A 71,191-nucleotide genomic window follows, 5' to 3' on the forward strand; every position below is an offset into this window, starting at 1 on the left:
TCCCAGGCCGGGGATCCAACTCAGGCTGCAATGGCTGCAGACAGCTTCACAGTGCTGAGACGTAATCCCTTGTGCCACAAGGGAGGCCCTAGGAACACTTTGTAATGAGCACTGCAGGTCCACCCCTCATCCCAGCAGCCACGCTGGCCTTGCTGCTGTGTGAGCAGAGCGTGGCATCCATAACCAGCTCCCTCTAGGCCCTCCTGGGCAGCACAGAGGAGGACCTTAGACCCTGTCTTGTCAAGGGGCAGAGAGAGGAGCCCTTACCCATGGCTGTCACCACTGGGAAAGGCTGACCCATGGAGGAGGGAGGAGGTGAACCCACGGACACTCTGAAGCTGTGCTTTGCTAGTGCCAGCAGGATTTTGGCAAAGGCAGGAGAGTGTGGGCAGAAGGTCCAGCAGAGGCAAGGCAGAGACCCAGCAGGGGGTAGCCAGGGGAAGCCTGCAGGAACCTCCCGCTCACATTAGACATCAGATGATGCTGAGAACAAGAGTGTACACGGAAGCTTGTGACACAGCAGGACTGCTGCTTTCTTAGAGGAGCGCTTGGTGGCTGCACCTTTGTCCATGTTGACCACCACGCTTAGCTCAAGGCCAGGCAGCCAGAAACGTCCCGGCCACACTTCCTGGACACTTACATGTTAGCCAAGCCGGCCACCGCGCCCTCTTATTTGTGTGTGTCATGTGCATAAGAAACCTTAGAATGTGTGTTCAACCAGGGTTTACTTAAACAGTGAGCCCCATTATTTTCAATATTCTTTTCTTTTTCATAGTTTAAAAAGACACTGGACCAGACAGGAGCTGCAGAGTATATTCTAGGAGGGATTCGTGGCTGGGAGGGAAATGGTGAGGCCAGGTGAGTTTCAGGTGAGCGCTGGCACTTCCGTGGTGGGCAGTGGGCAGCGGCGCTGTAGATCTGCAGATCTGACCACGGCCTTGTTCCATGCCTGCTTATTTTGGCTGACCCTGTGGAGACCCCTCTCCACCCTCCCTGCTATCCCTGTGCCAGGCCTCCCCCAGGCCCCCTTCCTTGGTTCCCCCTGCTACAGGAGCTTCACACCTGCTCCAGCCAGTAGGTCACTTCTTCGGAGTCTCCACCCACTCTCTGGACACTCCATCCGGGGAACCATCCATCAGATACCGACGGGCAGGGTGTGTGCCCAGCCTTGTATCCTGGCTGCCGAGCAATGAGACTAAACTGCTGTCATGGAACAAACCTTCCCGTGGGGTGGGGGGGGGGGGGATCCCCGCACAACAAAGGCGTGGCGGGGCCATGACCCTCTGCACAGGTGGGGACAGGTAGGTCGCCCAGGTGGGACGCTAACTTTCAGGCGGGATTCCAGGCGGGGTACTGGAGGGTAGAGGGGCACCCCGATGTGCAGGTGCCAGGAGGGGACCGGGGGTACCGGAGGGTAGAAGGGTATCTGGGGGTGCAGGTGCCGGGGAGGGTGTGCCGGTGGAGAGGAGATTCCCGGGGTGCCCGCGGTGCAGGTGCCCGAGGCGGGGAGCCGGTGGTATTGGGGGTATCTGGGGTCCCGGGGGTGCAGCAGTCGGGACGGGCTCCGGGGTACTGGACGGTACGGCGGTGTGTGGGGTGCACGCGCCAGGAGGTGCACCAGGGCTGCAGGTGCTGGGGGCGGGGCTGCCGGGGCCGGCTCAGGGCTCGCGGCGGAGAACGCCCGGAACGCCGGCCGCACGAGGAGCGCGCTCGACGCAATCGGCGCTCGCCGCCCGCCACCCCGACTCGGCTGCGCCGGCCCCGCGCCGGCCTGAGGGCGCGTGCGCGCTCCCGGCCACGCCCCCGCCGCCGGCGGCCAGAGCCCGCGAGGGGCGGGGCGGCGCCACTGCGCACGCGCGGACGCGAAGGCGGAAGTGCACGGCGAGGCGAGCGGCCTCCCGAGACGCGGCGGCTCAGGGAGCGCAAGGGCTGAGGTGACTGCGGCCGGGATTGGCGCCGGGGCCGCGGGGGCGGCCGGGGAGGCTTCCTGGTGAAGGGCGGTGGGGCCGGTGTCGGGGCCGCCTCCGTCCGCGGTCGGGGGCCGTCGGCCACGCCGCCTCAGCGGAGACCCGCTTCCGGGCCGCGGCGCGTTTCAGGAGCCGCTCAATGAGGTGCCGGGACTGCGCGGCCCTTGCAGGCGCCGCCCCCTGAGGTGCCGGGACCGCCCGGTGAGGAGCCGGGGTCGCCCGGTGAGGTTCAAGGGCCGCGCGGCCCGTGCAGGCGCCGCTCCCTGAAGTGCCGGGGTCGCCCGTGAGGTACCGGGGCCACCCCCCTGAGGTGCTGGGGCCGCGCAGGTGCCGCTCCCTGAGGTGCTGGGGCCGCCCAGTGAGGTTCAGGGGCTACGCAGCCCGTGCAGATGCCGCCCCCTGAGGTGCAGCCCCCCCTTGAGGTGCGGGGAGGGGCCTCTCCCTGAGGTGCTGACCCCCGCCCTGAGGTGCCGGGACCGCCCACGTGAGGTGCCGGGGCCGTCCCCTGGGGCGTGGGCCGGGGTCCGCGCCTGCACGGCGGGGTGTCAGGCGGCGGGAAGGGCACTGAAGAGAGGCTTCCACTCGGGAGCCGCAGGCGCCTTTAGACCGGGGCTGCAGCACCCAGTTAAGGCCCCGGCCGTCCTGCTCGCCGCCGCTCGCTCCGGGAAGGGCGTCCCCTGCAGAAATGCCCCTGGCGGCTGCGGTTTGGGGGGACGGCTTGGGGGGACGCGGCGCCGGCACGCGAGCAACCGCTGCTTTTCTGGGGCTTTCGACCTGGCCCCAGGGCCGCGACTGTCGCCTCAGCCGGGCCGCGGGGCTGTCGCGGCGCACAAGGCCCGCCCGGGCTGCTGAGGGCCCTCCCCGGCTTGCCCGCTGCAGCCGCGGGGCGGCGGACGCCCAGTCGCCCAGTCGCGCGGTTTACACGGCGCCCTTAGGCGAAGCCTGTGGAAGCGCCTGGTCACCGCCTGCCTTGCTCGAATTTCACCTGAAAGCTCCTTTACTCCGAGTCCGGGCGCAGTGTCTCGGGGCGCTGGCCGGCGGGCCTTGGTCTCCAGGCTTCCTGCGCGCCGCAGCGTGCCCGCCGTGTCCTTCCAAAGCTCTTTTAATTCTATGCTTGATGCCCCCACCACACCTCAGGGACGCTGCCCTTTTCTTTGGCTGCTGGATGCTCTTCGTTGTGTCTGGAGTGGCCGTGACAGGGCAGGCTTTCCCGTCACAGTGACAGGGCGACACGCCACGTCACCCTCCTTAGGGCACTTCCTTGACGGGATGTGCCGATAAAACTGCGTTGTGGTTTTTTTTAAGATTTATTTTTGCATACAAGAGCTGGGGTAAAGGCCAGAGGTGGGGGGGAGTGAGAAGATCCACCAGAGACAGAGTGGGGAGCAGAACAGGCAGATGGACTAAAGTACACTGCTGAGGGGAGCAGCGGGCGAGTCAGGAGAGGTCTGCTGTGCCATGTGGGTAGCTCCCTGGCGGGGATTGAACCCGTGCTGCAGAGGCTGGTGATAGCTTCATAGGTTGCGTCTTAACCCCCTGCGCCACCAGAGAGGCCCTAAAACTGTTTTAAATGCAAGGTCTTGAAGGGCAGCTTTTCTTGTGTTGATGCCCCAAGCGAGCAAAGAAGATGACTTATTTCCTTGCTCATTTCAGACACCGTGTGGCATGTTTCAGTTGAGGTATCAGTGTTGGGTGCAGGTGTCCAAGAGGTGACAGTGCTGGAAGGATTTAGCTCCGCATGTCTGGCATGAGTCTGTGGTTTCTGAAATTGCCTGTACGTGTGTAGAAGCCGCAGTGCGTTGGACAGGAGCCGGCAGGGTGTGATAGAGCCGGTCATGAACTCTCTTCCCCTTTGTTACCCGCCAGAACACCATAGGCAGATGACGCTGTCTCTTTCCTTAAGGACTCTCACGTTTGTAGCAGAAACAGGCACAGAAACAGAAAAATTACACCACTGTGATGTAGGTATTTGTTAAAATTTGCATAAAGTGCAGTGAGCCATCAGAGGATCAGCAGAGGGTCAGGCTTCATGTGGAGGAGGGTGAGGGTGGGTGGCAAGAGGAAGAAGAGAGTGTCAGTAGGCTGAAGAAGTTCTCTGGGCCAGAAAAAAACGGCTGCTTGGTGGCGAAAAGCAAATATTAGCTCTATTTATGGATGTCTAGCCAGCAGAAATCCTGCTTGATAGGATGATATTTGGTTGGGCTTGTAGGAAAAACAGGTGTGTTTTGAGGAGGAAATAACAAGTGACTTTTGGATACTTTAAAATGACACATTTCCTGTTCTGAAATATGGCAGAGCCCCTGTAAAACAAATGTGCTTTCCTGCTGAGTGGTGCTAGCCAGGAGTTGTATTCAGAAGCAGGACCCCAAGTTTAAATTACTGACAAGGCAGTACTTACTTTCTGTGCATCAGCAAGCTAGACGTGCCCACGAAGGGGGTTGCATTGCTTGCCACTTGGAAGCATCTTCCAGCAGTTTCTCTGAGAAAGATTCCTCGTGGGGTTCACTGTCAAAATCATCCTTTTCTGCCTCCTTCCTCAACGTGAGTAAATGTTAGTGCCCAATGGGATTGTAACAGTCAGTGAATCTTTCCTAGAACATAATTTTTTCTTCATGAGGCTAGTCTTCATTTGTCACAACTTTCCACTTTTTTTTCAGCCTTTACGTGGGATTTATTTTTCCATTGCTATAAATCCACAAAAATTGAAAGTCATCTATGGAACCATCGTGTTTTCTCCGCAGACTAACAGAGTCACTTGTTTATCCAACCACTGACAATCCTAATGGCTTTTTTCTTTCTTTTTTTTAAAACAGCTCATTGAGAGTGTATTTGACATACAGAGATCTGCACATGGTTAGTAGGTGCAATTGGATGAATTTGCACATGTGCATTGCACCTGTGATACCGTCGCCACCGTCAAGGTAATAAGCATACCTGTCACTCCCCAGAGTTGTCCCATGTCTGTGCACACGTGTGTAAGCACACATGTGTCTGTGTGTAAGCACTGAACGTGCACCAGCCTCCTACCCAGCACGGCACCTTTGTGTGAACTACTGGCCTGTGTGGAGCAGCTGGCCCCAGCACTGTCTCATCTTGGTAACAGACTTATTATCCATTGAACAGCAACTCCCCACAGGCTTTTTTCACTAACACAGTCTTCTCCAAATCTGAGAGATGCAGTTGCTAAAGCATACTTTCCGCAGTCTCTGATAACTCTGGGTGTTTAAGTCACTCACAGTTATTTGAGCTGTGAAACGTTAACATGTGCCTTTTTCAACTGTCTTAGTATTTAAAGGAGCTGCTTTTGTTTATGCTTCTTTCCTGCAGTTAAGGATTCGCTTAAAATGCTGAAGATGTTATGTGTAAACTATTGTGGACCCTAAAATTTATATCCTTACTATATGTAAAAACAATAAGCTGTGCTTTGATGATACGTTAGCTAGGTTAGCTTTTGCTCATGGCTATGAAAAAAGAATGGCTTCTACTTAACATGATCATATATATCAGTCATTGTCAGGTGAAGATAAATTATTTGGAGAGTAGATAAGCTGTGTTTGGTTATGTGGAAGTTTGAATAGGGAGATTCATAGATTAATGTGTAGGGAGATTTAGACTATAATTTTTAAATTGTGTTTTGAAATACTCTTTGGAGAAGAAGACTGATCTAATGTTTTGTTTCAAGCCTTATTTCCTTGTTTAGGAATTGACTCAACAAGCAGAAGACTGAACAAAGGGGAGGAAACCAAGAAAGGCCACTTTGGAAGCCCTGAATGCGGCAACATAAGAACAATGGATCTCAAGTTCAACAACTCCAGGAAAAACATTTCCATCACTGTCCCATCTAAAACCCAAACAATGTCACCACACATCAAGTCCATAGATGACATTGTAGTGCTTGGCATAAATCTCAGCAAATTTAACAAACTTACTCAATTTTTCATATGCGTTGCTGGAGTTTTTGTATTTTACCTAATTTATGGATACCTACAGGTAAAAAAATACTTGTTTATAATACATTAATTATAACACTTGAGATCACTGTGGGCACTTGCTAGTAGATTTGTTTTTATTTATAGGATTATAACTAAATGTATATACCCTAGTATAAATAACTATAAGTAAATATATATATATATATCATATATATAGGACTACAAGGTTATTTTCTTACAGGATACCAGTTTTTCACAAATTAGAATTTTTTCGTAAGTAGGAAAGTGTTGCTTAGGAAAGTGTTGCTTAGATGTAAGTCTGAAAATAGGGATCAGAATTTCAGCGTTAAAGATTATAAATGTGAGGACGGGGAGCAGAGACAATCTTAAAACATTAAAATTTTGAAAATAAAGTTTGAAATACTCTTTTTAACAAAATGTAGATAATAATTGCAGTCATGTTAGTTTTTAAAAGAGAATGATCCAAGCATTGATTGGTATTTTGTAACATAAAATTCAATATAATTAAATGATAGCACAGTCCAGTTCACTCTTAATTCTTGGAATTCAGTAGAAAAGATCACTTTTGCAAAAGCATGTCAGGATGTTCTAAATCTTCCCAAGGGAATCACTTTCATCCTGTAATATTTGTTCTTTTTTGTTAGCACCTGTTGTGTTTTTATACTTGTATTTCCTCTTCTAACCTAACTTTACCAGAAACTTAACATTTTCTGTGATTTTTGCCTGTGCAAAATATTCCCACCATTGCCACAGCCTGTGTCTTATCTGCCTTGTATTATGGAGTAGTCGTGTGCCTTCCGCCAGCAGTGAGCTGGCCTTCAGAGACATTGGCTGGAGGGGTGAGATGCAGACCAGTATGAACGGTGCTTGAAGGGGCTAATGTTGGTCAGTTCATTAGTATTCCCAGACATTACTAACCTCACTTCTTTATACAACTCCCTAACCAAGCTTCTGTAATTCAAAAAAAGGAAAGTGAAATGTTTTCTTAAAACACAAGTAATATTTTTGGTACTCTTTAGTATTAATCAGCGGGATAGATCTTAAAAATTATAGCACTTTCTCTCCATTGTCTTACAGAGTTGAAATATAAACTGTAAGTGAATAAGGCAGATTTATAACTCCTTGTAAGAGTGCTATAAGGAGTATTAGTGTACAGCAAAAAAAGAATTAAAAATCTTAGTATTTGTTTTAATAGCTGATTTCTTCCCAGATGATGTCATGAAAAGCTAAATAATCAATGAATGACAGTGAGAAACCATAAATTTCATCAAAAAAACTTCTGAATTTTTTGTTGAGAAACATTTTCTTCCCTTCCTGGAAGCAAGTCACTCCCTAAATTAGAGATGTGAGGGTTCCATTAAATTTTTTCTGTTTGATTAATGAGCAGAGATTTTAACTTGTAAACTAGTGCAAAGGCTTTTTTAATTAGATAAGCTACAAATAATGCTTATAACATTATAAAAACATATTGTACTAATTCACATGATAATTGTCTATCAAAGTAGTTTATGGGAAATGGTTGGGGTTTTGTAATGAAGTTTCCTGTAGATAGCAAAATATTTATCTGGAAGCCCAGGTATAGTAAGCGCTTTTCTTTTTTTTAAGATTGATTTATTTATGCATACAAGACCTGGGGTACAGGCCAGAGGTGTGGGGGCGAGAGGGCTCACTAGAGGCAGAGCGGGGAATAGAACAGGCAGGTTGACTGAAATACACTGCTGAGGGGAGCAGCGGGGAGACAGGAGAGGTCTGCTGCACCATGTGGGTAGCTCCCTGGCCAGGGATCGAACTCAGGCTGCAGTGGCCATGGACAGCTTCATAGGTTGAGTCCCAATCCCTCCCGCCACCAGGGAGGCCCAGTAAGCGCTTTTCTAATGGTTTATAATTCATAAGCCAGAAAAAAATCTATATTTAGAGTCTCAGACTTAATGAATATGAAATCTGAATTTGGGGAGTTACATAGCATCATCAATATACAGAACCTAGTTCAGGCCCCATTTAGAGGCTGTGTTCAGTTTTTCTTTGAAAATCATAAATTTCATCATTTGAAATTTATTTAAAATACAGTTGAAAAGGGGAGGGGGGGTGATTCTCCTACCCAGTGGGCCAGATCGCTTGAGTAGAACGCCCTCATGACTCCCTGAAGTGACCTCCCGCCAGTCACGTGGGTGTGCTTCCTGACAATGTCACGTGGAGCAGCACACCCATACCTGCAAAGAAGAGAAGTTTCTTAAAATCAGCACAGTAATACCAAAAACCAGCATTCATTACTGATTTGAACTGATGCTGTTATTGTAGTAAACCAGGCTGAGCTCATTGACTCCTAATGAAATAGAGTTTTTGTCTTATATGTGAGCTCTTAAAGTTGCTGCGTTTAGCGTAGTTTTGGGCAACTGTTAATTCTGGTCTATTTGGAAAAGTCGAGAATATAGGTGGGGGTGGCTTCATAGTCACCTCCCTTCCTGCGCCTGTTACTGATTCTCCTGCGGGGCTTCTGGTATCCCCTTCTGGGAGGACACCCCAGCTTCTCTCATGTGAGTGCTGAGAGCCTGGTGAGCGAGATGGTTTTTTCTCTGGGGGTGCTGAGGCTTGGTTTCCTTGGAAATATGTTTGTAGGATTTCATTGCGAGCAAATTGGCCTGCCCCTTGAACTTAATCAGTGTTCATATATCTTTTGACAGGAATTAATATTTTCCATGGAGGGTTTTAAGCCCTATGGCTGGTACCTAACTTTAATGCAGTTTGCATTTTACTCCATATTTGGCCTAATAGAACTTCAACTTATTCAGGACAAAAGGAGAAGGTATGTGGTTTGTTTGTTCTGATAACTGAGTCCATTAGTATTAGTTAAATTATTTTGCCTTACACTTTGGACAGGGTCTCTCAGACATGAAATCTACATTTCCCCGTTTGTAAGACTTAGCAGTGTACTCAACTTGTGAAGAATATAGTGAACATGCGCTTCCCATAACACACCGAGGAAGTGGTCTCCCTTTAAGTGCAATGTTACCAAACTAAAAATTGGCTTAGACTCCAGTTAACAGCAAGACACACCTTCCTGAAACAGGAGGAGTATTCGGACGTACACACGTCTTTCCATAAATCTCACTGGACAGTCTGAGTGCGGCAGACAGCACACTGACGTCAGTTGAGATGCCAGTGCCTGTTCTGTGCGGTTTCTGAATGGACAGTTGCCGTGTCCCCTGTGGCTGTACTCCCCTGACAGAGTCTTGTTTAAAAGGCCCCCGGGGGCTGAGGTTGCATCCTTAAACATGAGAGAAATTTCAAGACCTTATTTTTCATCAAAATTAGAAGAACTTGAGTGATAGTGTCTTAAGTTAATGACCAGGCCTGAGATACGTGTAGCAGCGTACAGAATGCGTCAGGGAACAGCAGGCTGCCGGGGATCCTGGCGCGGCCCCCCAGAGCTGAGGTGATGCCTTCCCCCACCCCCCTACCCCGCCCTGCTGCGTCAGCCCTGATGCGGGCTCACATCAGGGGCCTCTCTAGCAGCTGAGGCATAATAAGAGCATGGTTCCCACAGCTCGTCTTCCTTGATGGAATGTTCCGTCCACTAGCACAAATAAAGAATTTGCACAGCTTTTTTTTTTTTCTTTCGTAAATGTTTTTGGTGTTTGTATGAAGATAACTGTAACTGTGCATGTGACGTCTGCAGCACTGTCTCTTCTTGGGAAGGACTGTCCTTTCCATCTACCTCGAGTGCCAATAAATGAATTTAGGAATTTAGAAGAATGTTGAGCCTGAGGTCATCATTACCTTTGTGCTCTGACACGCAGGGGTGGCCGTCGGTGGGAGCCTGGGAACAGACTTACTGTCAGGTGGAAGGGGCCTGGCTGTTAGCTGTGTCCACTGCTGGCCTTGCTCCCCAGCATCGAGCGCATTAGGCGTGGCCTGTCTTAAGGGAAGAGTGGCGTGCGTGGGTGCGCCTCCTGGCTGCTGTGTTTCTGAGGCTCCCTGAGTGAGATGGGGTCAGCCGTGTTAACCTTTGACCCACATGTCCATCAGCTATTTAAAGATTAAATTGTTCTTGCTTGACTTAAGCGTAAGTGAAGAACTAAGAGAAACTTTAGATGTACCATCAGTGTAATGATGAAGCGAAACCTTTTACTCCAGGGTATATCAAAACATCGCCTAGCGGGGAACACTTTAAGGTGCATAACAATGAAATTAGTCCCTATCGCCTGAATCAGGACCTTGCTCTGGATGTGTTTGAGGGGTGCTACGCTCCAGGCCTTTCATTGGCAAATCCAGTGCGTCCTTCCCTCCTGCCTCCTCTGTTCCCATGAAGGCCAGTATCCAAGAGCGGGTGCAGGACACAGAGGGAACCGGGCATGGTCTCTGCTGGCACTGCCGAGGCCAAGGGAAGTTGCCTCTGCTTGCTCACAGCATGTTGAGGCTCAGATGTAGTGAAAGCCCCTTGTAATGGCACTACCTGCAGTAGTTACCCTGTGGCTGTTACCCCAGGCAGCTGCTCATTGTCTTTCCCCAAACACCCTTCGGCACCCGAGCTTCTCTTCATTGTCTTTCCCCAACTTCTTTCCCCAAACACCCTTCGGCACCCGAGCTTCGCTTTGTGACTGGTTTCCTGGCAGGAGTGTTGACTGAGGGACAGCTGTCAGGTTGGTTTTGAAGTGGCTCCTGGTAGTGAGTGTTCTCACCTCGTGGAGGGCCCTAGAGGCAATGGGGAGGGGCGAGGTGCAGCGCCCAAGGACAGCAGGCTGTTCTGGGCTCCCGGCCCTCAGGTGGAGCTTGGAGCCAGAGCGTCTGAGTGTCAGGCGCTGTTCTTTGTACCTGTGCTACTCTCTGACTTTGTCCCTCGTGATCATCTGACCCAAACCTATTTCCTGGCCATCTTGTACAGCTGGCTGTACAGAGTCTGTCATCTGTGGCCGTGTCGTGGCCCCTTCGCTAATGGGGTAAGCCTCTCGGACAGGACATGACAGTCAGTGTGTGGTGCACCCACGTGTGGGCACGTGGCCCTGTTGGGCTCTTTCCCTGGGGAGTTTAAATGTTGACCGCTGTGTTAGTCATGAAGTCGGAAAGCCCTCAAGATTGAAGTGTGATGCATAGTGTGCTTCTTCATTGAGTGTTTCCGGTAAATTATTCTGCCTTAGATCTAGCCCCTACAAAATAGAGAGGAATTTTATTGCCTTGTCTTAAACATGAGCACAGATCCCAAAATGGGAACTAGGCGAAGTGTGCAGCGTGCCTGATCCCGTGCGCAGAGCCGAGCATGGCTGGAGACGTCAGCCACCTGTCCTGGGAGCGTGTCCTCAAGACAGCCACTCAGTGCTCTGCGTCTGTGCAGACCTCATCAGCCACTCAGCGCTCTGCGTCTGTGCAGACCTCATCGGGACTCCCCACAGAGGCCCAAGTAGAGGGTTTGACCTGAGTCCTCGGCTTGAAGTTGGTTATCGTAGCATTTTACAGAACGCAGTTAAAGAGGCATCTGAGAGGGCATAGTCAGAAAGCCACGTCCAGAGCCCGGAACCGCCACGTGCCTTCTCTAGAGAAAGCCTGCTCCCGTCCTGACGCCAGGCAGGGTCATCAGAAACAGACCATTTCAGAAGTGAGTCGTGTGGCCAGTTGGTCTTCCATCGCACCAGCCCCTGTTTTTTAAGAATGAGCTCTTTTTTTTTTTTTTCTAAATTCACTCAAGATTGTTTTACGGAGCTAGTACTGTCGAGAAGCCTCGGGCTGGCATTTATTCCTCCAGTGAGCGATCGCTGCTGTCACCTTCCACTTTCCACAGTCGAGAGTCCGGCTTACCTTTGGTTAACTGAGGGCAGAGTGTTGTTTCTCCATCCTTCCTTTATGTGAGGAAACAGGTAGAACTTTAAGCACAGTGATATTCTGTCAATATTTTCTAGAAATGTTAAACATTAATTAGAAAAGTAATTGGGCATTCACACTTTGTAAGCACATTATCTAACAATACTTATGAGCTGGGTCCCAAAATGAAGATTTTAAAAATTGTCTTTTACAGAATACCAGGAAAAACCTACATGATAATAGCTTTTCTAACTGTGGGTACTATGGGGTTGTCAAACACTTCTTTGGGCTACCTGAATTACCCTACCCAAGTCATCTTCAAGTGCTGCAAATTGATCCCCGTTATGCTAGGAGGAGTTTTTATTCAAGGTATAGTAACGATATATTTTCATATTGTTTGAACTAGTAGGATATGTTACTGCATCTAGCATTAGGAAAAGCATTAAATTTCCATTGATATTTTTAACAAGCATTGCAGATACTGTAGCTGTTCTGAGTGCTAAGCATAAAAATAAGGTGCTATACAAATGCCAATGCTTCTTCAATACATCTCAGTCTCTGAAATCAGTAATATCTGCTGGGCCATTTTATTCTTTCAGTCTGGAATGTTTAACATTTCTAGAAACTGCTCCAGAAACGCTGTATTCCTGTCTTGTGGGCCCGGCTCAGGAGACCAGGAAAGCGCATGCCTCCCATGGGTTTGCTCTCATGCCTCTCAGGCTCCATGTCACAGATGGACAGTTCTCGTGTGGGCGTAAAGCTTCACAGAGCATAGCTGCTCTCACCCTCTGTGAGGACTGGTTGCTGTCCCAGAGCCCCGCTAAGTCACAAGGTCGGGGGGCGGGGGGAGGGCAGCTGAGGGAGCCAGGCACTGTCCAGCATGTCTGTGGCTGCAGTTCGTGCACAGCCTGGCCCCGTGCTGTCCAAATACACTTCGAGATGAAGCTGCCAGTCAGCTCCTTCACATCTCACTCCAGGACAGTGGCACACACTGCCCTCGGCTGCCCTTCAGAATCGTGTACATCCCAACTGGGCACACGTAGCATCTCATTAAATCCTTATAGAAAGTTACACTAGTCTTACTAGTTACACGTATTAAATGTGGAAAATAAATGGATCCTCACCAACCTAGTAGCGGCTTATTGTACTTTAGACATAAACACTAAGCACTCGTGTGGCCAGTGTGGGGACTCTGGTTATCTTGTAAACTTACGGGCTGCAGGAAAATCCACAGCCTTCTCTTCCATGTAAAGTACAAGAGGCACCAGTTCTGGCCACCCGCAGGTGTGTGTGTCGGCTCAGCCCCTGATGATAGCCGGCACTGGCCCCCAACTCAGGGACACCATGCTTCTGGCCGCTTAATGTCCAGAGCCTTGTTCCCCGCCCTGAGCCCCACGTCTGTGAGGCCTGGAGAGGCCCCAGGCTTTCATGGCAGGGGTGCTGTCTGTGCTGCCACAGGACTGTCAGAGCTCACTGCCTTGTGTCTGCTGCAGGGAAGCGCTACAACCTGGCCGACGTGTCTGCTGCCCTGTGCATGAGCCTGGGCCTCATCTGGTTCACCCTGGCCGACAGCACCATCACCCCAAACTTCAACCTGACAGGTAAGAAATGTGGGTGTCACCCCAAGCCATGCAGACGTCTCAGTGTAGAGTGAGTACCTTCACGGTCTCTGAAGGGGCAGGAGTGGTGGGCGACGTGGCTGATGGGCAACCCCGGCGCTCCTGCAGGGAGAGCGAAGACACCCTGCGGTTGTTGGCTCTGGCCCAGGCATAGTGGCTGGCCAGTGCTGGATAGGTGGGTTTCTGTGGGGAGGTGGGGACCCTCCCTGCGTGGGAGCTCCACAGACTTCATCACACTCGCTCGCTTTTTTTAAAGTAAATGTGACCATTTACTTACTGTTTGAGCTGAGGAAGGAAAGTTACATTGCTTTTAATGATGCTTTGGAACAAGCATGGTCATAACCACCGAGCACTTCTAGTTTCTACCATAAACATTGCTCAGGGCACCAGGCAGAGTCTTGTGCGTGGGTTTTCACAGGGTGATGTCACAGAACGTTTAGGGATAAGTGAGATTTTGGAAAGTGTTGGAATCTGGTCTCTGGACCTTACAGAGAAGGGGCTTCTTAGAGACACAGCATTGTTACTCTGAAACTGTCGAAAGAGTTTTATTGTTTTGTAACTGTGTTTGTATTATCCCACCTTACAAAAAACGGTATTTCACTTATCTCTGGCTTTAAAGGAACGCTGAGAGAACAGGACTATATGTCAGCAAGTACAAAGTAAAGTTATTTGTGGGAAACAAGCAGTACTTCGTTATGAGGAAAATCATTACAGCAGCTCACTCTCCTCTGTAGGAATCAAGATTCTTTTCTTACCTATTGTTAGTCAGCCTTCCTTACTAACCTGGTCAGCCAGGCCGAGTGAGTGGGTCTTGGTGTAGCCAATGCAGCTCCCAGATAGCCGTGGGCTGCCAGAAAGTTCTGGTGGAACCTCCAGCCTGCTCCTCCGGCCCTTGTTTTCGGGTGCCAGTGAGCAGCCCCTTGGTAGTTACTCTGAGAAAACTCATGTTGTGTCTGATGTAGTTGTTTCTAACATGGCTGCGGCTTCCAGGAATGCTTGGTTTTCTTATCAGAGTCTCTAAAAGGAAGACTGTATTTGAAAACAGAGGGAATTGACACTTTCATTTAACAAAAGTAATTTTAGAGCACAGGCTTTGCAGGGAGAGACAAGGCTCAAATTCTGTTTGGGTCCCTTACAAATACATCCCTGGCAAATGACTGGGTGATGTGTGCTGCTGCTGTGGGCCAAGCTCCTGATTCTGGCTGCCCCGAGCCGCGGGGGTGGGGGCGAGTTTGGGTGAGGACCTTTCGAGTCATGCGTGGGGCAGGCATGCCTGTGTGTGCCTGCTGGCCCCTGGTTGGTCTCTACCAGCTGTGCCCCCCGTGATGGTTGTGCAGTGACTGAACAGTAAGGGAGTCCTCGGCACCCCAGTCACTCCAGCAGTTCCTATGTAGAGTTCAGTGCACTTTAAACACGAGCACTCGGAAACCACATGTGAGTTAGGATGTGGTTTCTGCAGAACACACAGGGTTTCAGTGAGGACTCACCTGACCACTGCATACGTAAGGCACGTGTGTTTTACATTAAACATTTTAATAATAGAGGTTTTTTAATTTCCTTCATCCCGCCGCCAATCCCAGTCACTCTATGAATGTCTCCTCTGCTTGCTCAGCGCTCCATTCCTTTCAGGGGGGCCAGTGCAGGCAGAGGACGTGGGGCGGAACCACCAGTGACAGCTTTAACTCAGCGTATTGTGTTGGCGTTTTTTAAAAAAAAATCACCTGTGTGCCTATCACGACTGCTTGTGAGTAAAAGTACTCAAGGGGCCTTTTAAATGTGACTTCAGATCTGCTTTGCTTGAAGCCAGTTAATCTGATCTGTCCCGCTCACTCAGTTGTGTAACGAGGGGCTGTCTTTCTTCCTGCTCCTGGAAGGTGTGGTCCTCATCTCCCTGGCCCTCTGCGCAGACGCTGTCATCGGGAATGTGCAGGAGAAGGCCATGAAGCTGCACGGCGCCTCCAACTCGGAGATGGTAACCCCCGTGCCTGCCCGCAGGCCGGGTGGCGGGGACGGGGCATGGGTTATGCGGGCTGATCATCTTTTCCTTCAAAGGTGCACATTCAAACAGTCCAGCAGGTAATAAGTAAGCGTCCACCACTAGCTCCTGCTGGCTCTCAGGTGTGACGTTCGGTCAGTTTTTTCCTCATTGAGTTAATGGAGTTATTTTTTATACTAAGAAACCCTTCACCATGCTGCCCCCTTGCTGACCATGTTGTCCCTTGGGAAGCTGTCCTGTGCTTCTGCTCATCTTTTCCTTTGTGGCATCTGGCCGCGTCTGGTGGTCAAGAGCTTCGCCCGTGGCACTCCCTCCTTGTCAGTTCTTAGATCCAGCCTGAGCTTAAAAAGTGCCCTTGAGGCGGCTGTCCACCTGTCCCTGGTGGCCGCCAGGGAAGGCGCATCTGTCAGGGGCCAGTCATGCTGCACTGCCCGAGCCAGGTACTGGCCGCTCTGCTTGGTCACAGTCTCTCCCAGAGGTTACTCTGGGGTGTTCACATCCCCAGATAAGCTCGGAAGCCTGTCGGCACTGTGACTGGCTGGCGTTGAGTTACCAGCTCATTGAGGGAGAACAGCAGCCCCTCGATTCTTTGAGTCAGGAGTAAGATGTGGTTTTCTTATATTCACGTTTTCTCTTCAGTCCCTTAAAGGTTTCTCTATACAGATCCAACCAGGTTCTTACTGACTTTACTGTGAGGTGTTGCATCTTTTGCTGTCACTACAAATAATGCCTTTTCTTCCAAAATACCTTCTATTGCTTGGTATTTGCATATCAGAAAATTATTGTGTGTGTTTATGTTAATTCAGCGGCAGCCACTGTGCTCAGCAGATGGCACCAAGGTCAGGGTGTGCCCTGATCCCCACAGGAGAGTCCCCAGGGCCTCAGGTCTGGGCTGTCACTGCTCCTGTGGCCGGGGGTGTCGTCGGGGTGCCAGGGCATGTACACATTAGGAGGTGGGCGGGTCCTCACAGGTTGCAGACTCGGGCTCTGGGCTGAGGGTCTCACCCCACTGCTGGCTTCACAGTGGCTCCCACAGGGGAGGATCGCTCCCGCGCCGTGTCTCAGAGGGTGGGCACTCGGCATCTGTCTCGGGCGGGTGGTAAAGGGATGGAACACTCCACGAGAGCCCTGCAGAACCGGGTTGGCCCCTGGCAGGACTCCAGGTGATGCTGCTGGCCCCGCTGCATGCCGCGTGCTAGCACCGTGCGGGAAGGAGGGCAGTATGTGCTCATGCTCGGGGCAGCTGTGGACTGACTGCCCGCGTGTGGATTTCCTCACGTCCAGTAGTGACTTGAAAGGTTTTTTGGTCTCACTTGTGTATGGTTTTAGAATCCCAACATTAAAAGCAGTATTAAGCCGGGCAAAAATGAGTAAACACGGGTGCCCGTGTAAAGGACGCAGCTGCGGTGTCACTCTGCCTGGGATGTAGACGTCCTCACGGCTTGTCCGCAGCCGCAGATGCCGGCCCTGGGGTGCATCGATCCTCTGTAAGGTGCTTTGTTCTTTGCCTTGGGTTTAGATCCTCTGCCCCCGCCCACGGTCGCTGGCAGCCTCCTCACCTTGTTGTGTTTGTCTAGGTCCTATACTCATATTCCATCGGTTTTGTGTACATTTTATTGGGACTGACGTGCACTAGTGGATTGGGCCCTGCAGTCGCATTTTGTTCAAAGGTAAACACTAATCACTTTTGTTAAAATAAACATCTCCCATTAAATAGCTTCCTTTGTATTTCAAAGACTTATGTAATTTGATAACTCCTTTAATATAATATATGCAGATCAAAAATGATTTTGGAAATGAAATGATTTCTATTTACATTTATTTTATCTTCGCTCTACCCTATAAGTTAATTTTTAAGCTATTCATAATGTATAAGTTGGATTTTTAATTTCATCATTATTTTTCCATTAAATCAGAACTAAATAAGAATATTTGCTTGACTGCATTGTTGAATGACTTATTATTGCTCAAGAAGTTGATTAAAATCTGTAGTTTTATTTCATATGTAACACCCCAGGGTTTGTTTTGCATTTTTCTAACAGATTTTTTTAAATGTTGCAGAATCCGATTCGGACCTACGGTTATGCCTTTCTTTTCTCCCTCACCGGGTATTTTGGAATCTCCTTTGTTCTGGCTCTGATTAAAATCTTTGGGGCACTGCTTGCTGTGACAGGTAAGAGGATTCACCCGCTTCAGATACCTGCTGCTTTCCTCCAAAAGACAAGGGCAGCAGCCAGTCATCATGAAACAGGAAAATGTCCTGTGTCGCCCATTTATTCTAGGGTATTTTTTTTAATATTCTAGAGAAAATGTTTGATTTTAACTTATTTGCAGGTTTAATTTGAAATCAAACATAAACATTTATCTAGTCATTTTGAAGTACATTAAAAGAACTTGCCATTAGGGCCTCCCCTGTGGCGCAGCGGTTGAGCGCTGGGTTGCGAAGCTGCCGGCGACCTCTGAGGCGCCGGTTCGATCCCCGGCTGCTCCCCGGCCACCGGAGGAGGGTCCCACATGGCGTGCAGACCTCTCCTGCCGCCCCCTGCTCCCCTCAGCAGTGTCCTTCGGTCCTTCTGCCTGCTCTGCTCCCCGCTCTGGCTCTGGTGAATTCTCTCACCCTCCCGCGCTTCTGACTGTACCCAGTGCATGTATAAACAAACAAACAAACAAACAAACAAATAAATAAAGCATGCCTCTATTTTTAAAAAAAAAAAAAAAAGAGCTTGCCATTAAAAAGCATGTTGGGGTGAGCACCTTTATCAGGGTGACCAGCTAGTCAGCTGCAGAGATGGTGCCCCCAGGCTTTGGGTGCCAGACCTGTACTCCTAACCGGGGCCATGCCACCTCCTGCCTTGGGAGTCCCCCTGCTCTGCCCTCTTCACCCTGGCTCCCGGCAGTGGGGCACAGAGTGAAACATGCCTTTTCTTGCGTGGGAACTTTTAGGAAGCAGCATTTGTCACATTTCATTGGCCAAAACCTGGCATACAACCACACCTTGCCACAGGAGAGGCTGAACAGGGCCCGGCGAGACCAGAAAGTAGGAAAAAGGTTGATTTGGGGAATCGGGCTCTGATCTGTCCCATTGGACATCACTCACGAGCACATTGACTGTTTAGCCCCAGGAACCACACGTGTGGTGTCTGGGGAGAGGGAGACAGGAGCTGAGTGGCACGGGTGGGTGGGGAGACAGCAGCAGCCCACGCTGGGTGGAGCTGCCGTGAAGAGAGAGACAGGCGGTCCCAGGAGGCTCTCCAAGGGCCCTGCAGTGCAAGCCCAGGATGGGTACACACAGCCACGCCGGCGCAGTTGGGGCTCTCAGCCTGTCCTGGCTCGGCTGCCGTTCAGGGCATGTCTTCTGCAGAGCCTTCCTGATCGGCCGCCGGAACCTGTCTGTCAGGACAGTGGCCCCACGACCCCCCACGGCAGGGCTGCCCCTCTCTCTCCCCTGCATGTGCCCTCCAGGGTCATCCTCTGGGACAGGGACTCCTGAGCAGCTCATGGAAGGGGGTTCCTGTGGGTGCATTGTCTCCAGATGCTGACCAGCCTTCTCGTCTGCAGTCACCACAGGAAGGAAAGCCATGACCGTTGTGCTCTCGTTCATGTTCTTCTCAAAACCCTTCACATTCCAGTGAGTAGCCCTCTTGGTCCGGCGCTGTTCTCCTTCCTCTTAGACGCCGTGATCTCACTCCCCGTGCCTTGCTTGCAGCACTATTTTGTAAATTAGTGGGGTTTTTTCTGTTAAACCGTGTGAAGAATCCTTTTGGTCTGGGCTCCTAGAATCTCAGTGGTGTCTCTACTCTTTGGACAACGTATGTGCTGATTCTGCTTAACTCACTTTCTATTCAGACTGCCCAAGGCGAGCACCAGTGCAAACGTGACCGTGTTTTCTGATATAAATAGTGAGATGGGTCGAGATTAAGGGTGCTCCCACTAACCTAGTGCAAATACAGAAAACATATGTAATCATAATCCAAGTTCCTGCCTTTTCCCATGAAAGAGCTGAGGCAGCAAAGAATTCTGAATGGACCCTCACAACTCACTGGGGCTTTGTGAAAGCACTTGCTGTCATCTTCCTGCCTCGCAGTGTGTAGGTTGGATAATAACTGAGAGGGCCCAGAGGCGGATATCACTGTATGACTTCAGGGCAGCCACAGACACTTCCTCCCGTGTCGTCCTTTCGGAGGGAGTTCATGGTTCGCGAGAGCGCACCTGGCCATAACCTGCGGCAGCTCCCCCGCATCTTCGGATGTTCTCCTGGGGTTAGGTCCCTGACCCACATTCCCCAGGTGCCCCTGGGAAGGCCCCTGCCCTGGGGACAGCTCCTATGTACTCTTCCATGGAGCTCGACTTAGAATCTGGTTACCCTCAATAACATACAAATGAGGTACAGCTGGTGTTTTGTAAAATGTTTTAGATACATAACATCAGAGACATGAACTTTTAGCCCACAGGATCTGAAAATACCTTTTTTTTTTATTTTAATGCAAATTTCCGATAGCAAAATTTTAACCTTACCACGAAATAATTGTTAGCTCATCTCCAAATTCTGTGGTTGACAGGAACTGTCACCTTGGCAATGACCTCCTCCTTCCTTTTTCTTTCTCATAGGTATGTCTGGTCAGCTCTGTTGGTTGTCCTTGGTATATTTCTCAATGTTTACAGCAAGAACATGGATAAAATAAGACTGCCGTCACCGCTTGATCTGATACAAAGGCCAGCCCCGGCAAGGAAGTCCTGGCCTTTGGCACAGACGGTGTAGGTGGTGACTGCCCCACTCGAGTCGATTCTGGGGGTGTCATCGTGGTGAATCAGCTTTCCAAAGGGACCTTTAGGCAAACCAGCGGGTATGAGGGCGTACTGGCCTCGGGAACACATGGCACGGGCTCTGCCTCTTCCTCCACGTACCTGCGGGTCTGCAGTCAGGAGAGCCCCGCTAGCCACCCTGGAGTGTAGTGCCTCTGGGAGGGCTGTGCCCCCTGGGGAGGGCGTCTCTGGGGTGGAGTCGGCTGCAGGGCTGGTGACCCAGGAGACACCACGAAGAAGCAGCGCGTGTGGCCTGCTGCCTGTGCCCGTCTGTGCTGCTGGTGTTATTTATGTGATTCTCTGTTATAAGAGTGAACTGATGATTGAAAATCCAGAGAGAATAATTTCATTGTAAATAAAATTGTTTGGTGATTTTTTTTTTCTAAAGAACATATTCATAGAACTTTGTTGTAAAGCGGAAGTGAAGGTTGGAGCCAGGCTCTCCATTGATTTCAAAACTTAGGCTTCTGTCTGGTCATTGAAAAGTGTTCTTCTGAGAAACCAGGCTTGAGGTTTCTATGGAGCTGGTGAGCAGAGCCGGTGTTGGTGAGGGGCCCGCCCTGGGAGAGCTGCTGCAAGGGTGGTGGCGTGTTAACGGGCAGGAAACCGCACCTACATCATCTTAAAATGGTAGTCTGTGCATAAATTGGAATTTAATTTGATGGCTTCAAGATGGAGGAGGCCAAATCTAAGAGACACAAGCAAACTCAGCAGGTATGTACAATTTGTTGCATAGTTTTGTGTCTAAAGATTTGAGACTTATTTCCAATGATTTTTTGGCAGTGAATTAGGAATTGTTTCTACTGCATTAAAAATATCCTATTAATGTTGGTGTTTAGTGTAAGCCACAATGGTGACAGAAGCTCCTAGTATGTATGCTGGTGCCGGGGCCCCTTGCACGCTGTGACTGTAACGTGCTGAGGGTCTTCAGTCTCGTTCCTAAAGCTCACTGTATTCTAATGGGGCTGACCTGTCCCTGGGAGGGCCCCCCAGCCATGACCTTCTCACCAGGAGAGGGTGACCGCTTCTGTTCGTCATCAGTTAAAATAGGTGAGTTTTCTTCCCTGAATGGTAATCACTTTTAAGTTGTCACATTTTAAAAAGAAAGGGACCTTAATTCATATTTCATTGCACTGCCTTAAGTCCTAGGTAAGACAATAAGCGCCGTGCTATTTGAAAATGCCAGTGTCCCCAAACCCTCACTGGCTGACTCCCGGGCCACGCTGTGTCCAGGCCTCAAGGACACCTGCAGCTCGCCTCCAAGCCCGGCCCAGCTTCCCTTCCTGACAACCCTCTCCAGGCAGCCTGGCAGCTCTGTCTACACCCACCCCGCGTTGCCTAGAGTCTCTCTGTTGGAACAGAAGCCTTGTCAGGTGGCAGAGCTGCTGGCCTGCGCACGAGGGGTTCTGTAATCATTGCAGGTGTGTGAAAGATTCAATATTCATTATGTTCTCCATCAGTGTTACTTTTTTTAAATCTTCACGAAAGTAAGATAAACCCGTAATTTCCTACCAGTCACGGTCTGTTGTTTTAATTTCATGGCATGTAGTTAGAATACTTTTTATGCTATTTTGTAGTGACATTATGAAGAAACGGCTCGCTCGAGTGACTTCCTGCTCAGAAACACAGACGGAACCATGTGTACTACAGGCGCTTCGGGAGGAGGGGTAAGCGCTTAGGCATCCTCGGGAGGCTTTGATCCCAAAATGCGATTTTTTATTGAATATCTTAATCCTGTGATACCCCCCAAAATGTCTTAAGCGTAATGAATGAGGTCGTGCTATTCGGCTTCACACATCTGAAAACTTTTAAATAGATGACTTCAGACCAGTGGTGATGTCGGCAATGGACAGTGATGGGGACATGGCTTGGCCAGTGGTCCCTGCAGACCCCACCCTAGGACTTGCTCCCCTTTTCTCCTAGGACTTAGCACAGCGAGAGGGATCGGATGAGTGAAGCAGTTGAACCCCCAAAATTGCAGGCAGACAGCTATCCCAAAGCAAAAAGAAAAAAGGGCAGGTCAGTTCAAGGGCATGTTTGGTTTCACCTCTGAATCTGCAGCGTCTGAGCATGCAAGAGTTGATTTCCTCCCACGTAGAGAAAAGGCTCTCCTGATGCCAGGAAAAGCAGTAAGACTAGTGAGAATTTTTTTTTTTAAGATTTATTTATTCATTTACACAAGAACTGGGGTACAGGCCATATGCGCTGGAGGGTGAGAGGAATCACCAGAGACAGAGTGGGGAACAGAACAGGTGGATCTACTGAAATACACTGCTGAGGGGAGCAGCAGGCAAGACAGGAGAGGTTTGCTGCACCATGTGGGACCCTCGCCGGCTGGCCAGGATCAAACCGACGCTACAGAGGCTGTGGACAGCTTCACAGTGTGGCACTCAACCTCCTGCGCCACCAGGAGAGGCCCACAAGTGAGAGTTTTTTGCATCTTTGGTTTGTTTGTGAGAGGACTGCTCTGTGACACTTGAATATGCATGAAACAATACTTGCCAGTGCAACAGATGATGGTTGAAGGCAGGAAAGCATTCATTCTGGATGCAAGCACAGGGCTAAGGCATTCCCCCGGCTCCCGGTAACCGCGGGAGGAGCAGAAGATGTGGTAGGTCATTTCTCCCCAGATAAATTTGACAGAGAGTGCTTCCAATTTGGGGTTTAAATCTTAGAAGTTTGGGCATAGAGAGCATTGAAAAAATAATACAAAGCTTCTGACTTGTTCACTTGCAGGTTCTGGCTATTTGGGGGCCTGGGGGTGGGGAAGGGGCTAAGAAACCCTTTATTCTCCTGGGACCTCCCACTCTGTCACTAGCTCTGCCGCATCAGGAGCCTCCAGTTTATCCCTTTAGACCACAACTGGTTGGGGCCCTGACATTCCTCAGCCTTGGGTTTGTATCCCTCAAAGAGGACCAGTGGGGCTTCTGCTGATGCAAGGTTGGGGATAAAGGGAGTATCCAGTTTAAAAAAAAAGGGTGACAGGGCCTCCCCGGTGGCGCAGCGGTTGAGCGCTGGGTTGCGAAGCTGCCCGCAGCCTCTGAGGCGCCGGTTCGATCCCCGGCTGCTCCCCGGCCACCGGATGAGGGTCCCACATGGCGCGCAGACCTCTCCTGCCGCCCGCTGCTCCCCTCGGCAGTGTACTTCGGTCCTTCTGCCTGTTCTGCTCCCCGCTCTGGCTCTGGTGAGTTCTCTCACCCTCCCGCACTTCTGACTGTGCCCAGTGCGTGTATAAACAAAAACAAACAAACGAATAAATAAATAAAAACACATGCCTCTTTTTAAAAAAAAAAAAAAGGGTGACAGACTTCAAAACCAGTGCAGGAGCAGCATTGAGATCAGCTGGATCGCACTGGGTGGGCTGCTGGACCGAATTTACAAACTGGTTTAACCCTGCCTGTGGCCCTGGGTGCCTGGGCACCCCCCACTTTGCAGCTCTGGTGATGGTGCCCCTCCTGGGCTGGGAGCCGCCAGCAGGTCCCTGGGTCAGACTCCCATTGACAATCTTGACGAGTTCCCAAGATGAACGGCCCTGCAGGCCAGCAAGAGGGATGCGGTCCGTAGCTTCCCAGGGCCTGGAGTCGTAAGGCGCGGTGCCTGTGGGCAGAGGGGGCACAGCAGAGCGCAGCCTGGAGGAGGAGCTTTGGGGGTGAAATCAAGAAAAAGCGGGAGGGGCCTCTCCTGGTGGCGCAGCAGTTGAGCGCTGTGCTGCGAAGCTGCTTCTGCAGCGCCGGTTCGATCCCCGGCTGCCGGCGAGGGTCCCACATGGCGCGCAGACCTCTCCTGTCTCACCCGCTGCTCCCCTGAGCAGTGTTCTTCGTCACTCTGCCTGTTCTGCTCCCCGCTCTGGCTCTGGTGAATTCTCTTGCCCTCCCGCGCTCCTGACTGTACCCAGTGCTTGTATAAATAAATACATAAATCTTTAAAAAAAAAAAAAAAAGGAAAAAAAAGCGGGCACTGGTTCCTTGGGCACCCCACCAGAGCACACAGCAGGCACTCCCTGCTTCCGTCCCCAGGCGGGTGCCAGGCAGGTGTGGGCAGGTGCTGCCTCTGGACGCTCTTCTGTCTCCCGGAGGGATAGGACAAGCAGGAAAGGAAGTGGAAGCAAAGCTGATGGCAGGGAGGGCCAGAGTAGCTTGGAAATGGCACAGGGGTAACCCATGAATGGAGAGCCGACCTGCCCAGACTCCAGTGAAGCATGTGCCCAGCCAAGGGCTCTCCCGCTCGGAGCCAGCGCCTTCTCCACAAGCGGGCAGCTGTGAGTCAGGGTCCCATCGCCCTCTCACCGGATGGCAAGGGCCGGATGCCTGTGTCTGTTCATTGATTTTCATAAAACTGTCGCCGAGAAGCCTTCAGGCTAAGCGCCACAGCCTGCATCACGTGCCAGACATGCCCAGGCCCTGGGCTGGCAGCACAAACACCCACCCACCCCGCTGTTGGGAACCATAGGATCCAGCCAAAGTCAGCGCCCTGGGTTCCTGGGGCTTCCGCAATTTGCCGGGAATTGGGTGCACGGTGGAGAAAAGTCTCAGCAGAACCATGGCGACCAGGGTAGCTGCAGACACCCGTGGGCGAGAAGCCAACACCCAGACACAGGGCCGCCTAGAAAGTGTGTTTATACTGTCATTTTATTAGCTATTCAATGGTGGTAGTTAAATGTATTGATTTGCATTGAAACTCCTCAGAGCTACTTTCAAGATGCACTGTTCCCATAAACAATCCTCTCTCTGCCCTGCACCCCTCTCCACTGTAAATCATTGCTGTGTGCTCCCTCATCACACAGTAAAAAAAGCCAAACTAAACCCTAAAAGTGAATCATGAATTAAGGCAGATGAATAAGTGCCTTCTGATTTTAAAAAACTGTCTCTCGATCAGTTAATTACATGTTTAAAATAAATGAAAATCTGTCCAAGCATATCTTTTTCCTTAAAATATCTAGTAAACAAGGGGGCCATAAATATGAAGTCTTAAATATGCATTAAAAAGAGAATGCAAAACGTTTTATGTTAATTCATAATGATGAGTAACTTCCCTCTGAGCAAAGACTTGCTTGCTTTTTTTTCCTCAGTGAGGAAGCAGTTTTGATCACGCCAAAACTTGGAAATACCCGTGTTTCGGGTGCGCTCGCTGTGTCTAATAACCTAAACCAGTATGCTCAAGTACTGGTCTTTCTGGGTCTTCCGAGACCGAAATAAAACGCCGTAAATAAAATCCTGGGAGCTAGAAAAGTGCTTTTCGTGTTCCCAGTTGAGTCCCTCTGCGGTACTATGGCCAGTGACATTAGTGTTGTGTTTCCTGAGTGAAAAAGTCCAGCGTGTTTATTCCTGCGTTCCTGCCAGGGTTCAGAATAGCACCGTGATGATGACGAATACGATGGTGACGACGGTGGCATTTGGAGAGGATGAAGACAGTAGTGGGTGAGGATAAACAAGATGGTGGTGGTGGTGATGACAGTGGAGATGATGACAGCGGCGATGATGGCGGTGATGTACTTGATCGTGATGATGGTGACGGTGGTGATGATTGTGGAGAAAATGGAGGTGATGGTGGTGGCGATGATGATGACGTTGGCTTTAGCAATGACAGGTGATGGCTCATTTCTCACTCTGTTCTGAGCTGTTACCAGGCATTCCTTCTCTGTTTTTGCAGTAAAAATCTGCCGGCTATTTCGGTCAGTTGCCTTGTCAGTTGTGCGCGACACACACACACACAAACACATGAGCTCCCCACACTTCATTCATGTCAGAACTCAACAGCTTGAGTAGCACAAATATTCTGCAGTCACTCATGAAAAGAAATTTTTAATAATAAATATCTAACAATTAATGGGCTGGTAGCTGCGATTGTCTTCAGGGCATACTATCTAATTTCCTTGCAATGTTTCATATCCTTACTTTTCACGCTGCAACAGTCTATCATTAAAACCAAATGCAGGTTTCTATCACTTTTATTTATTTTTCAAATCAACTTATAAATCAGTGCCAGGCCTTGTTACAGATGAGTTCCAATAAATTATCGGCGGTGGACAAATTCTGAATGTTAAACACTCCCGTCCCTACCTCCCGCCCTGTCTCCCTCTCTATTGTTTGCTCTCTGGCTCCGGTGGTACTTCCCAGTGCTCTGGGCTGCTGAGCTCACGGACCTGCTTTGGGTGCGAGTAGCAGAGGGCCTGGTACTTAATTATGTGCTATTTAAATAATGCAAAGAGACATTTATTTTTCAGAGAGAAATATCAATATAGGAGACAAGAGTCATTTCCTAGTCCTTAGGAAATTTACCTTTCTGAATTTCAAAAGTGAAAGCGTTCTCATTAGAGGCTTCTCCAAATGGCCCCGTCACCTGCACAAGTCCCTGGGGCACTGCCCAGCTCTGCCTGGGGGATGGGGCACAGGACCAGTGTCCGCTGGTGTGGGGTCTGCAGAATGCACAGGAAGCAGACACCCCTCCTGAGAAGAAGAGCAGAGACGCCATCTGAACGCAGCCTGGGAGACCACATGCACACACGCATGCCGTGACTGGACCAGCCCCTCCCACAGCCACGGGCGCCTCCATGGTGGCGCGAACCCAGCCTGAAAGCCCTGTCCAGAGGCGTCCGTCCGCCTTGCGGTCAGCGGAGAGAGGGCAGCCTTTCACCTTACCTCATCCCCATTGCAGGCCCACTCTAGGGCAGAAAGACGCGTCTGGGCAGCTCAGTGTTGCCTCTTGCACCACGTGGGTCAAGTGAGGAAACCGGCAGGTTCTGGAAGGGACTTCTGATGCTCAGGCTTCGGTTTAGCCAGGTTTTCCTGCTGCAAAGCCCCAGCAGCCTGGGCACCGGGCCAACTTCAAAAATCAGGCGTGCTTGCAGGCATGGGTGTCAGGACAGGCACCAGACACTGGCTGGTGGGAGGCAGCCCCAGGAGGTGAGATGGGGAACTGGTCCCTTCCTCCCCACCAGGACTGGGCCAGTCTTCGGGAATCATCTTCAGAAAGACCCACAAAGATGAGCGCCAAGGCCAGGGGCTGCGCCACTCTCCTTGTGGGCTCTGCCCACACCCACACGCCACTCTGCACACATGTGTGCAAGACCTCACAGTGAGGCATGTGTGGGTGTCACCCTACCTGAGGCCTGACCTGAGTATTGAGTTGTCATCCATGGCAGACAGGGCCCTGGCGGCAGGGAGGGGGGCGGGAAGCGGGGGAGACGCTCTGCAGAGCTAGGCCCCAGCTCCCCACTGCTGCAGGCTTGGGGCAAGTTGATAGGCCTCTCTGAGTCCTGGGGGTGATTGGCTTCTGTTGTTTAAGGACCCATGGGTGAAGGCCCAGCCTCAGGACCAGGGGCCTCCCACCCCCCAGCACCAGGACAGATTGAGTCAAGACCACACTGAGAAAAGAAGTGGGTGACGGCAGTTCCTGGGGAACCCTGCCTGTTTCTCTGCAGTCCTGCTGAAGCAGCCCGTTAGCCTCTTCTCCCCTGTGTGTGCCCTGGTTCCCCCCAGTCAGACAGATGCCTCGGAGACAGTGTCCCCTTGTTCTCGGGATGCAGCTCCTCGGTCACCTGGTTCCCTCCCGCCGGCCCTGCACCGCCTCTGTCTTTGGGAACAGATTAGCAGTGAGGGCAGTGTGACCCGCCAGGCAGGGCTCAGAGGTAGTCTCACGCTTTTATTTTAACTTTGCTCGTAATGGGGGAGGCAGCCGGGCAGTGTGTGCATCCTTCATGCCTCTCGGGTTGATTTTCCAGGTGGGCACCTGCTAGGAACCCCGACCCAGGCCCCCATGTGCCCAGCTCAGCTGCAGGCCACCTTTCCCAACAAGGTCTCCTGACCATACTCCGGAGTGCGGCCCACCTGCCTCGCCATTCACATTCCATGTCATTCCCGCCCCCAGTGCCTCCGCCTCACCCAGTGGACCCCCTCCAGGTCAAGTGTGCCTGCCTCCCCGCAGGAGAGGGCCCAGGCCGGGCTGGACAGAACCAGAGCCACAGAAGCCCCTCTGTGCACAGCCTGTGCTGGGCTCCCCTTCGCCCACTGCTCTTTTGTCCTCTCCTGCCCCCCAGCTTTCCTGACCTCCGCGATCAGGCCCCAGTCACTGGCTGTCATGCCCAGGGGGCCTTATTCACGCATGTCTTTCGTGTTCGATTGTTGGCCAAATGAATATTGTGCATGGACACGCTTTTCCCCTGGGTGTGACGATATTTTAGAAATTACTTCATCTTGCCACCGATCTCTTTGTGCAGTCGGGACTTTTAAATTCCACACCACCTGCTTTTGAAAGAGATTGGAAATGCAGTGAAGCATCCCATCAGAACCCAGGAAGGCTGCTGGAAAGTGGGAGCCCCTGAGCCCCCAAAGTCCTTCAATATGCTCATCCGTGGACGGCCTTGAACCAGGCTCCCCCTGATAATCTTAGAAGTCAGATAGCACCCACAGTTGAGAAAATGGGAAATAGAACATGGATTCAACACCAGCCTATGTGTTTGTAGAATGCTTGAATTACCTTTAAGATAAAGGCTAACCTATCCAAAATCTATTGCCCATCTAGCATATTCCATGTTCTAACTACTAGAGCATCTGGATGAGGATTCAAGGTTTTCGACAAGAGCCACTTTAGAATGGCTTAAATATTGCAGGGCTGTTGACATGGATTCTTTCGCTGTGATGTCTCATTTTAATTTTCTGTCTATGCAGGAAAAAAACAAATAAAGAAACTCTCGTGGACGCCATCACACACCTCAGCAGGGATGAGAAACTTCCCGGCTCGCTCCTCCTCCCCTCCCCCTGAAAGCAATTTAATGCACTACTGGAGGTTGCCTATTAATTGGAGAAGAAATGAAGTAGCATGTGAGGGCTGGTCGGGAAAAATGCTCGGTGTGTGTATACATATATGTGTGTGTACGTATGTATGTGTATACCTACGTGTACACAAAGTAAACAACAGTAGTGCCTCATTTTCTAATTACAGGGCTGTTTCATAAACTGTAAATGCTAGCTGGGGAGAGGTAAATCACAGCAATTTAATTAATAAAGCAGTTTAGACACTTAAACCCATATGTGCCCCGCCCCCCAGGGTAGCACATCGATAATAGAGGCTTGCAGGCCTATTTTAGAAATTTTGTGCAATTATTTGCAGATCTTGTAGTCAATATTGGTACAAGCTGCTTTAACTCTTGTTTTGCCAGAATTCACCAGGAGCAAGTTTTCATTTGTTAAATAATCTCTTCTCTTTGGATGGTCTCGGGTGACTGGCAGGGAGGAGCTAATTTCATTCCCTAAATCAGCAGGAGAAGAGGAGGCGCAGGAAGCCCTTGCAAGTGAATAGCAGAGCATGGGCGCTGGTTCTCCCGGGAAGGCTAGGTGGGCTCCCCCGCCCTCCACCAAAGGGGAGAGACGGAGGCGGTCAGAGCCTGGAAATTCACCATTTGAATTTCTTTTTATATCTTCTCTTTCAACGTCTAAGCTTTGGCAGTGATGTCTGTGGCTAGACGCCTCCATGAGATGTCAAATGCTGTGTGGCTTTGGAAAACGGGTAAGCTGCTTCGTGAAAAGGTATAGCTGACACTTTTGCTCCTAGGGGCGTCCTTCTTCCTAAGGGGAAGACATGGAAACATGTCCGCCAAAAACACGGTGTCCATCGTGACATTATTTATAGCCACACAGGGCATTGCCAAGGAGCCGGGCCCCTGACAGGCGGGCACACACTGTGTGGCCAGTGGGACAGTGTCCACCAACGGGCAGCAAGACCTTCAGCAAAGATCAATCAGGTGAGGGTCAGGACACCTCCAGGACCCTGCATTTACAGTCCCGTCAGACAGACATCCAGAAAACGCAAAGTAGCGCTGTCTACCCCTGAGGAGAGGAATTTGGGGTGAACTGACCAAGTTGATGGGAGTATTTTACTGTACATTCATGGTGGGGGACTCTTGATATTTCAGTCTTCTTCCATAAAGTTATTTAAAAATTGGGCCTCCCCGGTGGTACAGCGGTTGAGCGCTGGGTTGTGAAGCTGCCTGCAGCCTCTGCAGAGCCGGTTCGATCCCCGGCTGCTCCCTGGCCACCGGAAGAGGGTTCCACATGGCGCGCAGACCTCTCCTGCTGCCCACTGCTCCCCTCAGCAGTGTACTTCGGTCCTTCTGCCTGCTCTGCTCCCCACTCTGGCTTTGGTGAATTTTCTCACCCTTCCGCACTTCTGACTGTACCCAGTGCTTATATAAATATATAAATAAATCTTTTTAAAAAAGGTTATTTAAAAATTGGGCCCATGAGGCCATAGGCCCCTCACCACTCCTGGGAAGGAAAAAGTAGTTTGTGTGGAAGCACAGTCCCCTCAAACAATTAGTGGGTGTCCAAGCTCTTTGTCACCATGATCCACTAACCCTGGATCAAGGTAGTCTTTTGCCTGTGACCTGGCCAGTTCAGCTGGCATATACTTGGACCCCAGGGGGCCAATGGCTGTTCTTTCCACTTTTCAGTTCCCATCAGAGTAGCTGCGGTGATGACAATGATGGTGGTGGTGATGAGGATGATGGTGGTGATTGTGGTGATGAAGATGGTGGTGGTGATATGATGACGACAATGGTGATTGTGGTGATAAAGATGATGGTGATGGTGGTGGTGGTGTGCATGTGATATGGTATCACTTCCCTAATCAATGTAACAATCCCGTCCATGCTTGAGTCCATCAGGGCAAAGGTTTCGTAGTGGGTGGACATCCTGGGACTTGAGCCGCGACAGCAGCTAGTGGCTCCGGGCTGCAGTGACCTGCCCCTCACTGACTGACTGGAGGGAAGCAAAGAGGGGTACGTGGGTCAGGTCAACACCAGCTGCCGGGGCTGCCCTGCAAAACCGGGGAGTGACACCTCTTTCTTCAGAAGCATCTGCTTTGTTGGGCCTTGATTAATTGGCACATATTATTTTTGTCATTAAAAATGAACTAAAAATGCTTGCCCCCCCCAAAAAAAAAAAAAAAAAACATAAGCACACATCAGTTTGTTTCCAAACTTCTTGTCTCAGTTTTTCTTTTCAGCAAGAAAAATTGAGCAACCACTGCTACCATACGGATGGTCCTGCTCGGAGGTCATCAAAACCTAACAGGTCAGGCCAGCAGTGGACTAGAAACGGGAACCAGCAGCCAGGTAGAAGCTCCACTCAGGGTAGGTGGCTGCTGTGGGCAGGCGGTGCGGGCTGAGCTCTATAAAGACCAGCACTCACAGATTTCTTTAAAAGTTTGGGAAGGTCTCCGAAAAATTCCTGCAAGTCTATGTTTTCATATGTGTAAGGAAAGTCCCTACTTACAAACCCAGCAGACTGTATTCCAAGCATTTGTTTATCCCTGGATGGACCATATTTTCATCTAAGGACAATAACATTAAATAGTGGTTAGATAGTCCACGGACTGACATAGAGAAGAAACACGTAGCTATAAAAACAGCGGGAAGAGCTACCGCAGTGTCAGCAAGGAGAGCAAGGCAGGACTCTTTCGTCAGTAAGTGCTTTTAAATTAGATTAAGGGTTTGCGATCGCGATCTTGTCATGACCTGAGCCTGCCCCGTGCTGAGGTGTAAGCGGAGTGTTCTCCATCCTATCATAGCAAATGTACATTTTCCTTCTTTCCTCACATGGGCTGAACCTTCTCTTCCCCTCGCAGTGCTCCAGTCCTTTAGCCCTGCTGAACCCCACATCATTCATCCGCCTGTCCATCCATCTGTCCTTCCATCCATCTGTCCATCTATCATCCATCCATCTTCCACCCGTTTGCCCATCTCTGTCTCGCTATCCAACTGTCCATCCACCAGTCTTCTCTCTGTCCGCCCATCCATCCATCTGCCCATCCTCCATCCTCCATCGATATATGCGTGCATCCTTAATTCATCCACCCATCTAGCTATCATCCATCTTGCGTCTTTCCATCCATCCGCCTTTCAGCCATCTACCCTTCTTTCTACCCGTACATTTGTCCATCCAGTCTTCTCCACTTGTTCATCCATCTGTCCCTCACCTGTTCACTCATCTCCATCCATTCATCCACCTGTTCATCCAGCCCACCCTCCATCCCTTCCTAACCTCATTCGACTCCTGTTTCAGTCTGGACCTCGCTATCAGCCGCGCTAGGATGCCTTTACACGCACCTCCATATTCCTCAATCCTTTGTCCTTCTGCTGTGCCCCACACAATGTAGGCACTTAATAAATACCTATCGCCTGGTTGGCTGACTGCCACCTTGCCATTACCTGTTGACAGAGAAAGGAGTGAAGTTGTCTTGATTGACGAATTAGAACATACTGAAGCTAATGCCGGCTGAGCGTGCTCGGAAACCCTCTCACCTACGCCTGGCACAGCTTCTACTGACTTTGCAATAGACTCTGAGCCTTTTACAACTGGCCCTGCCTGCTTTTTTTTTTTTTTAAAAGAGGGAGATAAATTCTTTTTTTCTTTTTTTTTTTTTTGTATTCATTTATACAAGCACTGGGGTACGTCAGAAGCACGGGAGGGTGAGAGAATTCACCAGAGCCAGAGCAGGGAACACAACAGGCAGTCCGACGAAGTACACTGCTGAGGGGAGCAGTGGGCGGCAGGAGAGGTCTGCCGCTTCATGTGGGACCCTCACCGGCAGCCTGGGATCGAACCGGCACTGCAGAGGCTGCGTGGCCCTGCCTGCTTTTGCAAGATACCAATCCTGGGTCCCGTTCCAGATCAGCTGTTAAACCAGAAGTGCCCTGTGGCCAGGACCAAGGCACAGGACGTGTGAGAGCTCCAGGATCTCAAGCACACAGTGGACCGAGGCACCTCCAACCGCCTCCTCCCTCTGGGCAGTGAGAAGAACAAGTCAGTCCTCCTGCCTCAGCAAGAAGGTGAAAAGTGGGTGTTCCCTCAGGTCCCCACTTCCCTCTGCCTTTGCAGAGCAGGCCTAAGCAAGCATTTCCTGCCAAGGGCCTGGTTGTAAATATTTTTAGCCTTTGCACCAAGAGGCAAGATTCCCAGCCCTTCTAGCAGCTGTTACTGCTGCTAAATATATTTTAAAACGCAAAACCCATTGTTCACTGATGGGCCACACAAAAGAGAGTGGCCACGAGGAGCTGGCTTCCTCAGGTCTTACCATTGTTTTGCCGCCCACCAGCACGGGTCAGCTCTGCCCCTTCAAGACTTGACTGTGGGTCATTGACCCACTGTGGCTCCCCCACTGCCCTGTTCTGTCTCTGTCCCATGAGCAGTTCCTGTGCTTGCACACATGTATGTGCATGCTGTATTCATGTGTTACACGCCTGCATGTGTGCTCATGGGGCCATGTGTGCACGCATGACACCTGGGCACACATGCATGTATGAGCTGTGATCCTTTGTGTGTTGTGCTTATAAATGCATGTTTGTGCAAGCGTGCACCTGTGTGACATGTGTACCTTGTGTGCATGTATGTGTACCTCTGTGCTGCACTGTGTATGCACATGGGTGTGTGTGGTGTGTGTACATGTGTGGGTGTGCATGGGTGTTTGCCAGTGTGTGTGTGCATGTGTGCTTGTGTGTGTCCATCGTGTATGCATGTGTTTGCCTGTGTGCATCTGTGTGCCCGTGTGTGTGCTTGTATGTCTGGTGTGCATTCATGAGTGTGTGCATGTGCCAAGTGCCAGCCTGTGCTGCCCTCAGTCATGCTGGAGACACACTTTCTCTCCCTGTGTCTGACCCTGGAGCGGACAGCTGAGCCCCTGTCCCTGCAGTGGACGGCGCTTGTCCCCGTGACCGTGTGCTCGTGCAGGGGCGGGGCCGCAGCTTGTCTCCCCCACCACTCGCAGCCTTAGCAGGGCTCCTTGCGCCTCTGGTTGGTGCCCATGGCCTGCTGGACAGCGGAAACTGAGACTGCAGCCTCTCAGACTCCCTTCTTGCCCTCGCCGCGAGGGTTTAGGACCCGATCAAGGTCACTGAGAGAACAGAGCTCATTTCCTGGTGTGGAAGGCTGACGGGCAATGTGTACCGAGAATGTTCATCAGCGCTCAGTGTATTCCAGTCCGTGTTCAAGTGCCATCGCGGCCTCTGTTAGCAGGGACAGCTGTGCAGGGAAAAGTCTTCCAGCCGGGAACCAGCCCAGTTAAGGAGTCCGGCCTGATTTCCAAAGTACTAAGCATTCTAATGAAGTTGACTTGATTTACATTTTAACAGTATCACACAAATGTGCGACATGGCACTTTTCCAATAACTACTCCGACATCATTCATTTTGACACCTCCATTGTTATGAAAAGCAGAATGAAGGCACAGTGATGGGGGAGAGGGGCCTGGACCTCATTTGGTTTTCAAATCACATCCTTGTATGGGTGCAGGGTTCTGAGGCTGAGATTCCCTGCCACCCCTTGCCAGCCACCTGAGCCTGAATCCCAAGTGCCCCCCCTCACCTTGCTCACCTGGCACCAGGGGCGTCTCAGGCTTGACGCCAGGGGTCTGGCCACCTGCTCTGGGTGCCCAGTGTGTCACCGCCCCTCGGCAGGTCAGAGGTGGTCAAACTCCTGGCTTCTGTGCAGTTACTTTTCTCACCTGGTGTCCTGATCAGGAAGTGAAGAGGTCCCAAGCGGCCACCCTGGAATTGGCCCTGGGGGCTTGGGTCAGCACTGGCCATGGGGCTGCAGGCCTGGAACACAGATGCTGTTGTTGGAAGCTGAGCGCAGAGGCTCTGGTGTCTCCCACCCTCAGTCCTGGCCTGGAGCAGGCACGCATGTCCATTACTTGGCAGACCTCAGTGGATTTTCCCAAGGTTTGAAATGTCAAAGACCAAAAAGGCAAGAATATATATATTTGAGTACAATGCATGCCCAAAGTCCAGCCAGTGCCAGAGCGTGGCTCTGCCTCAAGCAGCCCCACAGCAGCTGAGCGCTGACCCAGGCCTGGCCCTGGCCCACCCTTTGGCATGAAGTGGACCCCGGGCCAAGAGCCACCCGGTTCCTATTTTGCAGTCCCCAACTGTGACCTTTAGCATGTTTATAATTAAGCTCATTAAAAAATCTTTAAAATTAAAGTTGTGTGGCCTGTTGCTTGCTTCACTCGGGTGTCTTCAACAAATATTTAATGAGCACCTTCCAGGTACCACGCATGCACCAGATGCTGTGCCGGCAGAATCCAGCCTTATGCAAGTAGCTGCTGTTCTGTTTTTGAAATCAAGCAAGAAAGCACCATCCTCACGGCACAGATGACGATCTTGAAGCTACACTGATGACGGAGGAGCAGGGGCTCACCACGGGCCACATCCCCTCTGCCCAACCCCAGACTTGCCAGGGCCAGGCACATAGTAGGATGCGCCAGAACATCTTCCCCTGCTGCTTTTACCTTTGCTGCCTGGGTCGTATTAGAATGTGAACCATCGTGTCAATCCCTAACAAAGGAGCGAAAAGAAAGTTTCTTAAGTGAAAATGAAGATTTACGAAAAGATGTGTCTAGATACTCCGTTCTTGAAGGCTAACCTGCTGTTAAAGAGTTGCCCCAAATTCTGTCTTCCTTTTACAAAATTAAAATAACTGAAGATTTTATCGTTTTGTTTTGCTGATTGAAATCAAACTCTTTAATACACATTTCCAAACTCAGTAGCCATGAGGCTGTTTTCAGTGACGTTTCTCACACACGTGCACCAAGTGACATTTCTCTGGAATCACTGGCACCAGGGAATCTGCCTGCTTGAATAATATGAATGAAAATTTAAACTGGTCAAGAATTACCAATTTTCAAAGAAAATACATTTAAAATCTGTCCTTAGCCCCCAGGCCCATCCTGAGACTCGGAGTGCGGCTGTCAGTGAAGCAGTCACAGCCTCTCCCGTGTCCTCAGGGGTGGTTATGAAAACGATCCTTCTGTGTTCCTGTGAAAAAGGCACCTATTAGCTCATCTTCCCGGTTTTGTGCATTCCAGATCCAAGGAACTCTGGATCAGCATTGGCAGAAAGTGAGTACTGAGGCCAAGAATGGGCCTGGGCTGTCCTGGGGGTGGGGTGGAGGGGTGGGGTTTAGGTCAAGCTGTGGGTATGAGTCCACTGGGCCTTTGTAACCACGTACGTGCATTGGGGAACCTGGCCAGCAGCAGAGGCTGCACATCAAGTTCAGGGGGGCAGGGAGACTGTAGACTGCCAGCTTCTCTGTACCCCCACACATCCGAGGGACAGGAGAAGCTTCTTTCAGACGGGCACTCATCCCCTTCACGAGGGCTCCATCCTCAGACACAACTGCCTCCCCAGACCCTACCTCTTTAGACCCCTGCTCCTCAGAACCCTCCCCAAGGCCCCGCCTCCCCAGCACCCCCCTCCCCAAGGCCTTACCTCCCCAGTAACCCCTCCCCAGGCCATCACCTTGGGGGTTGGCTTTCAACAGGAATTTTGAAGGAAGGCAACACCCAGTCCAGAGTGACGTGTCCACTGTAGTTCCCGCAATTTTACAAAGATGATAATGCTTCCTCTGGCTCCGCTGAGCTTAGAGAAGGGTGGTTGCGACCTGTCACCAGGCCTGCTTGCCCAATGTGGCTGGTGAGCCCCTCCGTCTCACCAGAGCTCCCTCCAGCCACCATTGCCCATCTGCCCATGCGCGTCCTTCCCAGGCTCAGCCACAGGCAACTGGATTGGAAAAGTCTGAGCCAAATTATTTGCTCGGCTTTTGAGTTCCGTGTGACTGGGAGGGGAAGGAGAGGGCGCTTCCCTTTATAAAGATGGTGTCCAGAGTCGCCCTGCATTGTTCACGCTGGCATTCTGAGGCAGCAGCAGTACACTGGGCTGCCTTTAATTCTTTTTTTTTTACTCCTCTTCGTACGTTCACCTAAAAAATTCTCGAAACCTACACCAGGCTGTTCAATAAGGCTAATTTTTAATGATGTTCAGGATTTTCCTCCACTCCCTAGTCGCTGTCAGGGCTCCTCAATGAGGAAGGAAAAATCAATTCAATTATCAAAGCACGGTTAATTGCTTTCAAGATTAGGGTGATTTAAAGAGCAGCAAAGTATTTTATCTGTGCTCAGCAGTTCTGGCAATGGGTATTCTCGCAAGTCCACGAGGAGGACAGACGTCCGTCAGCTCACGGTGACGTCTCCTGGCTGTCCCCACCTTGCTGAGACAGACCAGGGCCCCAGGGCTGGCTCCTGTCCATGAAGCCATGGAGAGGTGGCGGCTGATTTCAACTCCAGCCTGATCTGTCTCATCTCTCCAAAGGCTGCCACCTGTAGGTCTTGGTGATGACATGCCTGCTCTCCCAGTAGTTCCCAAACCAGATTCTCAGGCGTGCACAGGACCCTCCTCACAGACACAGCCACGGCCAAAGTTCTCGATAAGACCACTGGAGTTTAGCTCAAGATCTGCAGCTAACAGCGTGTTGGAAGAGTTTTCTAGAAGCTATCATTCCGACCATGAGTAAGCTATGGCTCCTGCTTTTTGAAAGCGTGAAATCCAGCAATGGTTTCGTCCCCATGGTGGAGGGTTGAAATGTGCTAGGACGTGGCAAGTGTGCTTTGTGCTGAAAACTTTAGTGTTGCTTTGTGGCTAAACACATAATAGATGTGTAACTAAAAATCAGAAATTAGAAAAAAAAATTGTTGAAAAGCAATAGCGACCCACCTACCTTCTCAGCCTCCAGGGACAGGCGGCACCGACACGGGTCTGCTTCCCCAACACATTTTCAGGGGCACACACAGGTTTGGAGAGGTGTGTGGAAATTAGGCTTGTGACAGACACACATTTTGACAGATAAGCTGTGGGGCCAGGGTGGTGCACCCCATGTGGAAGAGGGAAGGGAGGTTCCCAGAGATGCACGTGCAGGGAGGGGTTCAGGAAGGGGCAGGGGGGATTTATTTATTTATTTATTTACTTATTTATTTATCTATTTATTATTACTATTATTGATAACTGGGGTTTATTAGGAATTTAGCTCTGGAATATGAATCTATTTCTGCCTCACCCCTTTAAATTTCTTGAGTAAATTCTACATCTCTCTTTCACTCGTGCTTTTGTGACCCCCAAGTTTGGGGGACACTTTTACAAAGAGATCGGATGTTATTAGGCAGCCGGGAACCATCTGTGTATGTGTGGGAAAGTCCGTATTGTTTCCTCTCAATCGTGGCAACAGAATGCTAGGGCAGAGAAGACGCGTGTATCCTGCTCTTTTTCACACGGAGAGCTGGCTTTTGCCGGGCTCGTGTTTAGAGCTCGTTCATCGGTGTCAGACATGCGCAACGAGAAATTCAAAGCTTTTGGTGCACCCTTTTCCCACCAAGGCATAAGCTTCCCGTTTTTGTTGATAGAATCTGGAAATGAGACCTCAATAATTTTAATAGATTTTCTTGCTCAAGAACTATGGGTGCCTTTTATGTGAAATGTAATGACAATGTTGAAACACTGTGCTTCACTGCTTTTCTGCATTTGTGATAGAAAACGTGTGTGGGCGTATACGTGTGTATCTGTGTGTCTTTATTTTGACTGTTCCTGCGCTGACTAGACACCACAGTGGTATGTCTTTGATGAAGCTGGCATGAGGAAGCGCAATACACTGACGCTTCCTGAGCGCCTTCCCCGGGCCAGTGCTTCTCCCCGTCCGCATTAGTGATTTAATCTCCGCAAAAGCCTGCGCTTGCTGGAGAGACCCTTCCTTTTCCTGCTGGAAGCCTCCCGCGTGGGGCGAGCTTCTGATCTACCAGACCCAGAGCTTTGAAGGCAGAACTACACTTCGATGAGCCCCTCCTAAAACCCCAACACTCAGTACAAATTAAAATGAATACGTAGTTTTCACTCTGTATCCTATTGATGTAAATAGCGTGAAGGTGATTAGAAATAGGTTTCCCTTTTTGGTAGTTAGCTATTTTTTTCCAGAATCTTCATTCCAGTTTTAATCAAAGACACTCTAAATAGAAAAAAAACTAGCCATCACTAACTGGTGTTGAGTCTGTATTCCAGATTACTAGGGGTCTTTGCAAGATGTTTTTTGTGTCTGTCCTCCAATGCAGATGCAGTAAACAGCTAGAATCCTGGGTCATAAGCAGTGGAAATGGACTCTGCCCACTGCACAAGGGAGAGATGAACATGTCATTTTCAGAATTAGAGGCAGAAAGAAGAGATCAGACCAAGAAACTCAGGGCTGGAAACGCTGACCAGCTCTCAAGGACTCTGCTGACGGCCACCCCCAGCTTGCTCACAGACACAAGAGTGTTCGGCCAAGGTTTGTTGGGGTTTTTTTTATCTGGAAAAGAGAATGTTTGCTTTGATTGGACCCCAAATGCACTCAGACAAGCAGGGGCTGACAGCTGGGCAGCCCCTCACCAAACACCAGGAATGCCCAAGAGCAGGTAGAAGGACCTATGTCCCCCTGATATCAGGACAGGAACAGCCCACCTTTAGCTATCTCTGCTCTGTTATGGTGGTTTTCCTGCTCTCCACCTGTGTTGATTTTTTTTTTTTAAATAGAGGCATGTTTTATTTATTTATTTGTTTGTTTGTTTATACATGCACTGGGTACAGTCAGAAGTGCGGGAGGGTGAGAGAATTCACCAGAGCCAGAGCAGGGGGCAGAGGCAGAAGGACCGAAGTACACTGCTGAGGGGAGTAGCGGGCGGCAGGAGAGGTCCGCGCGCCATGTGGGACCCTCCTCCGGTGGCCGGGGAGCAGCCGGGGATCGAACCAGCCAGGGATCGAACCGGCGCGGGCAGCTTCGCAACCTAGCCACCAGGGAAGCCCCACCTGTGTTGATTTTAATGATTATCTCTGTATCCCTCAGAACTGACCATGGAGGTGGCAATGACCTGCATATGGGGTCCAAAGCAGGCTCCACTGGCCACCTGTGGCTGTTGGGAGCTTGAAGTGTGTCCATTGTGACTAATGAGGCAAATTTTAAATTTGATTTAATTTTAATGATTTTATTTTTTTTTAAATAGAGGCATTTTTTTTAATTTATTTATTTGTTTTGTTTATACATGCACTGGGTACAGTCAGAAGCGTGGGAGGGTGAGAGAATTCACCAGAGCCAGAGCGGGGAGCAGAGCAGGCAGAAGGACCGAAGTACACTGCTGAGGGGAGCAGCGGGCGGCAGGAGAGGTCTGCATGCCATGTGGGACCCTCCTCCGTGGCCGGGGAGCAGCCGGGGATCGAACTGGTGCTGCAGAGGCTGCGGGCAGCTTCGCAACCCAGCGCTCAACCGCTGAGCCACCGGGGAGGCCCTAATTTTAATGATTTTAAATGTGAGTAGTCACGCATGGTTAGAGGCTGCAGCTCAAACAAGTTATGATGACATTCATCAAAAGCTGCAAACCGGAATGAATCTGGAACAATCCGAATCCATGGCTCTGTCAGGCCTTAGCAGGAGGGGAGGAGAATTGCTGAGTGAGGTAGACCCAACCGGGGCTCGAGGGGAGAGTGTGGACGCCCCTATGGCCCCATCCTGCAGGGAGTGTCTCCACAGCAGAAACTAGCTTCTGAGACTGTGGGCTTCGCTGTCTACTTCTGCCAGAAGTAGCTGTGTTAGGAAACTCGCTGCAGGGGAGGGGCTGGGGGGCTCTGGAGGTGGGTCCCCACAATACACAGCTAGTGTGGCCAAAGGGATTAACGGATCACAGCAGAGTAGATGCTGCCCAGGTCTAGATAAAGTAAGTGTCTCTTCGAAATAACACCAAAAACAGGATGGTGTCCTTCCAGAAGCTTCTCCTTTGATAACCCTTTTGGCTCTGATAATTGGGTATCAACTTGCAGAGAAGTAGCCTCCTGTTCTTTTAGTAAGTCCAGGTACTAACTAGCTAGGAAGATGTTTTATTGAGAGTACATTCTGGTCCCATGGCAGGTCAAGGCTGAAATCTGTAAGACATCACAGGGAGGTATCATCAGAGCCCTCCTTTGCTGGGGTAGGTGGGGAAATATGGGGCAGTGTCCATCAATCGGTTTGTTGACTTAGGTAAATTGAGGCCAGCAGTCAAGGTGGGATGGCAGTTCAGGGCTGGGCGTTGGAGCTGGGGCAGCTGCCTAAGTGCAGAGCCCCTAGCCAGGGTCCATCCACTCTGCGAGGGAAACAAGGACTTTGGCAGAAGTGGTCCCAGCAGGGGCCAGCTTGTGTATCCATTTGGTGCTGTCTGTGTGTCAAGGAGAATAGGAGGCTGTAGGGTTCACCCACCTGTTCCATCTTTTTTTTTTTAAAGATTGATTGATTGATTGATTGATTGATTCAAGCACTGGGTACAGTCAGAAGCGCGGGAGGGTGAGAGAATTCACCAGAGCCAGAGCGGGGAGCAGAGCAGGCAGAAGGACCGAAGTACACTGCTGAGGGGAGCAGCGGGCAGCAGGAGAGATCTGTGCGCCATGTGGGACCCTCTTCTGGTAGCCGGGTTGCAGCTGGGGATCGAACCAGCGCTGCAGAGGCTGTGGGCAGCTTCGCAACCCAGCACTCAACCACTGCGCCACCAGGGAGGCCCACCTGTTCCATCTTGTCTTCTGGGATCTGGGAGGTTCGGCCACACCATCAACCTTGAAGTATGTCTCACTTTGAAGTTCTTGATTTTCTGGGGAACAGTGGCTGCTATTGAAGCAGCCCCTTCTCTAGGCCAGTCCATCTGTATCTCGACTCTTGACTTGCACCAGGAGAGGGGTCCCCCTTTTAATTATCAGTTTTAGTTTGCACACGGCTCTTACATTTCCCCTGAAGGCGAGGCACACCACGCACTGCATGGGCAGAGTGCAGTGCGTGGAGGTGATTGCAAAAAGTTAACGAGTGAGATGTTCACTGACGGCTGGGGACTGTAGCACATGCCCCAGCACCAAGGGTGACCCCATCGTGAGCAAACCCATGATGACTCCCACGAATGCCATCACCATGGTGCATAGTCACGCAGAACTCTGCATGAGCTGGAAGGGCATGAAAGACATTGAGCTCTCGGATTTGGATTCCATCCTGCATTGCGATCAAGCTCAAGTAAATAATAATTGTGAAACCATATGAGAAATCCAATGTACTGTGTGGCCTTAAACACGATTCCAAATAGCAATAATTATGTTTCTTACATGGGATGCCCAACTGTGCATTTCTATTCAAATAGGAAACCACTTGCATGTATTACATTAATCTCTAGAGAAACATCCCCAGGGCAAAAGCAGCACTCCCAAAAGTTTGGTGGTTCCTCAATGAGTTAAACAGAATAAGCACAGGACCCAGCATTTCCACTCAAAAGAACCGAAAATAAGCATTCGTACAAAAACATGTGCCAGAATGTTCATAGCATGACTCTTCACTATAGCCAAAAGATGGATAAACGAATGTGGTCTATCCATATAAAGGAATACTATGCATCCATAAAAAGGAATGAATTATTGGCATAGGCTACTAAATGGATGAACCTTGAAAACATGATCCTAAGTGAAAGAAGCCAGTGATAAAAGGCCATGTATTTTATGCTAACGTTTCCATGAAATGTCCAGGACCCATACAATCAGAACGCAGATTGGCGCTTGACAGGGCTGAGGCAGTGGGAAGTGACTGCTCACAGGTATAGTGTTTCCTTGTGGGGTGATGAAAGTATTTTGGAGTTAGACAGTAGTGATATTTTACAACGTGGTGAATACACAAAAAAACACTAAATTCTTCCCTTTAAAATGATTAAACTGATTTTATAGTATGCGTAATCATATAACAATAAAAAAGGCCATTAAAAAGGTGAAACGGCTGGTTTACCAATTGATTAGAAAAATTAAGGTTCTGCTGTATGAACAGCCATTTCTCAGCCACTCTGTTCATCCTTGGGAGCCAGCGCCAATGTACGGAGAGAACAGGGAATTCTCTGGGCCGGTGCTGCTTGCACTGGAGTCCGGAGGGTTGGGTCCACCTGTCCTGTCAGGAAGTCCCTAACTCAAAGCCTAGCTGCTGGGATGGTGCATTGCTCATGGGTTTGGAATGACTAGACCCGATGATTCAGGATGAAATACTGTGATCCCTCAACACCCAAACAGTTCCAGAATAATGTCAGGCCTGTCCTGTTAGGCCAGAGAACACCATAACACCCCGGCCAAGAAAATGAAATGTGAGTCTAGCCAGTAATTTCCTCCAGGCAGTTTCAGGGACATAGTGAGAGCCTTAAGACTAACTTCCATCCACCCACCTGGAAATACTATGACTGACTGCCCTAGAGCTTTAATGCATGCTCAGTTACCAAGGACAAGAGCCCTGTGGGAGAAGACAGCAGAAGAGCTGTCACCACAGTCGTTCCTAGAGCCCAAGCTCCGCAACGGCTACAAGAAAGTGAAGGACTAATGGAGAGAAGCAGCGTCCAGCCCAAGAGGGGCTCGGAAGTCCCGTCTCACCACTGGGGTGTCCAGAGAACACTCTTACCCTGGCCATCGCTGAGTCCCCAAGGTGTGGAATTTCTCCCTCAACTACTACTTGTGCTAAATGGTGGTCCATGAACATAGGGGGCATGAAAACGTTTGGAAACCCCTCCAGCGGAGAGAGCGGAAGGAGCTCCCGGAGGACACCTCCATTCCCAATGGCTAGATCTGTCCACGTTCCCAGGAGAATTACAATCCAGAAGCACATTTTATTTCCTAGTTTGATCTTTTGCATTCAAATTAGTTTAGGTGGTTGAAGAAAGTTATCCCACTCCCTGGGCCTATAGGGGCCTGTGGTCCGAGTAGAAACAGTCCTCTGAGCTGAGAGAGAAGAATCTGTCACGTAATTAAGATGACAGATGTCCCAGTAACTTTTGCAATCGAAGGACACACGGTAGGCATTTAAGACACAGATCTGGGTGGGAGGAGGTGCTAGATGTTGAACTTTTTTAAATCCTTGATTTCCCCATTTCTGCAGAATCCAGATTTGGCCACCCCCTCAGGCAATCCCACAGATTGAAACTGTCAGCCAGGGAAGGGAGACACCTACTGGGGATAAAATTAAAAGATTAGAAGACCGAGTATGTAAAAATACTGCATTTGTAATATTAGCACATGCACATATAATAGCATACTTACGTGCGCTATCCACATGCTAATCACATAAAACATATTCCACCACTGGCATTTTGCAGTTATTCAAAAGCACACAGTTAAAATCTACTTTCTTATCACAGAGACTGACGTATAAGAAGATACAAAGGAAAACACAAGCAGCTCATTCAGTGCAACCCAAAAAAGATGCCGTTCGGAGCCCTGCATGGGTGAATACGGTAATTAGATGGTCTGTTTTTCCCTAAAATTGTCAAGATGATTTCAACTTAGTAAATTCTGATTTTTAAAGGGCTGTATGCTACTCCCATCAAGTAATTCACTGTATTGTTATTTTTTGTTGACCGCTAACACCATTGTGGATGATCTGTGTATCTTACTTCCATCTCAGTCTATTTAAAGATGATCCAAAATTTTTATTTATATCATTCAAACATCAGTTGTGTTCAATGGCGTGGCTTTTCTCGGACGGTGTCAGAGGATGCCACTCTGCCCGCGTGGAACAGACCATCACCCTCCACTGGAGGAGTTGACGCAGGAGACAACCTCACCGCCAGCCTCCATACCTTCTTGCTATTCCTCTTTTCTAAAATGGAAGGAACAAAAAAAAAAAAAAAATCCTTTCCCCAATCAGCAGTAATCTCTCCAAAGGTCTTTTAATTTCAAAAGTCATAAGTGTTAATTAGCTATTATTAAGTGCCCTCTGTATAAATTAACATGATTGATGAAAAAATTAAGGCTAATGAAAAATGTAGCAATGCATGTATTTTTAAGGGACTATATTAAAAGCTGGTGGTCCCTCTGGACAGAAACTCAGGCCTTCCAATCTGTGCCCTGCCTTTATTATTATCTCTTGCTATCTTTCCTCCTACGACTTTTTTTTTTTTTTTTTTTTTTTGGCATTAGGAAAAAATGCTGAATCCTTATTTCAGTTGCTTTACAATTTTAGATTTTAAACTCGGGACACAAAGCTACACACTTTATTTCGTATTGTCCCAGGAGGTAAAAACGGCCCTAATTTTTTATCCTCCAACTGGAAGTAAAATGTGCACTCTCCTTAGAAAATATCAGAGACCCTCTGTAGGGTGGAGCCATCCTGTCTGGCACAGAGACCACTACCCGCCTTATTGCCCTGCCCCATTCTTTGGAGTATTTGGGACATAGTTCAAAATTAACAAAAGTTTTCCACAAAAATTAAAATGGAATCTACAAACCTAGACCTTCGATTGAATGTTAAATAATGTAAATTCTGCACTGAAGATTACTACCTTTTGATTTTTTTTTTTTAACTAAGCTTGTCACAACTCTGTGTCACAACTCTCTAGCACTGGAGAGTCTGGGGATCTGAAGACCTCACTGTGACCTAATTCAAAGCAGATATGATGAGGATGTAAAGGTGTTCGAAATTCATGAAATAAAATTACCCAAAAATTACAGAGAGAAGTAATGGATCAGTTCAGATATTGTTATACATACACACAGTGGAATACTACTCAGCTATGAAATAGATGAGCCCTTACTGTTTGTGACAACATGGGTGAGCCTGGAGGGGAGGGTGCTCAGCAAAATAAGTCAGAAGGACAAAGACATATATTAGATGATTTCACTCACGTGGAAGATAGAGACACAAAGTGAAACTTCTCGTCGGTTTTCCTGTTAAAGTCCGTGGACATAAGCACCATCACAGACACTGGTCAATGGTCCATCTCTGGACTCAGGGACAACTGCCTGGATTTCAAACACCCAGTCGCTTATGCCAGTGACCAGGATCTGGGCTGGTCGCAAACTGGGCAGAGGACCGCTGACAGGTGGTGTGGAGACTGTGGGCCTTACACAGGCCCCCCTTCCTGTGACCTCTGGCTCCCTCGTGACCCATTTCATTTACAAGGAAATAGGCACCAGCCATGCAGATAGCTACCTGCGGAGCTTTTGTCTGTGTTTGGCTCTTCCTAACCCAGGGTGGTGTCCTCTCTCCAGTTATGTGCGGGTTGGGACCGGGACACTCCTAAGTGTCCTGCCAGGCTGAAGCACACCCTTCCTAAATTTACAGCCAGCATACGGGAGCCAGGTCATGAATTTGTCAGTGGCGCAGAATGCACTGGATTGATGAGCTAGACCATGGAAGTCCCTCTGGGCATCACCCTGCATTCAGTGTGAGGGCACATCTCAGGGGCTGAAACTCCTCCAAGGTTCGGAGCAGGACTGATGCCCCCCGGAACCCAGACGGCCGGAAATTCTCTGGATCACATACATAAGTGGTCCCACTGTCTCCCCACTTAGAAAATAAATGAAATCTTTGTTGCAAAGCAGAAGCCTCCTCAAGTAGAACCTCAGGCTAATTTGTACAGCCAAAGGGCTCTGTGGAGAATGAGCCAATGTGTTGACAAGAAATTGTCCCATCTTCCCTTCTTTCTTCCCCATACAGCCTGGAAGTGTTTAACAATCTAGTTGGAATAGTAAACAAACAGCTCTCAGTTGTCGTCTTCGGTTTTAGAACGAAACATCAAAACCCTGAACTTGAAGCACAGAAGAAATCAAGGGGGTGAAAACAGCCACGGAGAGGGCCTGGTAGCCACCGTGCGTGTAGGACGAGGGGGGCTCAGCAAGCCTGATGGCCCAGGGTGTCTTCCTCCCACCAGAACTGGGCCCTGGACACAGAGGCGGCACCATCCGCGAGTTGCTGCTTCCTGGGAAACAGCCCCAGGTGAGCTTCAGCCTTGGCTTTCTTCAGAAATTTGCACGGTCCTGGAGAGTGGGACCTGGAGTGTGGGACCGGCCATCCACGCCTGGCCTCCGAAGGGGCAGACAATTGATGTGATTGTGTAAAGGACTTAAAAAAGTTGAGTCATTAAAAACTAGGACCACCTCTGGGAAGTGGAACAGTGGAAGATCAAATGTGAGAGGCAGGCGGGAAACCCGGGGGGCTGGAAGCAGCTCAGCTGCGGCAGAGGGGCCAGGCCTCACAAGGGAGCTGCTGGGGCTTTGCTGCCCATGTTCCTGTTCACAACAAGCTGTGTCTCTATAGTGGAAGTGCATTTCTAAAATCTAGCATTTTTCTGAAAAGACCTCTGAGAAACAGCACATGGAGGGGGTCCAGGAGATGCCAGAGACACCAGGGCCTCGTGCTGAAGCGCATAACCGACACGAGGGGGGCACATGAACCATCACCACCTCCCTTGGTGTTGAGACTTGGATCAGGGTTTACTAACAGCCTGCGGGGCGGGGGGGGGGCACCAACGACCCCCCACCCAGGGGGCTGGTTTTCTTGGTAGTTTACCTGCCCAGGGCCCAAAGGTGGGGGGGTGAGACGTTAGCACTCCCCCTGCTCAGAGTTCCAGGTCGGGCCGCAACTCTGCCAGACCCCGTCAGCCAGCACCCTGGTCCAGCCCTCAGTGCCAGGTCGGCAGGCCGGGGTGCAAGCTTTCTGGGATGCCTGACTCAGGTGTTCTTGGTTAGCACCCCTTCAGGTGAACCAGCTTCTCAGATCTCTGCCCAGCGCAGGGGCTGGGAGGGACAGGACAACCTGACGGCCAGGGTCGGCCACCGGGGACCAGAGGGAAGACACAGAGAGTGGACACAGCCCTGAGCACGAAACCTTGTTCAAGGTAGGGGGGATCGTCAAAGACTTCTGGGACTCCCTAGATCTTTCCCCCTGGGGGCTTGGAGGAGGCGGCCCCCAGAGTCAGACCTGATCAGGACTCCAGGGAGGGGAGCCTGCGCCCCAGGGGGTCGTTGGTGGGCCGGAGCCTGCCATGGGCAGAGGCAGTGGGGGGTGTGGGGCTGGACAGGAGCAGGAAAGTCCAGGGTCCAACCTCAGGGAGGAGGAGCTAGTTTGGAAGCAGAAGAATCCAGGGCTGTTGGGGCCACACATCCTGCCATACTGACCAACGCCAGTGGAGATAATGCACCTGCAGGACTACACCAGTGGCTTCAATTCTGTAGATCAGGGAGTAGTAACTACCCCGGGGATAACCCTGCCTGTTCTGGGGCTCTGTGGCTTCAGGTCTTCGGCCTCACCTCATAGGACATTTTAGATCACTTAGCAAGCCCTTTCTGGGCGCCCTGCCTGCGGCTGGTGGCATGTGGGAACCCCCACTTTGATATTTCTCATCCGTGTGGATCCTGAATTTTAAGGTCTGCTCCATCTCCCACTGTCATTTTGGTTGAAGAATTGGTTGCTTGGTGCTGTTAACGAGGGGGAGGTCAGAGAAATGCTGAACATCCCCTCAACTCAGAGACCCTTTGATTTCCGCTCCACGCACTTGCACCCCCTAAGATAATGGTTCCCATGGCCCCAGGCCCAGGGCTTGGAGCCCTTCCCAGTTCCTTCTCCCTTTTGCTTTCAGACCGCTCTCTGCTTGTTCCTCGGGGTCAGTGAAAGCTGGCTTCGAACTCTCATCACCGACGAGATTCTGGCTTTTACTTGTTTGCCAACGGCCCTCCCCATCTTGTAGATTCTGGGGAATATGCCCGCCCTCCCCTGCCCACCGAAGCCATCAAAGACCACGGCAAAATGGAGAGCCTCAGCCAGACAGCTTGATAAAGGACAAACCCAGAATAAATCAAGAAGCCCCCGTCAGAAGAAATTTCAAAACCCCAATTTTATTTTCTTTTTAATCTGTTGCTGTAAAGCGCCCCCCGTCTTTGAAGGCGGAGTGAGCGTCAGCACCCACATTTCCATTCCAGACAGCTATCCCGCCTGTCCTGAAGCGAAAATAAATTTCCTTTTTAAGCTTTTGATGATAAAAAACTCATCTGAAGCCTCATAAATGATCCTTTATTATCTATATTAATAATGAATAAATGTCTTTTGAATACCCCTGATCTTTGCATTCATAGCAGCAGATGTATTATAGATAACCTTTGATTTAACAGCACAAACTCTGAAACAATATTAAACACTAAAGGGCTGATCTTGCTGCAGCCACCGAGGTCAACGCGATGGACATTTCTCTCCATTCCTTGGGCCTCTCCATGACATGCGCACCCGTGAGTATTTATTTTCGAATGTGCGCGCGCAAGAGCAGGTGTACCCTCAAAGCCCACTCACTGCCTGTCATTTCCCGCAACCTTTTCTTTTTCGCACACTTAGTGTTCCTTCTTCAGTTCTCTTCCTAGAACTCAATGGAGGCAGAATTTCAAAGGCCCTTTTAGTCTCTCACCTCTTTAAAAAAAAAAAAAAAAGATTTATGCATGCATACAAGAACTGGGGTACAGGCCAGAGGTGCAGGGGTAAGAGGACTCACCAAAGACAGAGTGGGGAGCAGAACAGGCACATCCACTGAAACCCACTGCCGAGGGGAGCAGCGGGGAGACAGGAGAGGTCTGCTGCGCCCTGTGGGTAGCTCCCTGGCCGAGGGTTGAACTCTTGGCCCAGTGGCTGGTGATAGCTTGATAGCGCTGTGTCTTTAACCCCTGGGCCACCAGGGAGGGGCTCCTGCTTTAACTTTAATCACAGTTATTTCATTCTTTGTGGCATGATTGTCTGTGGAACTGTATTCCTCACTGCCCTTTCTTTGATACATTGTTTGGGTATAGTAATGACACTTAATTTTCTATATTGATTTTTGTATCTTACACTTTATTGTATCCATTTGTTATTCCTAGAAGTATTTTAGAGTCTTTTGTTTCTCTAAGGATATTAACATGTGATCTGTGAATAGTGACAGTTTCACTGTTTGTTTTCCATGTTGGATTCTTTGTATCTTTTTCTTATGTAATGGCTTCACCAAGGATTTCCAAACTGTGCTGAGTAACAGTGGTGGTAGTGGACTTCCCTGTCTGCTTCTGATATTAAAGGGAGGCTCCTTTTTTAAAGGAAAATAATCTCTTATTACTCCATTTCCAGCTCTGGTGCTCTCTGCAAGAATTGAGGGGACATGAAGGAGAAGGTGGCCATTTCTCCCTCCGCCCCTCCTGTGTCTGGGTTTGCGGGGAAGTGAGAGGCCCAGCCACAGAGCTGACCATGGCTGGCCATGGCCTCTCCAGATTCCCAACTCAAGGGCCGCGTGCCAGGTCCAGCCCTACAGGCCCCAGTCCTCATCCTGGGAGGGACTCTGCAGGAGTGGCCTGGTGTGTCTGGGTGGGCGGGCCCCGGGGCCAGCCTCAGTCCCTCCAGACTGTGGCTCCCTGGCCCTGGCTCAGCCTGCATGTTGCTTTTCCTCTGTAGGCGTGTCTACGCCCGAGGAGTAGGTGCTTCGGGATACCGCCAAGTTGATTCATTACTAAGAAAATGATCCATGAATGAAAATAAGAAAGCCAACAGGAATCCAGCTTTCTCTTCAGAAGCTTCCCTTCTCCCTACAGCAGCTTTTCAGGAAGGGCCAGAATTCAGGGTAAGTCGACCTCAGTATAAATTCAAACTGATGTGTGCCTCTCTCAAGAGTGCTTGCTTTTTTTTAATATATAACTTAACAGAAACCTTTTTAGAATAAATTTCAGTTTTCAGAAAGCTGTGCAGGTAGTTTGATTGGCAAGAGTTCTCTGGAAACACAGAACTGTGAGGATGGGTGGATAGAAAGACCTTCTCAGGTTGTAACTCCAGACAAACACCAAAACCGGCTGTGCCTCATTTCCCCTGTGTGACTCGCCATGTGGACTCAGCCCAGCTCACACAGCTGTGCTTGGCATTTGTAAACTGCGTTCATCACTGCAACGTTCCCCAGGGCTCCCCAGAGACAGCTCGCCCACACCCGGTTCTCTCTGCTTTGGACTTTGCACGAATCTCAGTCTCTAACCAGGCTCGTCTGCCTCCCTGGGAGGACCCTGCCTGTAGCGCTGAGAGCCCCCACATTGGCCTTGGCACCAGGCCTGTTATTCAATTTGCTGCAGTTATAGAAAAGGACACACAGCCAGCTTGGTTTTTCATGAATGGCCAGGAGGCCAAAAAGTAGCTTAAGAAGAGCTGGAAAGGGCGCTTCCTCCCCAGAGAGGAGACTACACAAGCCAGCGCTTATGTGGGCCCTGACTCACGGATGGTGAGAAACTAACGGAAACTCGTGCTTTTTTCTAGATAGGGCATTTTTCTAGATAGGTGACTTTTACAGGACCCGCTCCAACACACATGGTGTTTAACATACTTCTTGAAGTGTAAGAGTTCCAGGGGAGGTGCTTTTAACCTTCCGCATCAACACTGAAGGACAGAGGATGCATATGCAAGCTCTTGCCTGCCGGCCAGCAGAGAATGGTGGCACCGTGGGCTCCGCCCCCAAGGGGGCCACAGTTGGGCTGGAGAGACCGGAACATGCGGACAGTCTCATGAGCTGACAGCTGCGGGCAGGCTGAGGAATGCCTGCGAGCCGAGCCGAGCCAAGCACGCGGGGTGACTTCTGGGCTCCTTCCATTGTCTTTTTCTTTCATCTCTGACTCCAGTGTGTTTTCTTTGATTAGCAACGGGAGGAATCCCCCTGCTCCCTGACCCTCGCCCCAACTCCTGTCTGCCTGCTGCTTGACTGTTCTTTCTAATAGGTGCTGCCGGGCTGCACGGAGGCCCCCCATGGCTGCAGCCCTGTCTTCACATTAACCTGCGTCTCCTGGGTAATGGTGCAGTCGCTCTCCAGTCTGCCTGCGTTGCTCCTCTTGCTGCCGGGCTCCCAGTGGGACTTCGCTGGAATTAGCCAAGAGGGAGCTCAGAGGTGAGGCTGTTTCTGTGCAGGCCAACCCGAAAGAGAACGGGCTTGTCAGCCCCAACCTTCGTGTCTATGTTAAAACAGACACAGTGTTGTAAGCCAACATTCCTTCAAGTTAAAATAAAATAAAATGGTTCCTATGCCTATTGGTACAACACAAAACTATGAAATTCCTAGAAGGTAACATAGTGACCTCAGATTTGGTGAGGATGACTAAGATTCCACACCAAAGCCACTTCTATAAAAGAAATAATTGATATGCTAGACTTGTTAAGAAACGAAGCTTCGGGGGCCTCCCTAGTGGTGCAGAGGTTAAAGTCTCAGCGCTATCAAGCTATCGCCAGCCACTGCAGCACGAGTTTGATCCCGGGCCAGGGAGCAGACCTCTCCTGCTTCCCCTCTACTCCCCTCAGCAGTGGATTTCAGTAGATCTGCCTGTTCTGGTCCCCACTCTGTCTCTGTCCTCTAACCCCCTGCACCTCTGGCTGCACCCTAGATCTTCTATGCAAAAATAAATCAATAAATCTTAAAAAAAAAAAAGATTAGAAACTTCTGCTCTGCAAAAGATAGTGTCAAGAGAAAGGGCAGATAAGCCACAGACTACAAGAAAATATTTGCAAAAAGATGCATATGACAAAAGATTCCTATGCAAACTCTACAGAGAAGTCTCAAACCTCAGTAACAAGCAAAGGAACAGTCTAATCAAGAACAGATCGGGGCCTCCCTGGTGGTGCAGCGGGTGGAGCACAGTGCTGTGAAGCTGTCTGCAGCCTCTGCAGCATGGGTTCGAGTCCTGGCTGGCCAGGGAGCAACCCACATGGCGCAGCAGACCTCTCCTGTCGCACCTGCTGCAGCTCTCAGCAGTGCTTTCGGTCTCTCTGCCTGTTCTGCTCCCCGCTTAGTTTTATTTTGTAAAATAGGGCATTTACAGTTATTGGAGGGTTGAGAATAAAGTGGGGGTGTTTAAGTGGTTTAATCTAAAGGTGTGGGGACATGTGTGGTGTTCTGGGGGCAGCGTGGGGAGGTCTGGGGAGTGGGTATGTTGCAAAAAAAATGAACCTGGAAAGCCTCATGACAAAACAAAAAGTATTTGAATGATGGCATGTGACAGAGGGGTCATTTTTTACTGCCATATAACAACACTGGCCTGGTGATTTGCAGGGCAGTAAGAGGCGGTTTCCTTCCTAAGAGACCCCTGTGTGCCCCCTGCTGTATGTTGGCTGGGGCAGTGGCAGGTAGGGCTTCCGGGGGACAGGGTTCTCTACCAACCTGCCTACAGCAGAGGGAAAGGGAAGAGGAACAGGAGAAGAGGGAGAGGGTGGCCCCTGAGACCTGGGCGTCAGGGCCAGGGCCAGCAGGCTCTTGGTGTCCATCTAAGCTGCTCCCTCAATGACCCAAGCACCCACGGAGGCGGATCTGTGGGAGTGAGTAGAGCAGATGCAGATATAGGAGAGACCCCTGCTGCTGGCCGCCCGCAGAAGCCTCACCTCACTGGCCTGTCCCTGTCCAGCTCTGGCCCCTCCCAGCATTTCAGGATGCACCCATGCCCCAGTATACAGCACCACAGCCCTGGAGACCCTGCTGGGAGCCGTGGAGAAGGGGTCCCTGCTGGGCTCCCAGCCTGGTTCTGGCCCCAGCTCACCAACGCAGAGGCCTTGGTTTCTTGAACCATGTACATTGAGAAGGTCATGCTACTTTTGTCATAAGCCCTTCATTTAAGTTCAAAAATGAAAGGAAGTGGACATTTTAATATGCTCTTTCCTAAACGTTTCAACCAGGCTGTGAAGAAGAAGTTTAACAGCCCTTTGTTTTTCCTCTTGGGACTCAGAAATGGAACTTCTGGTGTTATGAAGATGAAGATGACTATTACTCCTAGGTTAAGCCAATCACAGGATGAAAAATTAAATAATTTCACACCAGGATTCACAAGTGTCACCTGAGCCAATGAGAGCACAGTCTGCCAAGCATTGTCAGGGAGGCAGCACCAAACCCCGGGTGTCCGTGAGAGCAAGACAAGCTGTGGGGTGACCAGCTCGCCCCAGGTTGCCCAGGACTGTTCCTCTTTAAAGTGGAAAGTCCCCAGGCCTCGGGCAAGTGGGGCAGCAGAGCCAGGCCGTGTCCTTCAACTCATGGGTCAGTGCAGACACCAGAGGGCAGACTCAGGTCTCTCAGATGGACAGATGGCTGTACAGGGCACCCTAGGAGCTGGACACAGGGCATCCCTCTCTACACAGATCATCTGTAGCCAGCTGTGAGGGGAGCAGCGGCCACGCACCCCAGCATCATTCAGCTCTTCCACTCAGTGATTGTTTGGGGCACAGACTTTGTTCAAAGCACCAGCTGCGGCATGGAGGGCTGTGGGGTAAGTGGGTTAATCAGGCCTCTGTGGCCATTACCTGTGACCTTGATCGTGTAGATGCGGAAGGTGCTTGGGAGCGTGGGCGCAGGCACTTCTACCTGATCGTGGACACCTGAGCATGGGTGTGTGCGCGTGTGCAAGCATGCACACCTGAGCCTAGAGGCGGGACAAAATCGGCAGCAGCAGAGGCAGAGGAGGATGTACGGTGAGGCTAGAAAAGAGCTGAGACCACAGCAGAGCGGGCACAGAGAGAGTCGAGATTCGTGGGGGGCTGGGGTGCCTGCCTCCTTTCATGCCAGCCTCCCTGTGCCTGGCGTGCCTTTGCACCTGGCTCCCTGAGAGCATTAAAGCTTGAAAACTCCGCTGAGGGCTTGGGGACCCTCTTTATCCATCTCCCTGAATCCATAGTGAGCTTGCTGTGTGGCTGCTGGCGCTACAGGGCCCCTGAGGACATCACACTGGGTGAAATAAGCCCAACACTGAGGGACAAGGCTCACGTGGGTCCCTCTCGTAGGCCCCCAGGGGAGGGAGATTCACAGAGAGGAGAGGAGATGTCGGTGGGGCTGGGGAAGGAGAGTAAATGAGGGGGCGGGTTTCCTGTGGGAGAGAGAAGGTTCTGGAGATGATGGAGGTGAATGTTCTTTCTAAGGGAGCCCAAGAACCCGTGAGCAGGCGCCCTGGTGAATTCAGCTGAACTGAGCTGATGGAGCCACCTCCCAGCAGTCAGCTGGGTCCTGACAGAGACACAGGGCGACCCTGGGCCACCTCCCATCCCGTCAAGGAGCACCGGGTGGACCAGTCTACGGAACTCGCCTCAATAATAGATATCTGGGCGCGGGTGGGCGGCTTGAAGGAAGCAGCCACATGGGAGCGGTGTTGGAGGAGCTCGGGCTGTTGATGACTTTTAACAACGAGCTGGGCCTGAGCTGAGGAAGTGGGCAAGATGTTCTTCCAGAGACGACGACGCGATAGACATCCCAGGGCAAGAAAGCGCCGCCTTCAAAGTAGCCAAAAGGACGTTCTGAGCGCCAGGAACGTGGCGGGTGAGTCGTCCCCAGTGCCGGGAGAAAGGGAAGCGGAAAGAGAAATGGGTGGGCGGCGGACCAGGGACAGCCTCTCAAAGGAAGTAAGTTCCCGGGAGCTGAGAAGCATGGCATTGCACGCGCCTGGGTGGGGCGTGGGGAACCTGTGTGCGCGCACCCCGGAGAGCGCGGGGAAGCCCAAGTGTGCTCAAAATTGCATTTTCCACTTCACCTGAGCCGAGATTTCAGCGCGATGTGAACTGTTATAAATTTGACTTTCAAAGAGAGGTGTTTCAACCTGCATCTTCCAGTGTGGAAAATTAAGCCAGGCCTTGGGAATTGATTAACTGCCGAGGACAGATGGGGGGGGGGCTCTGTTTTCTAAACCCTCTGGGCTATTCTTGGGGGGACACATTTCTGAGGTACCCTCGGCAAGCGATGATGATGTAGGGCTGTCATTAAAATAGCCAAACATTTCGTTACCTCTGACGGGCCGACTGCACACCCAATATTAATTGGGGTGCCTCCATCCTTTGGAGTGACTGTCAAGGTAGGGTGTGCGGCTTTGGGTTTATTCTGTTAACCGGAGCCAGGGAGCAGCAGCTGCGGCAGCCTGGATGTGCTGGCCATAAAGTGGACACATTACAGAGGTTTGTTGAAGGAAAGGGGGGTGCAGAATCCAGAGCAAGGAGTCCCCACCCGGCTGCTCTTCATTCAGTTCCTCCTGGCGTTCCCTGCAGCTGCCTCATTCCCAGCTCAGCCAAGGGGTGTCTGGAATCTTGTCCTGAGCCGTCAACACTGACATTTCAGGACATGCGGGAGCCACTGCCTGGGAGAAGGACGTGCAGCCTGGCCCTGCCTGGAGGAAGCCGGAGGCTATCCCCCGAGAGGACAGCGGGGGAGCCGGTCCCCCGGCCCTTTCTACCCCCCCACTTCTCCCTGGCCGCTGCGTTCTTGTCGTGCCCTCCAAGTGGCCTTTGGAAGAGGAGGCCTCGCCGGGGAGGGACAAAGCAGGGACTGTCGCTGACAAAGGCGGAGAGGCAGAGTCAGAGGACGCTGGTCTGTAGCGCAGGCCCCGCGGCCCCAGATGTCGCAGGCGCCGCTCCCCGCACGAAGAACAGGATTAGTCACCGGCTTGTCCCCTAATGGACACACTCGGTGATCTGTAGAGCTTCATTTACTGGGTTAATAGTGCTTTGCCTGACTTCCTCTGCCGGGGAGGAAAAACGCCCTGTGAGGAGAAACGCTCTGGGCGCGTCCGCGGCAGTGACATGAGACGCAGGGTATTCACCACTGAGTGCCCGCGTCTCCTGCGGCGGGGGGTGCCCCCGGGCGCCGGCTCCGCCAGGCCAGGGCGCTCAAGCGAGACGGTTCAGGTATATTGTGAAATGATTTAATGTGATAATAATGTCCACTTTGCGAGATAGATGATGCTTTTTATAGTGGCTGATGGTTAATGAATGATACATTAGCAAACATTGGCTGAACATGGTCGCGAATGCAGATGAAGAGCCGGGTGGGGTCCCAGCACCCCGCTCGGCCCCCCGCCCCCCTCCTGTCCCCGCCCTTCCCCCACCATGAGGCGCAGAGACATCAGCAGCATTTCTGAGCCTCAGAAAACTTCATTTATTTAAGAGCCAAAAATAGGTGCGATCCCAGGTGCGTCCGGCCTCTCCGCCTCTGCACCCCCGAAGGAGGGGGACAAACGGCCGCTGAAACATGGCTTCTTAAATCAGATGAGACGCAATGAAAGTGGGAAACTGAACAAATATATTCTGTGTTGACCCAGTTTATTAGATGAAGCCGTTTACTCTGATTTGATTTATCTGGCAATACACAGCTCAGCTGTGAAATGAGATAAGCTGCGGCCCCTTATTTACTGTCTTGTCCGGCGGGCGCCCAGCCCCGCCCAGCGAGAACCTGCAGGTTCCCACCCCCAAGGCCCGCCCTCTGCCCTGCCCTTCCCCAGCCAGCGGGCCTGAGGGCACTTGGGAGCAGGCCTGAGGCCGTGGGGTCCTCCTTAGTAGTAGGACAATGACCCGAACCCGGGGCCTCCCCGCTGCCAGGTGGGCCGGGCACAGCCCAGGGGGCGCTTCTCTCCTCCCTGCCGGGGGGCCCCCTCCGATGGCCATGGCTGATGGCCACCCTCGAGAGCAGACTCCAGCTGCAGGATGGCGGACATGTCCAAGGCATGGGGACAGGCCCTGTTATTTTGAGCTTTTCTTTTTTTTTTTAAGATTTATTTACTTATGCATACAAGAACTGGGGTGCAGGCCAGAGGTGCAGGGGTGAGAGGACTCACCAGAGACAGAGTGGGGAGCAGAACAGGCAGACAGACTGAAATCCACTGCTGAGGGGAGCAGTGGGCGAGACAGGAGAGGTCTGCTGCACCTTGTGGGTAGCTCCCTGGCCGGGGATGGAACTCATGCTGCAGAGGCTGTGGACAGCTTCATAGGTTGCATCTTAACCCCTTGCGCCACCAGGGAGGCCCCTATTTCAATCAACATCTATAGCGGGTGTCTGGTCCGTTGATGGCTCACAGGGAGAGGGGCCCTAGCAAGTGGGTCCTGGGACCTTCCAGGCTCACTGCTGCCCCCCGGGCCACAGGGCAGACCCCAGGGACCCAGGGCAGGAGGGGGCTCCTGATGGGCCTGGGGACGTGGGGCGTGAGCCAGTGGGGAGCAGCCTTGAGAAATGGGTTTGGTCCTTGGTGGTGTTGTAGAGCAACCCCGATACAAAACGGGGTGCCTGACTGTGGGTCCTCACCCGCGCGCTTAAAAGGACTTATCAATGCTCTACTGCAGGCACACGTGAAAGGTTCATAAAAGGTTTATTTACAAGGGAAGGGGAAATGAGGAAATGTACAGCTCTGGGAGAAAAGTGGGAGACAAAGTTTTAAATGAGTCCTACCCGATCTGCTGATCAGGAATCCCAAAATGGCGCTCTGAGAGCTGCCGCCAGCCAGGAGCGGTGAAGCCGGGAGGCGAGCGATCGCGAGCCAGAGAGCCCAAGGCCCACGTGTTTGGTTTTTTATATCCAACCTGGCTGCCCAACTCCACCCTCAGGTCCCAGCCACCCTCCCTTGGTGGTGATGGGATTTGTCTTTCCCAGAGTCTTGATGGCTTTAGTCTGGAGTGGGGGTGGGGTCCACAAAGCCTGTATGGGATTAACTCAGGACATCACTTCCCCCTAACAGTGGGGACCCCGGTCTGGGGTCTGACCAGCATGGGCCTGAGAACCATGAGGTGGGGAGCGGGTGCCTGCAGGTGGGGTGCCAGCACCCCACACATCCCTGCTCCACCTCTGAAGTTAGAGAAGACAGAAGGTGCACCGCAGGCGGGCCCCGTGAGTGGTGTTCTGGAAGCTGGAGACGGGGTGGGAGTCAGGGAGGACACGCTTTCCCATAGGCTGGCCAGTTGCAGGGCACACTGGGGTCTCTGAGTAAGGTGGGTTCTATGCACTAGGTGGGCAGCATGGACAATGTAATGGCTAATTTGTGTGTTGCTTCACTGGCCTAGGGGGCACTGGATTGCTGGCAGGACACTCTCTGGGTGCCTCTGTGAGGGCATTCCTGGGGCAGGCAGGCACCCGATTCGGGAGACTGAAGAGGTCACCTCCTGACCGCGATTGAACCAAAATGGACCAGAAAGAGAGGGAGAAGCGGGGGTGAAAGGAGGGAGGACAGAGAGGGAGGGGCGGGAAGGGGGAGGGAGAAGAGAGGGTGGGGCGGGAGGCAGGAGGAGCTGGGAATCGCGTCTTTGTTGGTGAATTGATTGTTTTGGTCGCGGGAACACGGGCTCACAGTACCTCATAGGATTTGGGGTGCAGTTCACCCCTCTTCAGATGCCTGTCACCTCCACCAAGGCACCCACTGTCCTCACCACTGGAGCCGCCTCCCCTGGTTCTCCCTCAAATCGACTCTAAAGTTTAGCACCATCATCTGCACACGATGCATTTCTGTCCCTGTGATGGATTGCACCTGACAACAAGTTGCCGGCTCTTAATGAGAACCCGTCGTGACCTGGGGACAGCGGATTTCTTCAGGACCTGGGGGTGCAAAGGTTCACTTCAGGGGTGCTGGGATTTCAGCGGGACAGCAACCACGTGCCCGTGTCCGCCGCGGCCTTCTCCCCTGAGGACGGGCCGTGTCCATTCACATTCTTCTGCTGCTGAGAGCAAGCTCTGGCCTTTGAAACCACACTGTCTTCAGCTCAGAACGCAACTCGTTTTGAAGATTCTGCACAGCACCGTGGATTGGGGGTCTGTTCGGAGGTCTGAGACCTTCCCCAAGCCAGCACCGGTGAACACGCTCTACCCTCTCCCTCTGCTGACACGCCTGTGTTGCCAGAGTCTAAGCGTTTATTTTTATTTTGCTTGTGCTTTTGCTTTCTTTCCTTTGTATTTCCCAAATGAGTGAAATTGCTAGTATTTGTCTTTCTTCTTCTGATTTAGTTCAATCAGCATCATCCCCTTCCGTTCCACCCATGTTGTCGCAGCTGGCAAGGTGGCATCTTTTTCATGGCTGAATAGTAGTCCATGGTGTGTATATACCACATCTTCTTTATTCACTCCTCTGTCATCAGGCTCTTGGGTTGCTCCATGTTCTGGCCGTTATGACTAGTGCTGCAGTGAACACAGGGGTGCAGATATCTTTTTTAATTAGTGTTTTCATGTCCTTCAGGTAAATACCCAGAAGTGGGATAACTGGACCATATTCTAGGAGCCTCCATGCTGATTTCCATAATGGCTGTTCCAGTTCACATCACCACAGAGACTCAGCTTGAATCTGTCTCCACCTTGATGCTTTGACACTGGGGCACTGCCAGGCTGCTTGCAGGGAATCGGCATGTTTTGATGAGGATGAGAAAATGGCATCAGAAACCTGTAGGCAGCCCACCTCACCAGGGAGCATCTCAGCTGCAAAAAGGCAGGTCAGGCAGGAGTCCTGCCCAATCGTTCGCTTAGCGGGTTCTGTTACTAAAGGTAATAAGCCTGCATGTCCTGTTACTAAAGGTAATAAGCAGAGAGAGAGGAGGCTGCCAGGACCAGAAGAAATCACACGTGGGGAGTGACTGCAGCACTCAGTCACCAGCCCCACAGCTCCGGCACAAGTGGAGCCGATGGCGGGGTTTCCTAAAAGCTACAGTGGGTGCTCTCTAGCTTGCCCTGGTCATCACACTCAAACTGCAGAAAGGGGAAAGCCATAGTTATCTTCTTGAAATCAGTCTTTCAATGAAGATTGTTTATTTTGCCAAAGTATCATGTACATTACTGTCACGGTTGCTGATATGACTTGTGGATAGATGGCTGGGTGGGTGGGTGGGAGGATGCAAGGGTGATGGATCATACATGGTCTTAACATACATAAATTCCTCGTACTGATTTTCAAAGTAAGAGACTGAAATCAGACGCCAAAAGCATTTTAAATGCTGACTTATAGCCCTTCCCCCTTCTTCAGTCATGTGTGTTGATGTTCGAGGCTATTGAGAGTGAGGAGTGGTGCCCTTTGACCCTGTAATTACCCCTCCTCCCTGCTGGATACCAGTGTTTGTATAAGTGACGTGCTAGGTCTGGGTCCAGCAAGGCTGGGGTGGCGTCCATCCTGGCTTTCCTGAGACAGAGGATAGAGGACTCAGAGTTGCCAAGGCAAGAAAGTCCCGGCGCCCAGGCCACCCTGTGTCACTTTAGAGCTGCAGTAGAAACATGGGTAATGGAGAGTAACCCTGGAGTTGCAAACATAGAGGAGAAAGACAGTCTCACTGGTGGCTGGGACATTTTCCTTAGAAGAGACACTGGGCTCGAGAAGGCAGAGATGGCCTCGTGGAGAAGACCCACCCTCAGTCTGGACTGCATCTGAGATCCAGATTACCTGGGATTGTCTTTTTTAATAGGTTTTTTTTTTATTTAGTTAGTTTCACCCCCAATGTTCCTTGCACCCCTTTGGCCCTTCCTCCCTCCCTCTTAGCCCCAGAAACCTCACTTCCTTGATTAGCATCCGCTAGATTTTAGAAGTAATTTGCTCCGTTGAATCATCCACCATGTAATCGTTCAGTATTTGTCTTGTTCTGATTAGCCTCACACGTGCGATTCCCTAAAGCGCCTTCCCCTTTGCTGTGAGTTGGCGACATTTCATCTTTCCTCACGGCCACAGTGTGTACCCTGGTGTGGATGGACCCGTCTTCTCAATCCAGCCCTCTAGCAGTGGACACTTAGACTGTTTCCAAAACCTTTTGTAGTCGTCAGAAGGTTTTAGGAGACCTACAAATAAATTTCTCATACGTCAGGTCTCGCTAAAGGCTCAGCCGCCAGACAGTCCCACCTTTGGGAGATCGTCACTCACACCCAACACCAGGCTGACCCGCAGTGGAACCAGCTGCCCCACATCCAAGTCAGATCCTTCCAGAAAGGAGCCAGTGTCGGTGCTGGTGGTGCAGACGCCTGTGACGTGGACAAGCCGTGTTGAAGGTGGGTGAGGGTGGGGACAGGCGATGTCACGGCCAGGGAAGGAGGTCCTCCCTGGGAAGCCAGGGCCAGCCTCTGCAGAGGTAACCACGCCCCTTTATACGCCTAGCGCTGGAGAGATGACGACAAGCTGCTGGCACTGTTGGCAAAGCACAAGTGGTGACCAGGTCTTGCTCTTGTCCTAAACGACTCTTTGCTTACTTGCTCGTTTTTCGATTGTGAGGTTTTTTTTTTTAATCCAGGTAATGTGCAGATTTAGGGTTACAAGGTGGCCTCACCATGCCCCCCACCCAGCATTTATCCACCTTGGACCATCAAACCCTCCTCAAAATCACAGCCTCAGGATTCATGGATTTAACCCATTTTCAGTTTTAGTAACAGCTGGATATCAGGCATGACAGGACCACCTCACGGACCTGAAACAGACCTGCCAGATCCCTCCTGGCTCCTGTTTCTTACTTTACAAAGAAATGAATGAGCCAGGAAAGGGTCCGGCGGGCCACCCCCTCTCTGGACCGCACCGAGGAGATGGGGCTTAGTGACGGCCGTCCCGGCTGGATCAAGCTTGTTTTGTCTGGCAAATGAATTATGTAAACCTTATCCACAGAAACTGTTTCAAGTCAATTAATTGTTGTAATTACTTAAGATTTCTTTTTAATGAATATGGCTCCCCGGGGACCGGGGGATATCCTGTCATCTGTACTGCCTGATAAATGAAATGTGATTTGTGGCTGCTGCAAACTGAACCCATGGACTTGCGCGGTGGCTGCTTCCCGCGTGCTCGTTAAATGGAAGCAATGCCCTTGATGGAGGCAGGACATTTATTAGAAACGGTCCCGTTGGCTGGAGGGCGGGGGTGGCCGTGCACCCATCCTCGCCGCTCTCCTCCTTCCTCCCGTCCCTTCGGAAGGGAATTAACCAAGCCCATGACCTCAGCAGAGCTGCATGTTATTATCATAATCAGCCTCCCCATCCGTCTTTCTCCCCGTCAGGTTCCATAAATTGAGGTCTCAAACAGCTGTGCGGGATGGATTGTCACTGATAGAGAACATGCAGGGTCTCTCTCTCTCTCTCTCTCTCTCTCTCTCTCTCTCTCTCTCTCTCATTGCACAGGACTTATCTCTCCACTAGTTGCTAAGCTAGGGTCACATCTCTCTTTCATGGACACCCCATTCTGAGTGATCAGGAAACTCAGCACAGCCTCAGATAAGAGAATGTAACAAAATCCTGGAAATCGGTCCCAACATCTGGAATCTACTCCAGCAAGCAAACCCTATAAGAGAGCATGGTTCAAAACAATTTGTCAGCTTCGATGGTTTTAGTTTGGCCCAGTGAGCCGTCGCCCTCTCATCCACCTCAATAAAATGGTTTTTTTCTGGAACATTCCTGCTTGGGAACCCCTGCAGTTTTTTGGGTTTTTTTTTTAAGATTTATTTATTTTTATACAAGAGCTGGGGTACAGGTCAGAGGCACGGGAGGGTGAGAGGATTCACCAGAGACAGCAGGAAACAGAACAGGCAGAAGGACCAAAATACAGTGCTGAGGGGAGCAGCGGGTGAGACAGGAGAGGTCAGCCCTGCCATGTGGGTATCTCCCTGGCCGGCCAGGAATTGAACCCATGCTGCAGAGGCTGCAGACAGCTTCACAGCACAGCACTCAACCCACTGTGCCACCAGGGAGACCCCAACCCCTGTAATTTTGAAGTGTTTCTAACCCAGATTTTCAGAGAGGGCTAAAATGAGTGAACTCACAAAACTCAAATACTTGGCTCACAGGGAATTCCGTCATTTGGAAATACACTAAGTGACGTGTCTACTTTGAGAGCCACCATTTTTGCTGAAATGGACGGTCTTCACTGGGTTGGTGAAAGTGTGGGGGGCCTGTGTGTGATAAAATCCGAGAGCCCCGATCCTGAAATAGTCACCCACTGGCCCACGAGCAAAGTTGATTGTCTCTGCGTGACCTGGAGCTGCCTCTCCTTGACCCCAGACTTCTGCACGCGCCAGTTGGCTCTGCACTAGCCTCAGCCTGAGAGACAGGAAGGGACAAACAGCCACGTGCCTTTCTCTCTGCAGCATCTCCTCACCTTCAAGCCCTACGATCAGGAGACCCCAGGACTAGCAAAGGCTTTTAAAGAGCAGAAATCTCTTCCTCAAGGTTCATGCAGTCAATCAGTACATGTTTCTGAGGTGGATGCCAGAGTCGGAAACTCAGCCTGAAGCTTCAGCACCATGGTGAGCCCCCACCTCCAGGGCCATTTCCTGCCTGTTTCGCAAATGCCAGGCACTGTCCTAAGTGACCTCCAGGTGACCCTAACCTTAAAGTACCCTTTGTTTAAATAAAGATGTGCAGCAAGACAGGCCAGCTAGACCACGAGGTCCAACCTCTGCTCCCTGCCTCTGGGCGGTAAGCCCCTGGCCTTCAGCCCTGGAACCTCATCCAGAATCAGCCCCTGTCTCTGCGGCAGCCCAGCCCAGCCCAGCCCAGCCCAGCCCTGGGGCGTGCATAGGCAACTGTGCAGGGGTGAGGAGCTGCCGCAGGTCCTGATGTGAGGTAGTGCCACTAGGCAAGTCGTGCAAATCCTATTACCTCCTGCAAAATGCAAATAGCAGCCAAGTTAATGAGATGGCTGAGGGTGGCTCAGGACAGGGAGGGGACAGTGAAAGGGTGTCACAGGCTCCGGGACAGCCCCGATGGGTGCACGGCTTGTTGCTGTTCTGTTCTCGCCACCGTTACAATCTGCGTTTTCCTGGAAAGAAAACCATAGCACAGGGAAATCAAGTGACATTCCCGATGTCATGGAGCTAGAAATACAGAGAGCGGAAATTCAGAACAGCTTTCTTTCCCCCAAATTGGCAGATGCTCCTTAGATAAACTGCTGCGTGAAATTATGTGGCATAGCCAGGGAAGGGGAGAGACAGAGGGAGGGGGAGGGGAGCATAAAGGAGGGGAGGGAGGGAGGGGAGGGAGAAAAGGGAGGAAAAGGAGAGGGAATATGGAGGAGGGAGAAAAATATGACAGAAACTCTACATCTCCTCAAAGCCTAAAACATTTCTTTCTGCCCATTATCAAAAACGCTAGCCAGTGCTCGCTTCGGCAGCACATATACTAAAAAAACGCTAGCCAGCCCAGCTCCAGAAGGCCCGCAGGTCCAGGGCGCAAGGATGGGGCCTGGTCATCACCGCGGGGACCTAGCGTGGCTGCCATCCCTGCCACTATTCTCGAAGGCTGTCGTGAGAGGTGACAATTCTATCTTTTTTAAACTATTAGATTTTATTTTATTTATTTTTTTAATAAAGCTGTTTTGTTGTTGTTTTGTTTTGTTTTGTTTTTTATTGATTGATTGATTTATACATACATGCATACAAGCACTGGGTACAGTCAGAAGCGCGGGAGGGTGAGAGGATTGACCAGAGCCAGAGCGGGGAGCAGAGCAGGCAGAAGGACCGAAGGACACTGCTGAGGGGAGCAGCGGGCGGCAGGAGAGGTCTGCGCGCCATGTGGTACCCTCCTCCGGTGGCCGGGGAGCAGCCGGGGATCGAACTGGCGCTGCAGAGGCTGCGGGCAGCTTCACAACCCAGCGCTCAACCGGTGTGCCACCAGGGAGGCCCTTAAACTATTAGATTTTAAACTATTAGATTTTAAACTATTAGATCTGTGACAACAGCCATTAATCTAATTACTCAACCCACCGATCTTATCAGTGGTAACAGGTTTTCATTGATCTTTTGCAATTTCTAGATAAGCAGCCATGACATCTACAAACAGTAGTTTGTTTGACTTTGTTTTCTTTTTTTTTTTTACTAAAGATTTATTTTATTTATTCAAGAACTGGGGTACAGGCAAGAGGCGTGGGAGGGTGAGAGTATTCACCAGAGACAGAGCGGAGACCAGAACAGGCAGACAGACCAAAAGCACTGCTGAGGGGAGCAGAGCGGGCGAGGCAGAAGAGGTCTGCGTGCCATGTGGGAATCTCCCTGTCCAGCCGGGAATTGAAGGCACGCTGCAGAGGCTGTGGACAGCTTCACAGCGCTGCGCTCAACCTGCCGCGCCGCTGGGGAGGCCCTCGGCTTTGTTTTCTGTTGTGGACAAAGACATTCCCTCTTCTGTACTCTTATTTTGGATATCTGGAACTTGTAAACTGTCACCTTTTGACTGTAGATATTTGTCATTATCTTAAGCATTTTCCAAAGAAAATTCATTTTGTGTTTTTTTTTTTTTCCTTTTGAATTTATCCATTTCAGTGTGGGCATTCCACTCATGCTACGTCTATGAAAGGGATGAAAAGACCCTCTCTCCAGGCTGAGAAATATCTTGTTTGGCACAGAAATGAACTGTGAGTTGAAGTTAGGTCAAAATAATCCAACCTACAGCAGTTTTAAAGGTGTTCTTCAAAAAATATTCCTAATTCTTCCATGATCATATTCTTCTGTCCTGAAGAATGAATTATGATAACTCATATTTCTCTTAAATCGTTCATTTTGCCAAGGCTTTCAAATTATTGGCCTAGACCTGGACCACATTCTCATGAAATTATTTTATTTCCTTGATATTGTAACAGGGTGGTCCCCAGGAAAGGGGGAGGTTCCCTGCCCCACCCAAGGGAGGGTGGAGCTGAGCAGGAAGAGGAGAAGCAGAAGAAGAGACTGAGGAAGGAAGCAGGATGGAGCCAGGAGACCTGGAGGAGGCGCATGGAGCCTAGAGACACGTGAAGAAACTGCGCTTGTCTTTTGGTCGTGGACTGGGTGACACAGATGTGGGTGAGACCCGTGGGGAGGGGACAATGGCAGCTTTTATCTTGATGTTGATTTTGCTCTTTTCCTTCCGGGCTTGTCTGGTTGTTTCTGGCCCTTTTCTGTGGGTCCCCACTGGAAGATGCTTTAGACTTGTAGCAGGCTTTGGGGCCTTGTTCTGGGCCGATCCCATATGGATGGACTTTTACCCACGAGGGGACGGGTAACTTTGGGTGCTTCATTTAGAAACTAGACTCTTTGCCTTACCTGTATTGTTTCCTAGTTTTATTAAAGATCCTTCCCATTAGTCTCATGTGTTTTGTGTTGATGCGGCGGATGGCAGAACCCATTTAGAATAGGCAGGTTTGCGGGGTTTGCCCCTCTCCCTGTCCTATAACAATATCTGATGCCATCTTCACTTTCTCATTTCTTTGTCTTGTATTTTTTTGTTCCTATTTATCAGACTTTCTGGATACTTGCTGGATTTTAATTTTTTCCAACGATCACACTGTTGAATGTATCAATTAACTTCTTTTCCCCTTGCTTTCTAAAACATTTATTTTGCATATGAATTATTTTTTATTTCTACTTTCCCTACTTATCTTTGTATTACTAGTTTCATTTTTTTCTGTTTTTTTTTTTTAAGATGTATTTATTCATGCAAGAGCTGGGGTACAGGCCAGAGGTGCGGGAGGGTGAGAGGATCACCAGAGACAGAGCAGGGAGCAGAACAGGCAAATGGATGAAGACACTGCTTAGGGGAGCCGCGGGCGAGGTGGGAGAGGTCTGCCACGCCATGTGGGTATCTCCCTAACTAGCCGGGAATCAAACCCGTGCTGCAGAGGCTGTGGAGAGCTTCACAGCACTGCGCTCAACCCACTGTGCCACCCAGGAGACCCTAGTTTCATTTTTAACATTTTTCAGGAGTTAATTCTACATATTTTTCTAACAGTGACAATTTGTAATGCTACAAATCTGATTAGGTGGTCTTGATCACACCCTACAAGTTTTGGGATATTCTGATCTTCTTTATTTATGTCAGACAATGTGGGCTGTGACGTGGGTGCCATGAACACAGACCCTGAGCGAGGCCTTGGTTGTGGGAAGTTAGCTGAGTGTGATTCTGGTAACATAAGCAGGGTGGGGAGAGCAGAGCTGGGCAAGAGGAAATCCATCAAGTGTGAGGTAATAGGGTTGAGTAAAACTGGGGTCCACCTCTGGGAGCAGGATTGCAACATGCCTTGGAAATATTCTTTGTGGATAAAGAGAGCTGGGTATGTACCCAGCCATTCCAGAAAAGAGGTGCTCATGTGTGCCTAGACCAAGGGTGAGGGTCAGCCACAGGCCACTCAGCATCTGCAGTTCTCTAATTGTAGATTCACTGTCTTTCTCATTTAGGAACTTGTCCCAAGTGTTTTGTTGAGTCTTAATTTCTAAATGTGCATTGCTATGCTTTTAAATGTTAACACCCTGAAAATATGCATTGTCAGTTGTCCTAGGTAGAGTTTTCTTTCAATGGAAGGAGCTATTCCAGATTAATCTTTAGGAAACTGCACATTTCAGAACAATAACACATTTATTAGCATAGCTGTTGTATTTGTTCCACCCATTCGGTACATATGTATTCCAGTTGGTTACTGTTTAAATGTTTTAAATTTTTATATTCCTCTCTTTACATTTTTATTTTGACATAATTTCAGACTTAAAGAAAAATTCAAAGGATACTTGAGAACTCCTATAAAAACTTCATCCAGATGCATCAGTCTATTTCTGAAACTTTAGCATGAGCATTTAATCTATAAATTTCCCTCTCAGCCTGCTTTAGTTGTAACCAATAAAGTTTTTTTTTTTTTTAAAGATTTATTTATTTATTTATACAAGCACTAGGCACAGTCAGAAGCGTGGGAGGCCGAGAGAACTCACCAGAGCCAGAGTGGGGAGCAGAGCAGGCAGAAGGACTGAAGTACGCTGCTGAGGGGAGCAGCGGGCAGCAGGAGAGGTCTGTGCGCCAGGCGGGACCCTCCTCTTGTGGCCAGGGAGCAGCCGGGGATCGAACCTGCTCTGCAGAGGCTGCAGGCAGCTTTGCAACCCAGCGCTCAACCGCTGCGCCACTGGGGAGGCCCACCAATAAAGTTTGACATACTATGTTTTATTATCCAGTTCAAAATACTTTCTAATATATTTCTTTTTTCACCTTTGCATTATTTAGCAGTGAGTTAATTTCCAAATACTTAGTGCTTTCATAGATATCTTGCATTTTATTTTTGGTGTAATTAAATGTATTTTAACATGATTATTCTGTGGTCAGAGAACATACTTTATGCAGTTTGGATCCTTTTAAATTTATTGAGCTTTGTACAGCACAGTTTAGTCTTTTTTACATTGGTAAATGTGCACTCAAGAATATTCTATCTTTTGGATTTTGGGGTATAGCATCCTGTGTCAATTTGGTCAAGAAGGTTGATAGTATTGTTCTGATACTTTGTGGTTTCCTTGATGTTTTTGTCTAGTTCTATCAATTGCTAAGACAGGAATGTTAAAATCTCAAGCTATCATGGTGGAATTGACTTTCTCCCTTTAATTCTATAAATTTTTGATTATATTTTGAGATTCTGTTTTTAGGCTTACACATTTAAGACTGTTACTACTTACTGCCAAACAGACTCTTTTATCACTATAAAATATCTTTACCAGTTTTATGATTTCTTTGTCTTGAAGTCCATTTTATCTGACAGTAATTCTGTTCCATTTGTCTATGATGACTACTTGTGTAGAATATATTTTTCTACCCATTTCCTTTGGATCTTTGTCTTTATATTTAAAGCACATTTCTTGTAGACCACGCTCATAGTTGAGTCTTGTTCATTATCCAGTCCAGTTGTCTCTGCCTTTTAATTGAAATGTTTAGTTCATTAATATTTAATGTATTTGTTGATATCATTGAAATGAGGTCTGCCATTTTATTGTTTCCTCTTTGATTTTTGGCCCTTATTTCCTCTTTGCTTGTCTTATTTTAGATTTTGAAAATAATTTTAAATTCTATTTTACCTACTGGCTTTTTAGACTTCTGCTCTGCATTACTTTTTAGTGGATGATTTAGTGATTACAATATTCACCTTAACTGTTCACATTTTTTAACAATTAATACTGTGCCACATACATTTTCTGTGCTAGTTGCATATATTTTACATCTACATACAATGTATACCACCCAAGAAAAATTCATAATTATTGCTTTAAGCAGATCTACATAGTTTAAAAAAAAGAGAGAGAGAAAGAAAATTCTTTTATATTTACCCAGATATTTACCATCTCTAATGCTTCCCATTCCTTCTTGAAAATATGAGTTCCCATCTGGTATTATTTCCTTTCAGTCTTAGGAACCTCATTAACATTTCTAACATTTCTGGTGCTGGGCTGCTGTTGACAAATTCCCTTGATTGTCTTTCATTTGAAAATGTTTTTCCTTTGCCTTCATTTTTAATGGATTTTTTCAGTGAATATAGAATTTGGGGTTGACAGATTTTGCTTTTCCTTCAGCACAGTAAAGAAGTTACTCCATTCCCTCTGGCCTCCCAAGTTTCTGATGAAAAATCAGTGATTATTCAAACTGTTATTCCCTCATATGTAACGTGTCATTTTTCTCTGGCTGGTTTAAATGTTATCATCTCACACTGTGTACTTCAAATACTTTGCTGCCAATTTTTCCTTTCTTTCTGGAACTCAAATCACAGACATGTTAGACATTTTGATAACTTCCACAATTTCATGTGGTTCATTTCTGTTTCAATTGTTATCTCTTTGTCCTACAAATTGGACAAAATTAATCTGGTTTCGAGGTCATAGGAACTCTTTCTTCTCTCCTAACTAGTATGTTAGTAAGCACATTCAGTAGTTTTAAAATGTTAGATAATGCTTTTTCCACTATAGCATTTCCCTTCACTTCCCTTTTTTATAGTTTGTAATTCTCTGCTAAGATTTCCTGTATTTTCTTTCATTTTGATCCTATTTTTCTCTACACCCTTGAGTATAATTATAATGGCTCTTTGGAAATCCTTGCCTGCTAATATCAACATCTGCATCATTTTTGAGATCTCTCCACCTATTCCTTCCTTTCTGGAGTATAAATCACATTTTTATTTTTCTTCTTATACCTTATAGAAAATGTCCTAGACATTGTGTTTCCTGTATTATAGAAACTATGGCTTCTGCTTACTTCTCTAAAATGTATTTTTAAGCAGATAGTGAACCTAGCTGAACTCAAACACGGAAATCTCAGACGAGTTCTTTCAGCTCGATGTCCAGGTGGAATTCTTGGCTATGGTCCTTAAGTCAATAAAATGGTGACTTTCTATTCCATTCCAACAACCCCACATGGCACTGCTGGGACCTGCTCCCAAGGTAAAGCCTTAAAAACATGACCCACGCTTAGGGCCATTCCCCTGGCTTAGCTTTCATCGCTCCACCAACATCTGCCTGTTTTTGTTTGCTCTCCAGTGCCTTCAAGCAGTTGTTTTCTCACATTTTGTCCCAAGGTTGTAGTTTTTACCTCCAGGTGCTGATCTGATAGAACCATTACCCAATTAATCCTTTTGACTGTGTATGTGTGAGATTTTTATAAGTTGGGGACACCGTGCCAGTCAACGGTCATTTCACAAACGTAAGGTAAAGACCCAGGCCCTAGGAGAACATATAACCCAAGGAAAACTGTATCCCTTCATGTGACCCTTACCCCTGGGGATCAAGCAAGGCCAGGCTGGGGGCGCACAGGCTGTTGTGATGTGGCCGCCTCGCAGAGGACGGGGACTCGGAAGTCCATCCAAGTAATGCCGGCGTATCAGATGAGCTCCCGGCTTCCTGTCCGGGGGAGTCCTGCGAACTGGCAGTGACTCTCAGAGGCCTGCAGAGGACACAGGGAAGCCCCTCTTTGTTGTCCTCTGCATAATCCTTGTCCCTGCCCACCCTCATT

The 71,191-nt window shown here is 49.9% G+C and overlaps 1 protein-coding gene across 2 annotated transcripts; it reads left to right on the top strand.

Moving 5' to 3' along the window:
* Positions 1-5,696: 5,696 nt before the first annotated feature.
* On the top strand, positions 5,697-20,087 carry SLC35B3 (solute carrier family 35 member B3; the record flags this gene model as incomplete). Of its 2 annotated transcripts, XM_084228026.1 has the most annotated exons (9): positions 5,697-5,957; positions 8,602-8,723; positions 11,928-12,082; positions 13,207-13,314; positions 15,207-15,304; positions 16,906-16,998; positions 17,390-17,501; positions 18,887-18,956; positions 19,937-20,087. In XM_084228026.1, 9 exons carry the CDS (start codon positions 5,757-5,759, stop codon positions 20,085-20,087), a joined length of 1,110 nt encoding a protein of 369 aa, XP_084084152.1. The 2 variants fall into 2 exon arrangements, with proteins under 2 accessions (XP_084084152.1, XP_084084151.1); XM_084228025.1 differs by lacking the exon at positions 16,906-16,998 and having other exon boundaries at positions 5,757-5,957.
* Positions 20,088-71,191: the final 51,104 nt, after the last annotated feature.

Source organism: Talpa europaea (assembly GCF_964194135.1).
Source record: "Talpa europaea genome assembly, chromosome: 2".
Lineage (NCBI taxonomy): Eukaryota > Metazoa > Chordata > Mammalia > Eulipotyphla > Talpidae > Talpa > Talpa europaea.